The sequence below is a fragment of the Filicampus tigris genome, chromosome 5 (assembly GCF_054856515.1).
Source record: "Filicampus tigris isolate MCC_2025a chromosome 5, RoL_Ftig_1.0, whole genome shotgun sequence".
Lineage (NCBI taxonomy): Eukaryota > Metazoa > Chordata > Actinopteri > Syngnathiformes > Syngnathidae > Filicampus > Filicampus tigris.
The window spans coordinates 18,191,050-18,263,138 of record NC_141221.1 but is presented as its reverse complement, the minus strand read 5'-3'; the positions used below and the strand labels follow the sequence as shown (position 1 = coordinate 18,263,138).

The 72,089-nt window shown below is 40.7% G+C and overlaps 2 protein-coding genes across 4 annotated transcripts; both read right to left on the bottom strand.

The window, feature by feature from the left end:
* Positions 1-28,168: 28,168 nt before the first annotated feature.
* Positions 28,169-60,943, bottom strand: slc33a2 (solute carrier family 33 member 2). 3 transcript variants are annotated; one of them, XM_086031525.1, is made up of 7 exons: positions 60,831-60,943; positions 59,579-60,369; positions 49,582-49,729; positions 46,853-46,953; positions 45,702-45,811; positions 40,553-40,791; positions 28,169-28,186 (listed from the first exon to the last, which is right to left on the bottom strand). In XM_086031525.1, exons 2-6 carry the CDS (start codon positions 60,276-60,278, stop codon positions 40,585-40,587), a joined length of 1,266 nt encoding a protein of 421 aa, XP_085887651.1. In that variant the 5' UTR covers positions 60,279-60,369; positions 60,831-60,943; the 3' UTR covers positions 28,169-28,186; positions 40,553-40,584. The 3 variants fall into 3 exon arrangements, with proteins under 3 accessions (XP_085887651.1, XP_085887650.1, XP_085887649.1); XM_086031524.1 differs by lacking the exon at positions 28,169-28,186 and adding an exon at positions 30,358-30,964; XM_086031523.1 differs by lacking the exon at positions 28,169-28,186 and having other exon boundaries at positions 40,462-40,791; positions 60,831-60,942.
* Positions 60,944-61,588: 645 nt separating this feature from the next.
* On the bottom strand, positions 61,589-68,866 carry anxa1a (annexin A1a). Its single transcript, XM_086030598.1, has 12 exons — positions 68,720-68,866; positions 68,147-68,227; positions 67,312-67,402; positions 66,873-66,967; positions 65,885-65,998; positions 65,543-65,633; positions 63,722-63,801; positions 62,622-62,766; positions 62,443-62,538; positions 62,287-62,345; positions 62,077-62,199; positions 61,589-61,997 (listed from the first exon to the last, which is right to left on the bottom strand). The coding sequence occupies exons 2-12, from the start codon at positions 68,204-68,206 to the stop codon at positions 61,938-61,940; spliced, it is 1,014 nt and encodes a 337-aa protein (XP_085886724.1). The 5' UTR covers positions 68,207-68,227; positions 68,720-68,866; the 3' UTR covers positions 61,589-61,937.
* Positions 68,867-72,089: the final 3,223 nt, after the last annotated feature.

Here is a 72,089-nt window from a genome sequence, read left to right as displayed (position 1 = left end):
CCCGCTCTTGCACCAAGTACGCTGGCATAGGCTCCAGTTTGACCCTGGAATTGATCTACTGTATTTTATTAATTTTGATGGGGACAAAGAGGTTTTTGAAATCTGAGCATCCTGGATTTGATTATGTTTGACTCATAGGTTACACTGTATTTGTCTTGCCTCATATTTTTGTGAAGCCAGCCAGGGTTCAGTCAGCATGGCAGAGTAGGAGGGGCGCGTCCAGCTTTTGTCTCGGTGGAGAGCAGCAGTTGTGTGCTTCCTAATTGCTGTGGGCCAAAGAGACTCGGGGAGCCAATCAAAATGGTCAATCTCTAAAGATGAGCCAAAACTAATTTGTTAGCAATATACTTTCCTGCTCCAACTCTCTCTCCTCCCGTCCTCTCAGTCTCATGGTGCTAGTCAAAGGTTCATTTCAGTGCTGCTGTGGTCATGACCTCGCTATTCCTCTGGAGCCTCACGCTGAGTTCATCTCTCGTGCCGCTTTGGTCACGACCCGGCTCTGAGAAATACCACGAGGGGAGCGGGAAATTCTGCTGAAATGTCAGGAATAACAATACTTTCTGTATATCAAATTCTGGGTTTCTTAATGGGACTTCAACTGCTTCCTTGTTAAGCGTGCGCGTGCGCGTTCATGTGCATGTTTGTATGTGTGTGTTTGTGTGTGGAGGACACCTGAGGGAGCGTGAGAGGAGAGCAGCTGCAGCCAGGGAGAACACACATTAGCTTTAGGTTTCATTCTCGGCTTGTTCAGCTGGGAATGTGTGTGTGTGTGTGTGTGTGCGTGTGTGTGCATGACATTGCGTGCATGCACGTCAGTGATCACATGTGTTTATCGCGCTACACATGCGTTCACCTGTACTCTTTCTCCATTATGGCCCATGCATTACAGCCGTGAACTTTCTGTCGAGGCTCTTCTTTCTTTGGAGGATCAATAACTTCAAAGTGTTGCTTGATAGAATGTCACAATCACACTCACACACGCTCATACACACCGATGTGCTATCACATTCTCTGTCTGTCAACCCAAATCAGGTAGTAGATAATTTCAATTGGAATTGTATTGACGTTGGTGATTTAATTATTACTGCAAGTAGAACATTTGATTTGAAAGTGATAGTGTAATGAAGAAAATAATAAGACGAAGCGTGTTTTAAATGATCACTTGAAAGTGCCAATCTATTTTCATCCATTGTCACCTTGGGAGAGCAGTGCTCCGTTTTTGTGTGGACTAATTGGATTTCAAGATTTATATTGAAAAAAAGTCTAATTAGATATTCATCACATGGGGAGATCCAATGTGAGCACACGCTAAAGAGCACGTCCCTCCATGCAGGTAGCGTTCCTGTAGTGACACCTTTGTCTCTCTTGTGCCTCTGGTGTCGCCACTGTGTTTATCCAACAGAAAGGAGGGCTTGACCACTTTGTCACGTTCAACTAACCCCGGTACTTTGAAAAGATTACGAGCCATTTAAAGACCTGTTTCCACCTCATCACTGTCACTTGATCACTTCTCTCTCTTCCCTGAGGAGAGTCTCTATTGTTAGGTGGTCAAGGGTCCTCACAGGGGTCGCCAGAGGTCAACACAGACATGGCTGACCTTCGTTCAGGTCAGCACCCCCGGAAATCATCATAAAGTAGACTTTACCATACCAGAGGACTTTCAGAGAAGGATGCGATTGAGATTCATGTTGCATTCTCATGTTGCATTGCTTGTTGTGGTAAAAGTGAGAAGTCATCACACACCAAAAATAAATACTCAAGGATGGATAACTGAAAAAGTACAGTCGTGAAATACTTGTACAAGTACGTGTTGATTCGCACCAATAATGTAATAAATTATATTGTGTGTGTTTATATATATATATATATATATATATATATATATATATATATATATATATATATATATATATTTATATGCCGTATAGATATTTATATGGTATTTTTGTATCGTATATAAATTTCACATTCAAGATGGATTGACTCGCAATTGGTGCCATTGTGCTGTAATGCATTTTCATGTATATTGTATTGTACTGTAATGTACGGATTTTAATGTATTTGTTTTATTTTATTATGCACTTTGGGTTGCATCTCTGCATGAAAAGTGCAATATGAATAAAATGTATTATTATTATTGTTATTATTTATAGGTTATGCGTATTGTGTATTTTTATTATGTGGCTGAAATGAGTTCAAAAGTACCCTTGTTGCATTGTCTACTAGATATTCAACCTCATTAAGACATCAAAGCCTCACCATACCTAGTTACTAATACCTAGTTACTAGTGCTGAATTATACTCAGCACTAGTTAGCATGATTTTAATCGACAATAACCATGCAACCAAAAGTCCAACTCTGCAACATCTAATCAAAGCTGCAACATTGGGTAGAATCAGATGAGATACAAACCAAGTTCTGCATTAACAAGTTGGCCTTTGGAACGATATTGATGCTCAGATTTGAACGACACCGTCAGAGAAGAATTCAGAGTCAGAGTTTTATTATTTTCGTCGTAGTTTGCGGTAAGTGTAGAACTACACCCTATGGTACTGACGGGTATTTTAAATATATTGCTGACCTTATTTAGCTGCATCAGACATGAAATCAAAATACATACAAAGCAAATTATTAGGAAGATCACTAACTCTCGATATGACCTAATAACAAACATGGATGCAACTCAAACTGTACGTCATCATTATCAGGGCAGAGTGTGGATACAACTCTTGTATTGCATAGTAGCTAATGAAGTATCTGGTGAGTAGCATCTAATGAAGTCTATTTTTACATTTTATCAGCCCATTTACAGTATACCCATGCAGTCCTCTTAAAATTCTGTAGACCGTTGAATATCGTCGCTGTCCTCTGAAAAACCCTTATGTCCATTTTTTTTTTCATTTTTCTTATTTTTTTACGTGAATGGTGTTTCCACGTTAATGTGAAAATCTAAAAAAAAAATCCCAAATTGGACATTGCGTTTTTCACAGGACAGTGACGATATATTTTGAGTATTGAGCGACTTTGCTGACCCCTCTATTTTGCAACTATTTTGTCAAAAAAGAAAATAGAAAAGATGACAACAGCGGTCCAATGTTAGCAACATTTTCATTTCCTGGACAGTGGAAGGAAGAGGGCCAAGACGATTTGGCCAGATAATACTGGATGCAAAATTACAGTTTCATGTACTGTACATATTATGTGTATTATAAGTCATCACTGTTTCACTATACATCACTGTCAACAAAATTGTTCTTCCTACTTATCTGTATGAGTTGACAGTTGGTGCAAAAAATTTAAGTTATAATTTTCCAAATGTGAGGATGGAATTTTAGTGACCGCTTATAATCTTGTTTAAAATGGGTATTTCGTAATCATAACTATCATACTATGCCTACACAGGTAGCAATTTATTGAACCAAGACAAAATGCTTTTTCTAAATTCATTAGAAAACCCAAAAACGAAAGTACGGAGAAATCATGCAAAAACTGCGATGCGCTTACCGCATGGCCCACATTAATTCACATAATAGGCTGCATCTAAACCTTTGTCAGGCCAAGACAGTAACATTTAGGGGGAGTCATATTGGTGGTAATGGATTTTGATGTCACACAAAAAGGTGAATGCTGCGTATGATGCGCATTTATTGTCAATGTCATTTCTTTGTATTTTGATGTCAAGTAACCGCTGATCGGATGTTTGCAGTCCCAAGTTAGCAAGCAAATGCTTCGGAGTCTTTGCGGGGAGATCCTTGAGTGTTATCCATGAAAGGAAACAATCAAGCAGCCGCTGTTGGGCCTGAAGTGGAGGATGCATGTACGCTGCTCCCCGCAGAATGGCTGTTTAAATGAGATTAGTCTTGACAAGTGAACTTCAGCTGGTAATAAAACCCCTTTTTATCTGCAAAGCAAATATTAGAGACGCCCACCCGAATGAATACCTAACTCGTGAATTAGCATATGAATAGCTCAGCTGAGTACACTCCTAATGCTTAAACTAACAGTGCGGGGCACATACACAAACGCATGTGCGCGCACACACAACAGCCGCGCTAATGAGTAGTTTCACTGTTTGAGAATGTTGCCCAGTTAGGGGTGGCGGCCTTGGTGGAAGCGTCACCGTGACGATGAGCAGGAGGAATGTTGAGAAGCAGACAATATTGTTCTGCAGCATCCATCCAACACTCCCACAAGGTGTCCAAACGCCCCCACCTCTAGCCCCAATCTCCACTACACACACATGCACACACATGAAGTGAATGTCCAAAAACATGCCATCATAAACTCTTGCGCCGGTCTTATTATTATTATTATCAACAACTTTCAAAAGTTATGACTAAAGTGAACATCTTCATTAGCCATCATCACCTCTCGCTGCATCCGAAGCCTTGGAGACCCATCCTCCAAATTACCCACTCCCACGGGTCTGGGGCCTCAGAACCCCATGGGTGACTCTCAGACCATCCATTGCCAGACCCTCCCTGTTCCCTCCGCTGTTCCTCACAGTCTCCTCTGTGCACACAGCACCCCCCCACACCCACAAGACCCCACCGGACCCCACAGAGCCGCACGATGACCGGAGCTGCAGCAGGGTGCAGAAAGCAGGCCGTTGGTTCCCAGGACCGCTGAGCACTTGTCATGTAAATGAAGAAGTCACAACCAATTAGAGTAATTGCAGCGCGTCACCTCGTCTTCGCCACGGCGGCTGAGTTGAGGAGGGGCATGGGAGACAGGGGGAGGGATGGGGTAGGAAGCGAGGGGGGCGGGGGAGGGGGGGCTTGGGGGGGGAGGAAGTGAAGCAAGGAATGGCGACACCGAGGCTAAAGATAAGATTACCAACCAGTGTGACGTGAGGGATCATCAGGTGTGCCGCGGGAAATCCTCCAATGTCACTCATACATTTGGATGAAAAATGATTTACAACCAAAAACATGTTTAATTGAATTTATCTACGTATCTTTTAATTTATCTACGCTGATGACGTATTGTAAGAGTCAAAACAATTAAAGTAGGTTAAAGTTTCTTTTTTTCGACAATGATCTTCTTATTTTAGTAAAGAGAATAAGAAATTGTTTTCTTCTTATTTTAGTAAAGAGAATAAGAAACAAGATCATTGTCGAGAAAATGAAACTTTAACCTACTTCACGAATAATAAGACAAGATGAACATCGTTACATCAAAATAATTAAATGTCTTATCTTCTAGATGACAGAAGGTACCCAAATAACCTGCTTGAGAAATTTTAGTGTGCCGAGAGATTTTTTCTGATGTGAAATATGTGCCTTGGTTCGGTAAAGGTTGGAAAAACTGCAGACTAAATAACAATAACAAAATGCTGTGTTGAAATGGGATCTGAACTTGTTCACTGTGGTCAGTTACTCTACCAAAATACTTTTTGTTTAATGCTTAAATTAACAGTCATTAGATGCAATTTATGGATTACACTTCTAATATAATTATGTGTACTGTATTTTTTTTCCCATTATGTAGCAGTAAATGAGTCAGTGAAAATACTGTGTGTGTGCACGTGTGTGCGTGTGCGCGTGTGTGCGGAGAGAGGATGAGTGAATGTACCACAGCAGGTGGTAGGGGCTAATGGAACCCCCTCTGGCCTATCAAGAGTAGGGGGTGATAGTGCAAATGTGCGTGAGTGTGCGTGCGTGAGAGCATATGATGCGTGTATGTGACAAAGTAAAATAGCTGGAACGTAAGTGTTGGTAAAGGAAAAAAAAGACGACAAGTGTTTGGTTCTGACTAGTTTGAAATTGAAAAGATTGACAATAACTGTGATAGACTACGGGAGGAACAGTGAGAAAGAGAATGGAGAGTTTGACCCGAGGCTTCAATCTCCATCTCTGTGGTCAGTATAATGTAATGCTTCCCGTTCACCCATCCATCATCCATCCATCCATGCTCTGTCTTTGGGATTTAGCATGAAGCCTGAAGGCCCGAGGCCTCCTATACAACTTACAAAAACAAAGCATGGGCATTTACTATAAGGAGTATGTGTGCGTGGGTACTTGCGTGCATGTGTGTGTGTGTGCGTTTGTGTGAGTGAGAGAGAGAGAGAGAGAGAGAGAGAGAGGGAGGGAGTGTGTTTTAATGTGTATTCCTGAATGAAAGCCACTTGTAATGTTCTGCAGCATCCCAAGAGGTCTCGACAGCTCCGCTAAGAGAACACTGCTTTTAGATCCCCGCAGCCCCTCCGACCTTTGCCTCGGAGAAGAACCCATACTTTACTCCATAACACATTCACTATTTACAGTCGTTGCCCGTATACTGTAAAACACATTCAAACAGGCATGCCAGGGTAGATGCACAGAAGAAGCGGTTACAAAACGTCGATAATAGCATAATGTAACTCACAACTGTATATTCGCCATATTCAGGTTATGAAAGGCCATGTACACATGCGCAAAACCCCAAATATGCTCAAACCTGAATATTTAGTCATATAAACATCGCATCGGAATACCTCCATTGAAAGGGACATTGGTTTGGGTTTTGTGCAGGCTCTATCCGCAAGGAATCTTGCTCTTTTGAGTACAGCAAGTACATGTATATGCTGCTTCTGTATTCTATGGCAACTGCTCCCTTGGCATAAATTTATATTTCTTAAAAATGGATTGTTGCCATTTTTGTACGCTGCTCTACGTTGTTAAATAATGAGCTTAAAAATAAAAAAGTATGCACTGCGTCTGGCTGTCTGGCGCGCAACCCACCGGAAATACACCCACAGAGACACAGATAAACATTTTGAAAGTCAGGTCGCAGCACAACAGCACACTTTTGGAGCGAGGGGAAAACTGTGCTGAAAATGTATATATATATATATAATGTGTGTGTGTGTGTGTGTGTGTGTGTGTGTGTGCGCGGGCAGCGTGGGATCGATTCCCGCTCAGTGATGGAGTCTGTGTGTGTGCCCTGCTAATAGGGTTGCGTCAGGAAGGGCATCCGGCGTAAAATGCTTTGCCAAATCAATGATGCGAATCGTGCGTGCACTTCATTCGCTGTGGCGACCCCTGAGGGGAAAAGCCGAAAGGATAACAACATATATAAATATATATATATATATATAATCTGCCTGCTCTCTAATGTAAAGGGGAGGGTTAATCCGAAAATTTCAGAAACCAGAATTTTGACCGTAAACCCGAATATTGTAAATGTAGTCATTGTCACAATGAATTCAATAAAAGCTGCGTTTAACTCTGTAATTATGTTCTTTGGTGGTCTCGTCAGAAATTCAGGTGATAATGAACGCTTCATCTGAAGAGATGGACATTGATTAAACACATTTTTATTATTTTTTAAATACTCCCTCGAGAGGAATTTGAATTTATACTCTGCCTTGTACCTTAACAACACATCTGAACATCTGAACAATTTCGTTGTAACCCTCCTGTTCCCTACAGATGACCAACTGTTAGCTCAACTGCTAACTAATAGTTAACAACAACAACTACAGGGGGGTTGCCATTTTTTCCCCAATGAATCACCTTTTTTAGTTTTACTTGAGGCCTCTCCCAAAGAGGAGTGAAGACTCAATATGCCTCCATTTAGGTCCTGAAACATTCATGCAAGTCAGGGCGTACACACACACACACACACACACACAGACATATACACACTTACAGTATGTGCTGGGTGTTCAGGAAAAATATTTCATTTAGCAATTGAAATGAACTGCAATTAAAGCCTCAACACTAGCTTTGTGCAGACTTGACTTTAAGCGACATTGCAAAGAACTCCAACTTATCCCGTGTTTTAGGAGCCACAGCAATGATTGGTGTATATATTTCTCCTCTTATGAATTATGAACACAGTTAGCTCTTTTGTTTATGAATTATTTCTGATGGTCCTCCCTCCACAGAATCGCCGCTGCAACAAATGCATTTATGCGGTAACCAATCACATTATTACCTTTTTATTTGCAAACACTCGTCTTTTATTGAACATGAGCAGTCTGGGGTCGAGCGCGCAACAAAACAGCTAATTTCGGAAACATGCTTTTCATTAGCAGGAAACAAATGTTTATTTTACCAGCACTTTGTGGGAAGTCATGAATAAATATGGTGTTTGTCTCAGAGGTGAATAAAACAACAATCCACAAGCACAACAGACGAGATGGAGATGCAACAGAAATGTTGACTGGTGGTTTGGTTCTCCGTGGAGTTGTAGTCACAGCTCAATGTAAAAAGATGTCTTCCATCTGTATTGGAAATTCGCATAGAGAAATGCGTGATAGTGGTGCTGGGGGTGAATTCAGACAGGAGAGAAAAAAAGCAAAACAAAAACACTGAGGTCATGAATATGGAATTTGTGTTTCTTGTGCTTTAAATATTCATGACACGACGATTAGTATGTCATAACTGCATTATCGGCTCCAGCAGCCAAAGACAGGAAAACTCAGGCTTGATTGATCTCATCAGGACATCATCAATAATGGATAACTCCAATCACTGGATAACAGGAGAATGCGCACACACACAAACACACACACACACACCCACACACACATGCATATGAGCATTCTTATATAATTATGACACAATCTGCAATTTAAACACACAGTTTGATCTGCTTTAAATGCACCATCACACTGTGATTCTACCTTCTGGTTTCTGAAAACCAAGAAAGTGACAATTCTAACCTAAAACAACAGTGGTCTGGGCACCAAATTAAAAGCGGGAAAAAATGAAGACACCAATGAATCAAATCTATTTTTTTAGATGATATGATTAAACCTTTTATAACTCAATTAAAGGCGTTTTTGTGCTTCCAATCTTATTTACTTAGGCGAACAATTAGCTGGGAAAATGTCATTAAGTGCAGTGTAGAGTAAAAAAAAAAAAATGAGACCAAGATCCATCATTTCACTTCACTTTTTCTACTGGTAATAAGACCTGTAAAAGTTGATTGGAAAAAGAAATTATGACATCTTTTTAGTTCCATCTAGCACAAGCCAGCTTCTACAGCATCAGAGGAATTTCATTGGTCAACGGCATCAGACAAGTGGTGCCTCAGTCAACATGGAGGGAATTACAAACTGTTCAAATACTATTCAGTATTCGCATAAAACCTTCAAGCTTCTGCTAGAAATCAAAGTCAAGAAAATCCCACTAGAACATCTGAACTTTGTTTGGGTGAATCGGAGGCACTTATTTTCCTCTCATTTTTTTTTCCTTTTCAATTGAGTTTGACAGGTATTAGTTCACATTAATGCTGGAAAAGGTTTGGAAAACATTAATATTGATTTAGTTTTATTCTATAAAAAAAAATGCAGTTTGAACAGGCATGTGTAAGCTGTTTATACTCAGAGATTGGCATTACCGGACAGATGCCAATTTGGAGGATGGAGGATGGAGAATGAGAAGTTTTTTAAAAAGGACGGACTAAGCAAAGACGAAAGTGGGTTTTCGTCCGTTCCTGTAATCTGCATACTAATTGGCACGTGCCGTGGGTTTGACTTGGTTATGAAGTGCTGACTCCACAAGTGAAAATGTCTGTCTTTGTGGGGGCTGGCGTTTCTCTTTGGACTCAGGGCTGTTTAAAAACAGCAGAACACCGCCCCTGGTTGTCATAGTAACGCAAGCCCATTGGCCCATGGGGGATCCCTGACATATGTGAGACAGAACCGCCTCTCCAAAACGGAGGGACTTCAATCAAGTGTAGAGGTGTACTGTGATTCGTTTTTCTTTGTGTATTGTGACAAAGGAATTTTTAAGACACCAGGGAACTGTTTGAAAAAAAAAGAAAAATGTAAAAGCACAAAAAAGAAGCCTGACATTTTCTTTAGACAATAGCATTACCGTTTCTGTTTAAGTCCCCATTTAAATATTGCATAGAGTATGATGACAAGAGGGGGGAAAAGCATTTTTTATTTACAAAGTGACTTACTTTGACTTCACTACTACCTGGCATTCATATTATTTTTACTGTTATTATTGTGTATGTAAAACTTTTCTGGAGTGCAAAGAGAATACATGTTTTTGTTGTGTAAACCTAGCTTACACATCATCTGACCATTGATGGGAATTTTCTACTTTGGTAAAACTAATTTATCATATACACAGAATGTTGGGGGTGGTGGTTGCAGGGCAGGATTTTAGAGGCACATCTAGAAGGATGAGATCCCCCATCATAAAATGATCTTCCCAGCTAATTCTTCCCTGTAAAATACTCCATTTCTGTTTTGATGTGCCCTGAGTGTCAACTAGACTAAAAAGTTAGACCAGGGGTCGGCAACCCACAGCTCCGGAGCCGCATGCGGCTTTTTCATCCTTATGTTGATGAAACAGAATGTTTCATATGTTGGCTCTGCGTGGTTTGGGGAAATTAATTAAGTGTCCGATCGAAGTGCATGTTATTTGTCTCAAAAATGTGCAGCATGTATTCTTAGCAAGTCAAAGTTTTTGTCCAGTTTCGTATGTGGTCCTAGATTGGATACCTATCGGATTTTTTGCAATGCAACCACAGTCTGAACCTCCAAGTCGCATACATCCGACATTGACGTCAGGAGCCCAAAATGCTGTCGTCTACTGCCAAGCAAAGCCCTTCTCCAATGTCCGCGAATGAAGTGGCTGCGGCATTCAGGTTTCAAATTTCCCGCGGTCAAACGCTAGTTCTCCTTCTTTTTCTTCATCTCAGTGCTGACAGCGGAGAGGTCAACTCTGCAGTTGTTTTGATTAACAATATTGACTTTAATTTAATCCACTTGAAACATAAAGCATAAAGTTGACATTTATGGTGATAGTAGTAATTCAGCCACGGCTCGATCGGCTCATTTATTTCTCGTATTTTAAAAATGTATTTTTCTTAACAAGACGGCAGCTTACAGTCCTGCGTAAAGGTGAAAATGACTTCACAGCCCTGATTTGCAGACGCTGCATGTGCGCAAAGATTCAGGAGCAGAAGTCCCATTAACCAGGTCAAATAAATATTCAGGCAGTTATTTTGCAAATATTTCCTTTCATTGTTCAGTGAAATAGTACTCTTTTTTCCACTGTATTTTTAAATTCAGGCATTTTTGTTTGATAGATGTTTAATTTAAGTTCAGCTTTTTAATTCATTTGAAAGACATCTTTAACTCTACGCTTTTTATGAAAGAGTTCAAAATATGTTCATTTAATAAATAAAATGCAATTGTCTGAAACACGGATGGACTGCATATATATATATATATATACATATATATATATATATGCATATATATATATATATATATATATATATATACACATTTTACACGTCAAAAAGTGTTTGCGGCTCTCAGTGTTTTCTTTTCCGTGGAAAGTGGGTCAAAATGGTGTAAAAGGTTGCCGACCCCTGAGTTAGACTAACCTACAGTACGTAGAGCTCAATTCTATGTTCTTATGCCAACATCTCTCTCCCTAAGCCCGAGTGTTGTTTGATGTTTTCATTCTGAGAACCACAATCGATTGTGTCCATAGTGGCTCAAAAAGTACAGTATGTATGAAGCTCTCTAATGGGAGGACAAGCTGTGTGAAGAAACAAAATGTCACCAGGCGGTCTGCACTCCCCTCCCAGCCATCTCCACACTTAGGGCATACTTAGCATTTAAAGCCTTCGCCACCCTGCCCTGAAAAAGGCGTGCTAACATTTAGTGGTGGGGGGAAGAGAGGCTACGGATGCACAGACGTGCCTCTGCCAGGCAGGCAGGCAGGCAGGCAGGCAGGCAAGCAGCCGGCAGATTCCTCGGGCGCTGTAGTGGAGCCGTGGGGAAGTTTTTAATTCCTCCACCCTTATGGTTCGTTTGTCCTCCAGATCCCCCATGTGAGGCTGGCCAATGACCGCTCATGTGTTCACTTCTGCTGAATTATTAAGAGGAGATATAAGGGAGGAAGGAGGTGAAGGCAGAGGGAAGGGGAGAGAGGAAGGTGAGAGGAGGATGACGAGGTGTGGAGATGTGGAGGAGAGGTGAGAGGTGAGGTGAGGAGGACGGGGGTAATGAAAGAAGGCGAGAAGAGCGAGGGGAGCTGAGGCAGAGATGGAGGCCAAGTGAGAGAAGGCAGGGGACTGTGAAAAGCTTGTAACATAGCGTCTTCAATATTACATTGATTAAATGCTCTATTAAGGCGCGGCGCTCTTTTTTTAAGTCCTCACAAATGTTACAAAACTGGAAAGGGGGAAATATGATTCTTACTAAGCTGCTCTGTCGTCATTTTGAGCCATGAGTCAAATAATCCAATTACAAGAGCAAACCAAATAAAGGCTACCTGTGCCTTGCCTGTCAGTAAGATACCGGCATCTATATAGTCGGTGTGTTTACCATGTCCATATACAATGGTGACCTGAGAAACAAGCTTTAATTTCGTTTTGCGCCCACACTCGTAACACAAAACGCTTGTATCTCAAATCATCTTTCCCCATTGAAATGAATGGAAATGCCATTAATCCATTCTAGCCTATCCCCCCAAAAAAAGAAAACTGGGGCTCAATAAAAATGTACTTTTTAAAAAAAACATACAGTAATGACATTTCGATTTAGATAGAATGTAAAGAATTAAACTGTTTTTGCCACTTTTTTGCTTCAATTCAGTGGACATTGTGCTTCTCCTTATGTTTTGCAAGCCTTGGCCACCTGGGGGCAGTATAACAAACAGTATAAGACACATATGTATCAAGGTTTTTATATGATCGATTTACTGCCCTGAGAATGAAATGACCTGGATAAATAAGTATATCCACAAGCACGAAATGACTAAAACTAAAATTCAAAAAATATTTTCATTGATGAAATAAACAGTGCTTTTAAAAATGATCACTAATTGAAACTACATTTTAAGTTTATAAAACTAGCCATACCTATAATTACAGTGAAAATCGCCTTTGTTTTCATTTTTTGTCAATTAATTTCATACGTGAGCTTTTGATTTTTATTTTTCTCTATGGCCGTACAGAAGAAAGAAGGTCGATCAGTCGTTTAGAAAATGCAGTTTATTTGACTTTATTTTACAATACTGATTGTGACCTTTTTTTTTTTATCTTGCACTCCATAAATACTCCATATAAAAAGCTAAATCTAATATTAAAACTAATAAAGATTTAATTAAAATGAAGCACTTTAAAAGGTAATAAAAACTAACAAAACCGCTCTAAAAACGAATTAAAAATAACTCAATTTAAAAAAAAAATATATATATATATATATATATATATATATATATATATATATATAATGACAAATCCCAAACTATTATAATATGTACCTTATATGAACACATAGAGATAGTCCTCAGTAAGTAGCATCACATCAATTATCTTCATTATATTCACTTGCTATGAGCTGTTTCAGAAAACCACTTGATAATTGGTTGATGCTAATGCTTGTGAGTCTGGGGAAGAGTTTGGGGGAAAAAGCTGTATTAGTAGGATGCATTCAGGCTTCCTTTTTTTTCTTTTTTTTTTTACATACTGTATTATTTTCCCGGATGTGTAACTAAAGTAAAAACACATTTTCAGGTTTGCAATCCTCTTGTGTACCAATTGCATAAGACGTATAGCCATGTTTAGTGTATGGAGTTGAAAGGTGATACCCTCCCAGTGACCCACTACTTTTCACTGTATACAGTAGTCCTCCTATACCATCTCCATTGTTACCGTGGGAGACCGGCAGGAACTGGTACTATGGCATACATTGATTTGACTACTTTACTCTGCTACTGTGTGCTGAGATAAGAACACAAGTGGGTCAGAGGGAGAAAAAGTGACATCACTCACTGACAGTTAACTGAGAACATGTAACACACACACACACACACACGCACATCCCCTCTTGCTATAGATTTCATACAGGTGAGATTTGTGTGAACTACCTGACTGCATGAATTGCATGTTGTATAATATGTACTGGGCCTTGTTTGTGTACAAAAAGTCAGATGATGATCACACTGAAATGTTAATCCAAGACAGATGAAGGAGGAGGATGATTAGTCTGCAAACGTGTGTGCGTGGGTGTGTGTGTGTGTGTGTGTGTGTGTGTGTTTGGGGCAAAAACAGTGAGCAAAGGGAGAGGGAGTTGAGGGAGGAAAGGGTTGCACAGTATTAGACAGTAATTAAATAATCATTTGTGTTGCTCTCATTTATTCCCTCCCCTCTTTCTCCTCCGCCTTCTCATGCAGCGATAGCGACCACAACACCTGTCACAACTCATCACCCTCACACACTCAAACACACACACATGCGTGTGCACACGCACTATTATTAATATGGGCTCATACGTAACACAGTCTGTTCTACATGTGCCCGCAGATGGAAATGTCGATAAAACACAAACAGGGTGCAATGAGTTATACGATTTTGGAGGCAAAGAGGCTGTCAAAACAATTCAAGCCCATCCTTTCGTCTTGCTCATTTGACCTTTCGCTGTCATCACCTTCCCTTCGTCAACCATGCTTGTCGCACAACTGCTGTACCTCATGAAATGGAGCTGATTCACCGGCCAGGTAGCTCCTCGATGTAAACCATGAAAAAGATGAATACTAACACTGAAATAATATAAAAGCAAATAAATTCCTCAAGCCTCACATTTATCTGCATTCTAACAAAATGTAAGGGCTCATCTTTCGTCCCAAGCAGAAAAAAACATCACCCAAGCAGGATTTGTGACTAAGTAAAATAAAAAATAATAATCAACTAAAGGTCAGTAAAAATATAAACTCCAACCTCACATTATTTGCTCTTGACAGAAGTGAGAATAATCTATGAGACAAATCTGATTAGTGCCATCAAAGTAACCAGCAAGATTTAAGGATGATTACTGTACACAGTACAGACAAAATTGCTTGAGGGTCCAATTCTTTTGAAATTTGCTCAACTTCATACAGGGACAAAACTAGATTTTCATTTATCTTAAAGGGGGACTTGAAAGTAAAATGTGCATTTTTTGTATACAAATAGTGACAAAGCTGGCCATGTGACGGACCGGTCCATGTATCCGCCTATGACGGACGGGCATTTTGTAGCCGATAAACGATAGACAGGAACCTTACTTCTTTTTTTTTTAAAAAGCATAGTCGGAAGCCCATTTTTCTGTCTATGTCATCGTCTAGCGTCTATTTTCGCAGTGAGGCTTCAATGGCCACGGCAAGGTGGACCGGCCTATTGGCGATAACTTTTTGGTCCGGCCGGACAAATAGGCGGATAATTGGACGGCAGAAGGGTACCCTGGCTGCAGGCGATAAACAGACTGGGAGATTTTCGTCAAATGCCCAGCTCTGAATAGTAATACTGTATCTCTTGAGTGCCTGCTCAAACAGCACGTTTGAAATGACACATTCAAATAAATCTTTTCTGAGTCGCCTATTTCGGAAAATGTGTAAGTTCTGAATTTGGCTGGATTGTGAATTCACAAGCAGGCTCATCTGATTTCTCCATCCATGAGCTTGCATCGCGAAATTTCACCCTTTTTAAGTGACGGGCGTGCTACACGACACCGTATCAAAGTCAACAGCTAACAAAGCTGTAATGTTGTCGGATGTTGTTGCTGAGCTCCACTCTTGTACTCGATTTTGACTAAAGCACTGACATATGATAAAGACACCTGGGAACTGTTTTAAATTGTGGGCGTAACAAAAACCTTAAAAATGATCAAATGTTTTTTTAAATGGGGCATATTATAGTGTGCTTAACATGAACGGCCCATGCTAGAATCAATTATTGCATCCTCTAACATCCTTTAAATGATGCTCACATTGGCAATCAACTCTAGCATACACTGCAATGTATAATCACAACCATATGGCCACTGAGATACACACACGCACACACACCCACACACAGCAAAGTAAACATTCAATAATGTTGTAGATTCATTGGCTCGTTCATTCATATTTCAGCGTGCAGCCTCCCAGAGAGCCCAGTATGTCTGAGTTGGCTGGCCATTTGTTAATGACCATCAACAGTGTGTTGCTATACAGCAGGAGGTAAACAGGATTCTGATTAACATCAGCTAGTAATTACTCATTGATTTTGTCCCCCGTTTTTGTGGTGATTATAATGTTGCTTGAAACAATCAATCTTCTGTCCTGTGTTGACATTTGCAGATTTGCATGGATGAGATGCTCAACAAAGAAAAAAACAAAACATTCTCACTCAAGAGAATGTTGATAGAAGAAATAGTATAATAGTTATCATTGAACTATGCCAATTAATTATTGGAAATTCTAAATTAAAACAACAATATGTATGCGGTGCACAACATATATGAGTGCACCCCCTTCAGAAAAGTAAGCGTTTTTATCAATTTCTTACTGACCACACATCCAATTTTTTAAATTTTGCTAATGATGAGATTGAGGCAAAGGGGCCGGGCCACTCAGTGTAAAACGGGGCACAGCTTCATTTTCGTGCCGGGGCAAGTGCAGTCTCCAATTCTTCCTGTGCAAATTCTCAGAAAGTACCAAAAGAAAGAAAACAGCGCACAGTTAAAAAATTTCCTCCACAGTCCCCAATGAGATTAGCCTGCAAACCGTCACGTCCCTGCACTGGCCAATACGATACGCTCTAAAAACGACACAAAGCATGTCAAACAGGCTGCACATTTGTATGCAAAACATTGGAATCTGAGAAAAATGGACAAACCTGTCAATAGCCGGGAGGTCATTGGCTGGGTTCCACGTTGGGTCAAATAAAATAAATAAATAGATAATGATAATATAATAAATGATAAATAAACGAAATAAAACACTGGCCCTTACAATAATAATAATAATTATTATTATTGTTATTATTATAACAGTAATAATGAACACGAGCAAATATATACAATGTCCTGCAACTGGCTGAAAAGCCTCTTGCCCAAAGTCGGCGGGATAGGCTTCAGCTCACCCATGACTTTAATGAGTTGAAATATGTAACATGTATGGATAGAAATACATACATTACATTTCTGCGTGTTGGTGTCTTGAATAAAATGTATGCAAAACCTGTATGAAACTTACACCCAAACTGAATTTATTAAAGAGTAGGCATGTTCCTCACCCAATACTCAACATTGTGTACTCAACATTGTCTGAGTTTTATTTCATGGACTGATGTTGTAGTGTTACTTTTGCCTAATTTTGCTTCATTGCACAGCATGAATGGTTGTCTGCCTCAAAATGTGCTATGTGATTGACTGGTGACTAGTCTATGGTGTATTTTTCCTTTTCCTTTCCCGGGATAGACCTCGGCCCCCAGTGACTCTGAACAAGAAAAGTGTATAGAAAATGGATGGATTGTTGTTTTCTTCCAGAGACTGTAGTTCTAGGTAGCCTTACATAGTCACTTAGAAGAGACTCTTGTAAGAGCATGTCCACTGTTACACACATCGCACTGCAGGACAAAAAGAGATGCGTTCCTCTTTTTTGCCATTAACATATAATTGCTGTCTTGACCTTTTCTAGGTCACTTTGGACAGTTAGCTAAAACCTCATTAGTGTTGTTTGGTTATGTAAAGCAGGATGGAAATTTGAAATACTCTGCAAATGAAAGAAGCGAAGAAACAGAAACACAAGTGGAAAATGTTACCGAGACTGCATCTGCAGAAACAGAAAAGCCAGGATGTGATTATTGGAAAGAATAGGATACTACATCTATGTAGCATAATGAAAAGGAAATATTCATATTAGGGGAAAACAAACTATTGAAAAGCTGCTCATTAAAGCTCATAAATAAATGCAAATGATCTTAATTAGTTCGAGGACCTTGGGTGCCTCTGAGCTTCTCTTCTTCTGCTCTTTTCCTCTGTTGTTTGTTTTCTTGCCGTTTTTGTTGTTGATTTTGTGTTCCTTTACCCCCTAGGTCTCCTCCTCCTCCTCTCCATCTCTGCCCACCCCCAACCCTTCTGGTTTGGTAGTTGGCTGTTAGGTCTGCTGGTGCTTTCATCCCTTAAAGTAGACCTGGCCTTGCCCTCTCCAGATGCCTTGATGCCGGAGAGGGTGAGGAGCAGGTCTGGGAGGAGTGCATAGTCGGGGATGGGATACTGGGGGTTCTGAAGCCGTCGCAATTTCTCACAAACAAAATTAGGAGTTCTTCATTGCATTCATACACATCTGTCCTCTTCTAGTTGGGTCTGGGCTCTGGAGCTTTAATTGGCACACCTTGCTACGGTGACACATGCGGTTGCGAGAAGATGTTGATTAGACCCTCGTGTTGTCACTAGTCTATTAGATTAGGGACTCCTAATTGGTCTCTGGTCTATTTGTGATACCTTTACAGTTCTCTAATGGGGCCTTTTGGTAGGCACGGACGTTGAGTGGTCCACATAATTGGTCCTGAGGTGCCGTAAACACACATGCAATTTTCTGGGAGATCGCACACGTAGTCACACCTGCGAGGTGCAGTAAATCACGGTGCTCAGTGGGGAGAAAATGCAAAACACAGCAGACATGTTTTCATCAGCAGGTAAATGACAAAAAGTCAGACAAACAAATACCATCCCGGCGAGCGCTTCATCTTGTTGATGCCATTATGCAGTGAACAGTTCAGGAGTGGACATCCAAACCAAGGTTATTATAGTGAACAAAAACGAACAAAATAAGCTGAAACTAAAATTGAAAAAAAAAAAAACACATTTATGGCAACTAATTTAAGCTATATTTTACCTAAATAAAACTAAAACTAATCATACATAGTTATAGTGAAAATGACATTTTTTCTTCCCTGTGTGAATTAATTTCAAACAAGAGCATTCAGGGTTTATTTTAAATGTATTTATTTCAATATTACTGTTAGAGAAGCAAGATCAATCGTCAGAGTTGTTGTGTACTTTATTAAACAATATACATGCAACTCTTAGACCTTTTTTTAATTTTGCACTCCACAAATATGCCATATACTGTATATATGAAACTAATACTAAACCTGATCATGTGCTCCCTGTGCTTGTGTGGGTTTTCTCTGGCTCCCTCCCACATTCTAAGACGTGTGTTATTGCAAATTGAAATTGAAATCGCAAGTTGATTAAAAATGTAATGCTCAATTATGTTATTGTAATTACACAACATCTAAACGCACAGAAAACTAGCAAAATGGGGGGGAAAAAGCACTGATTTAAGGAACTCATTAGCCAAAGTATATTACAGGTGTGTGTCTTTTGATGGCAAGTGTGACCGATTTCTTGGATGGCGAGTGGAGGTGGCGAGAGTGATGAACTGCGATGAGACCTATGGAAGCCAGAGTGTTATGCAACAGAAACGCAGGGCGTGACCCCTGGTGTCACTTACACCGCCGTACATGTTACATACAGACCACTGACACACATACCCTCAGTGACACAGATAACATTTTTCCACACTTAAAGTGAGTACAGGTGTTAAAAATGCAGGCAAATCACACAAATGTTGTGGTCGCATGTGTACAGTGCAAGTTGATTCCGAAAGTTCTTTTTTTGCGTTGACGAACTGAATCAATGATTATATAAGTGCTGTTGCTAGTCACAGGATAGCTGTCTTTTTTTTCCAAGTTATGATTATTTCAATGTTACAAAACACCCAGGGGTGGGGGTATCTAATTAGATTAAATGACCAATAAGTTAAATATATTAACAGTGCTCCTTAGTTACACCCCTCATAGACCAACCACTTCCTCGACAAGTGCCATGTTGTTATTCCCACTCAAATCAATTATTCAATATTTGTTTGAATAAATGAACATGAAAAATAATCTTGGAATGCTACAGAGGCCTGTAGTTAATTGAAATTAAAGGGAAAAAAAGTTGCAGCCTTCTTTTAGTTGTTGTTGTTGTTGTTGTGCTTCTTTTCTCTCGCACTCTTGCCTTTTATACTTTCTTGCATTGTACCATTGGACTTTTTCCTCTTTCATGTCAGTTCATTACATTTAATTTATTAATGTCCAATATTTAATGTGCCAAAAATGTCAGATTCAAACAGATGAAAATGGGGCATTTTCTCCTGATACGGAGGATGCTCAAGCTGTTTGCTGCTTCTTGTTGTGACTCTGGGGGCCTGATGAGGGGTGGGAGGGGAAGAAAGAGAGCGAGAGAGCGGCAGAGGGAGGGACAAGAGCGAGAAAGAGTGAACTCTTCAGTCAGACCTGAAGTTTATCTTTAACCGAGCATCAAGCTCCCAAACCGCAATGCTGCTTGGTGCCAAAAGGCACAACTTTACACAAACTAACCTCAAAACAAAGCTGCAGTTGGCGGGAGGGACGCACACAACTTTAGAGAGGCAAACAAACCTTGCAACCTTACTGTAACTCCGAAAACAACAACTTTCGACGGATTAAACTTGCCGCCACTCAAAATGACTTGACTTGCCAGAGGTTCAACTCTTGTGTCATGCAGGAATCTATATTTAATGGACAAAGCCATGTCCTACAGCCACTTTAAATATGAAATGATTGGCTTTATAGTAGAAAAGCGTAGCAACAAGAAGGCAAACTCACACAGTGCAACGGCAACTATTGATCTCCAAGTGGTGTGTCCTTGAGGTCTGTCCCACTGTCACTCAGTGATCGATGGCCCATTGACTCACTGGGATGACGCACACACACGCACGTTAGCACGCAAGAGAATGAAGTAGGGAGTCAATGAGTGACTCGGTGAGTGTGTGAGCGAGAGGGAATGAGTGATGAGAGAGCGAATGAAAGGGCGAGAATGAGCAAGTGAGTATGATTGACCAAGTAAGAGTAAGTTATGAGAGTGAACAAGTGAGTGACAAAGAAAAAGCGGCCGAGTAGGTGAGGGATTGAGTGAGTCACTGACTGAGGGTGACGGTAGCAGTGATTAAGTAACAGCGAGTAAGAGTGAGCGACAGTGAATGAATGAACTAAACGAGTGAGTGTGTGCCGTCATGAATGGAAGTATTGATCATGAGTGACTTCCAAACTAGAGGACACAATGGACAGACACACACACACAAACATACAACAGTAGATGCAAATTTGGTGTTGCCATAGTAACCACAGGGGAGCACAAAGTGTTCAAGGAGCGGTTTCTTGAAGCATTTGCCAATTTGGTTAATTATGTCTTTGTGCCGATGAATAGGCCCCTCGCCTTTTTCCCTGTCGCCCCCCCTCGGCCGTCCCGACTCGGGCCGGAGCAAGGCCAGCTGACACACACAAACACACTATGTTTAGGTGGGGGCTGGTCTCAGGATAACTGCGAGCGGGCGGCTGGAAGTAGGAAGATAGAAGATAATGAGCCAGTGGCTGTCAGGAATGGTTAGGCGTCTGTGCATGGATAGGCGGGACTTGCGGATGGGAGGAGGCCTTTACACATCAACACACACAATCGCACACATGGACAAAATCCATGCACAGAGTGTTCAGAAATGAAGTGGTCAAGCACTATTTGCCAAATCTCTTAACGGCTTGACAGCGCTTCTCGCTGTTTCTTGGCCATGATGACTTTTTCGCTTCATCTTTTGATTCTGGTTAACTCAAACTATCCATCCATCCATTATCCAAGCCGCCTATCCTCGCAAGGGTCGCGGGCGTGTTGGAGCCTATCCCAGCTGTCTTCGGGCAGTAGGCGGGGGACACCCCGAATTGGTTGCCAGCCAATCGCAGGGGGACACAGAGATTAACAAACATTCACTCTCACAATCACACTTGGGAGAAATTTAGAGTGTCCAATCGACCTACCATGCATGTTTTTGGAATGTGGGAGGAAATACCCGGAGAAAAGCCACGCAGGCACGAGTAGAACATGCAAACTCCACACAGGGAGACCGAGGCCGGATTCTAACCTACGACCTCTGCACTGTGAGGCGGGCGTGCTAACCAGTCGACCACCGTGCCGCCCACTCAAACTACCAGAGTTGAAATATTTTACAACAACAAAGTCAGAGCTGGGCATTCCGCCTATGTGACGGACTGTTCCATCCTATGACGGATGCCCATTTTATAGGCGACAAACGCAAGACGGGAACCTTAAACAAATAAACGGCTGAGCATAGTCAGAAGCCCATTTTTTCACGTCTCTGTAATTGTCTATCGTCTATTTTCGCGGTGAGGCTTCAACGGCCACGGCGAGGTTTCCGTTTCCCGGTGGACGCGGCCGGGGCTTCTGGGTCCTAAAAGGAGACGAATTTAGTTCGGTCGCGGTGAGGCTTCCACGGCGCGGTAAGTCTTTCATTTCAATTATCACTCAGCGGGGGTGGGGGTTGTGTGATTGTTAGTGGAAGTTAGTCAAAGTTTTTTCTCCAGCTGGACAAAAATGAGGATAGACGGACGGCGGGAGGGTACCGCAGCTGCTAAATGGACTGGGAAATTTTTTAAAAATGCCCAGCTCTGGACAAAACAATACTGCGATATGTGAAACCACAAAACATGAAATGCTCGTATCGCACAACCTGCGCCTCACATCACCACTGCACTCAAATATTTGTATGTTAATTGATGTCTATGGCATGTGTTGAGAACGTGCATGGTTTAGTTCCAGTCAGCGAGTCCTGCTGTCCACTACATATGTTTGCTGTGGTTCTCTCCATCTATTACATGAATGTGCAAATCAGGTCTCATACATTGACAACCATCTGTCAATAGAAGCGCACAGACCAAAACAATTGAGCTCTGCCTCCTAAAACTTTCAAAGCTGTACAATAAGTCCGCAGAAAAAAAATCAATAAGGCTTTGATCGGGACAAGGAAATTGGATGGAAGAGCAGCTGAATATTTTCATTTGTCACCTTTCCAACAGATGACGCCAGACAGCACTTACTTTGCCCCATATATTTGCGTAGCACTGCCAGTCCCATCTTGAATCGAGCCCTTTGCGACAACCACAAGCATTATCATAGACAACATTTACAATACTCATACAAAAACGCCTTCTTGAGTACGTCGACGCCGTAGCCGTCCGTATTGGACGTGGCTAAGTGAAGCAAATTGTGAATTGTTCACTTGCTCCTTGGAGATGTATCATCGAGTAAGAACTCACTGGATTACTACCAAATTATCGCTTTTCATAGCATTATGTGATTCTAACTAACTTTTATGAATATTATAGCTAATATAAAAGCCCACACACAATATGGTGGATGCGCTGACATATCGCTTTGATCGGGCTTCAACGAGTGTCTGGTACAGACTAAGAGAAAAAGGAAAATAATTTTTATCTTCATTTTAAATGTCCAAAGAGTTTATGGCTCCTGTGGAATCTTCTCTGAATCTTTTTTTTCTGAGACACAAAACAAAAAAGGTTAAATGTATTCCTACCCAGAAATAATTTATCGCGCCCATTTATTTCATTCCAGGAATGTTTTTTCAGCAGGCAGCATCTCTTTTCCACTGTAGATCATTTACATCTCACCTCTTTCATGAAGCAACCCTCCAGGATCTTCATGCTATGCACACTATGTATTGTGCTTTATTTTGGTTGGCTTGCCAGTTGAAGATGCAGTTCACCCCAAATAAACATTCAATGCACTCGGAATTAACATGGGCGGTGTGATAGTAAAAGCGCCCCATCAAGAATGTTTGTCCACAGCAGGTTAGACCTCGGAACAGACTTGCGCATTGTTGAAATAAAGGCGCAGATGTTATTAATTATCAAAGCCTCGCAGTCATTTGCTCTCCTCTCTATGCTCAGCAGCCCTTCTCTTTTAATTACAATTTGAACTCGTTTGTGGTCCCCCTGTCTCATTAACGATTGGTATGTTCTCCTGTTTGTATGTCCATATGCCTTTCATTGTCATTTCCTGATGATGCCCTTCAGCGACTTTCTCTCTTTCTCTTGTTCTTGTCTGTGCTAGTTCCAGTGATGTGTGCAACATGATTCAATGATGAATGTGTCAACGTTTCAGCCTATTTTCTGCCTTTCTCATTTTTTTTTTCTCGACAGCAGAGCAGTCTGTCATGGAAAAGGAAGGACTGTCCTTTACATTCATGGCTGCCACCTGAGTGACATTGAGGATTTCAGTCAATCCCCATCGAGCTAGACAGTAGATTTATGGTGGAACTTTCCATCCGACCCTGACCTTTGACCTTGAAAAAGTCTTCTTTCACAATAAAGGGTTTGTTTGCCAGGAGGGACGAAGAAAAAGAGCGGCGGGAATGTCGAATGACATAACAGAAATGAGACTCAATGATGAGCATAAAGTCCTCCCTGACTGTCAAACAGAGGCCATAATGCAAGACGGGGAAGGAGATGCGATGAGAGGATGGAGAAGGAAGTTGATGTTCGAGGAGTCGGCTGTCAGGGAGACTCTACTAATGATGTACAGATGGCCCGTGAGCCTCCCCTCCCCACACCAGTAATCTAATGAGGAGACGTGGATTACCGTTAACTCAGATTAATTTTTAACATGGTGGAGGACACGGTGGTGACAGCCATGATTATTATCATTATCATAATCATTCCCACTTTGTCTGCCACTCAGTGCGTGCGTGTTGTCACGTGGGCTTTGTAAATACCGTACGCCAGCTCGCGAGAGGTTTTCGGCAACCTCGTTCATTAGCATGGAGTCTAGACATGACATCACGTCATCATCCTTTTGTTTTTCATAAACAATATGTGTTGACCCTCAGTCAGGATGGGGCAATATCTCAACATGTAAGAGCAGCAGAAAACACAGTCAAACATAAAAGGCCTATTGTCTAAGTGCGCCATGATTTTGCCTGTATAGAAACGTAATCCCATGCTGTTAAGAATGCATGGATAACGATAGGCCTGTGGGACTTGGAAAATTGGGCACTGAAGTTTTCGTCGGGAATCGAACAACAACACAAGAGGCGACCAATAATAACTTGAACACAGCAGTTCGCATCGATTCCTGCGATACAATTGGTCACATTCAGTGTTGCATCAACATTTCCAGCTGCTTTCGCAAACACATTCATCTAATGTGATTCATTTTATAGCTGATACCTGTTGGCAGGTCAAACTGCAGCCAAATGTTCTCATACTGTGGCTGTAAATCAGATGAGCATAAACATGCAAAAAAAAAGTCATGGGTGAATGGGGAAATTTTTGCAAGCATGAGGTGCGTGTGTGCGTGCATGTGTGCATGCATGAGGTTGGGGGTTAGGCAGAGTCAGACAGTGTCTAATCCTCACATCCCTCTTTCTCTTAAAACAACAATAACAAAGACCAGATAAAAGAGTCTCGGTCATTGTTGCTTCAGACAATGAGTAAAAGTGTTGTTCGTTTTTTCAGTCTGACACTGAGCATGCTCCTCATTTATAACTAATAATGGAAGAGATAATAAGTATGGACACACAGCACACACGCACACGCATACCTGTAATCATCACAGCTGCTCCATTTGCCTCAAAATCAATACAAATTATTTGATAATATATTTGTAGAATGATCCTGTTTTAACGAGTGTTAAAATTTTGCAACTGAAGCTGCTTTTTTTTTAATTAATATTATCATGACATCACACCATCTCCATGTCCCAGATCAGCACTGTCAAGGTGTCACATTAAAGTACAGTACTGCACAGTTAAACATTGTTAATGTGACCAAGATCACAACACATTCACATTCCTACAGACTGATTCAGAGACCACAAAGGCACTGGGTGGCGAGGAAGACCTGTCACTTTGCTTGTCTCAGTCTGTGTTGAGAGGCGAGAGCGCGCGCACGCGTGTGCGTATTTGTGCATGTGTGCAGTGGGTTTTTCCTAATAGGCAGGTCCCTAAAAGCGCGTCGATTACCCCAATTAAACAGAGTTCTCATCACCATCTCGGAAACCCGCTTCGCCTGTCTGTAAGAGTTGACGAAAAGGACAAGGTGACGCGCGCACGCACACACACACAGACACACCCGTGCGTACACACCAACTCTAAAACCATCCTACTTTTTTTGCTGAGATGTTTTTTTTGTAAAAATCATTTTTAATAATAAAATAAAATGGCTTGATGATAACGCTAAACTACAGCAGGGACAAAGGTACGTGGTGGCCAAAAATAACATATTCATTGTTTTTCAAATGACTTTGTATTAAGAGCAGGCAGATTTTCGGTTGTAGCAAAAGACTCATTGTGGCGTTGTCTTGCATGACAATTATTTTACTGTGTGCCACGAAAGTGATCCTTACAAAAAATTCACATATTTTGCGCAAGTCATTTTGACACCTCCAAGGAGCCTACCATCTTACTCTGTATTATTTCAGCCCAATACACTACACTGTTGGGACATGGTGGCCACCCACCACCCATCCAGAACTCAGTCTGGGCCATCTAAGGTACATCTGCTGTCATCAGTGAATACAATTTGAAAATGTGTCTGCATGTATTTCTGCAGCCACTGCACATATTAATCTCCTTATGAGACTAGTTTTGGGGTAGCTGAAATACAACTTGAGATGCAGGCTTGCAAGCCTTTCGAGTAGTGTTTTTCAAACCTTTTTGAGTCAAGGCACATTTATTTCATTGAAAAAAATCGCGTGGCACCCCACCAGTTGAAATTGTGAAAAAAAAAAAAAGCTTATTTTAACAATAGAAATGTTATATTGTTTATATAAGCATTCTTCCACATTGAAGAATGACGTTATATTATAACATCTTGAACGGGAATTAAATAAACACAAAGAAAAAAGTATTTTATAATGTTTCATATTGATACTTACTCAGTGTGAAACATGGGCCTTTTTGGATAAACATGCGTCACTAATTCGCTTGTCTCTAAACAAAGACAATTAGTTACCTGCTGCTGCTGCTACCTGCTGGTATGGAAGAGTACTACAATGTAGTAACTACATGATTGCGCTGCCAGGAGCTAGACCGCACAGGCACACAAATTAGATCATTTCCCATGGCAGACCTGACAATATCTCACACACACTGGTGTGCCGCGGCACAGAGTTTGAAAAACACTGCTTTCGAGTATCCTGCATGGAGGCGTTCTTGGGACGTCAGAATCTCACAATGAATTGTGTTTAACTTTGTGACTTTGGCAGCATCAATTATGAGTGCTGTTGTCTCATCCTGCCGTATCGCTGTCACAACCTCAGTGTTGGGCCTGCTATTTTGGAGAAAAGCCTACATTGGGCAGATCCTATTTAGACAGATTCTAAAATCCATGTCCAGCTGTCAGCACGAGTCAACGGTGACTCTCTGATTGTCCCACCAGATACACTACTGCAGTGCTTTCCCAGTCCAACACCCATCGCTGTGCTCATGCACACAATACCCTCTGTGACAGTGTGCGTCGATGCCTGTTCTCCCTGTCACCTAAACTTTCATTGTTATTTCTTTAACGTTGTAATTTGGTGCTTGCAGCCACAAGGAGCTGCTGTCACAGGATTGCTAGTTTTAGATACGCTTAAGCAGTATACGACAAATGCTGGGTGGGGATGAGTTGGCTTTTTGAATCAGATTTGCACTGTAAGCTTTTTTTCCCTCAAAGACTGCACAGATGATCCAGTCATGCGGCTTTCAAGGTTGCAATTTTCCTTTCCCTAAGTGATCTCCACTTACGCTACATGAGCGGTAGCACAGTATTTGCTGTGAAGCACTCAATATGCAGGGCTATTTTCTCTAATCAAACACTAACCACATGACTACATAGGAGCAAAATATTTTGGGAGTAGCTTGTTATTTATTTTAAGCTATGCATAAAAATATTATTTGGTTGGACAGCTCTTTGTGTGCCTATACTTCGTAGTGTGTCTGCCTGTGTAGCTCAAAGCACTGCAGCATGCACAAATTCATATCTCCTCATGTAGTGCGCAGTTTCCATGTTCATGCGTACGTGCGTGTGTGTGTGTGTGTGTGTTCGTAGCCCAGGGCTAAATCAGCGATGATGTCAAACAGCAAAGTAATGGCTCTAGTTGATTGGCCTTCCAATGCAGAACATTGTGTCAGCGATATACAGTGACCCCACACAAAATATATTTTTGTGGGTAGTAACATTTTTAAAAACAGTTGGGATATGCGTTGGGTCAACATTAATACAGTATTTTAGGTAGTTACATGTCAGCTGACTTGATAATAAAACAGACACATGGAACACTGCTTCTTTATGAGACATACTGTTCATACTGTATGAATGCATTACATCGCATTACATTGTGTATGTCACGCTGAATTACAATATGGCCCAGCACATGTCACTGTAGATGCTTGGTTTTCTCCAGTTTTGTGTGGAATACACTAAAGCCACACGCTGCCTAGCTGTTAATCAAATACCAATACATTTTTCTAAATAAATATCCACTCCAAGCATCCTCCTTTTGTCGGATTTCCAGTGGCGGGGAAGACCCAAGTGCAGAAGCTGGAGGGAACATGCAGATTGAGATGATGCAAGGTAAACACAACAGGTGGTGGGAGAGTTGTTGACGGCAGGTGGGCTGTTGTTCATATTTATATATAATATAAATAATATTTAATATAATAATATAAATATATATATATATATATATATATATATATATATATATATATATACATACATACATACATATATGAACAACAGAGAGAGAGAGAGAGAGAGATGCGATACAGACGTGATCGGGTTGCAAGATTGTATCGGGGTCCTTCGGTAGCCTGCGCACCTGCTGATGATGTCACGCTTTATAATATATTTCTGAATATTTCTTTGCCTCTATGTTTGTCACACCCCTTGGCTGTTGTGTTTGTATGTTCTGTGTTAAAAAAAAATAAATAAATAAATAAAATAAAGTACATTACTGCTACTTTTGCAAGGCAGCGCCTACATCACTTCCTCTTATGCCCCGAGAAGAAACCGCTGGGAAAAAAGTGCTGAAAGTCAGGCTTTAAATCTAACGCCGTAAACGTTTGCTATTCTCCTGCCGAACTGGCACACATTTTGGGGTTGACTCGAGCTACAAGATTGTATGTATATCTGTGAAGTAATTCTTAATAAAACGTGTTTTCCATCTGAATAACCATTAACCACAATCCGATTCCGAAAGCCACGTAATGTCTTCAGTGGGCACGTAGACCATGGAAGGTCGATCTTTGCAAAAGTAGAAGTAATATACTATATATATATATATATATATATATATATATATATATATATATATATATATATATATATATATATATTTATTTTTTATTTAGAACATACAAACACAACAGCCAGGGGGGTGACAAACATAGAGGAAAAGAAATATATTCCAGAAATAGATTATAAAGCGTGACATCATCAGCAGGCGCGCAGGCCACCAAAGGACCCCGATACAGTCTTGCAATCCGATCAAAACTGTTACCTACGGAGTACCCACACCGGAGACTTGTGCCACATCATACTATGACAGTGTAATTAACTAGCGGTTTGTTAGCATCCTAAATTAGCGACTGAATATGATTTAGGGGGCCCAAATGCATAACTGGGCCTTGTTTAAGATGCGCCCAAAAGGAAATCTGAAATGGTGAAAACCCGTTTAAATCGACAAACTTTGCACAAATCTCCAGCAATTATCTTCAAACAAGTATAATGTATTTAGAAGCAAACCTATGATGTTACTTGACAGTTGCCAGTCTTTAAGTATCAAAATGTAAGCATTAAAAGCATCAAAATTAAACCAGGGCTCCGGTCTGACTAAGGGAGGGAGGTTGGTTAGGGGGGATGGATGGATGGATGGATGGATAGATAGATGAGTAGATAGATAGATGGCGTGGGATGGATGGATGGATGGATGGATGGATGGATGGATGGATGGATGGATGGATGGATGGATGGATGGATGGATGGATGGATGGATGGATGGATGGATGGATGGATGGATGGATGGATGGATGGATGGATGGATGGATGGATGGATGGATGGATGGATGGATAGATAGATAGATAGATAGATAGATAGATAGATAGATAGATAGATAGATAGATAGATAGATAGATAGATAGATAGATAGATAGATAGATAGATAGATAGATAGCGTGACCTAAAAAGGCTCCATCACCAGGAGGCATGGAGTCAGCCAGATAAATAGACAGACCTTTAAAGAGCGCCACAACTAGTCCAGACGGGTTGTCTGCATGTGAGGGCGGATAAGAGATGAGATGGAAGAATGGAGGGCACCAGAAAATAGACAGACAGGAAATGAACGCCAAGAAGTGGGGTGTGCACAGGAGGCCGAGGCTTCGCCTGTCTTGGCCTTAATGGTCCAAATGAGGCTGGGGGTGGGTGTGATGGGGCAGTGGGGGGTCTATGCGTGGTGGGACTTCAAATACGTGGGGATCTAGAAGGAAGAGAGTCTGAGCCCAAAGACAGAGGCAGACCAGGGCTAAGTGAGTCAGGCTCAACACCACATGAGCTGGCAGCTTGTCACATTCCAGATCATCATTGAGGGACTTGATAGCAGAGACTGTTTGACCATAGAGCAGCTTCCATCACTTCAAATACATAAACATACTTGAAATGATCTTAAAAGTAGTTTTTTCTTCCTTCCAGAAAGCCTTGAGAGGACATTCTCAGGATTTATAGATAATTCAAAAGACATTGTAGTATCTAGTGAATATATTTTAGTATAAGTATTAGAGGTGTAATGAAAACCGATTTCAAACGGAAAATCGTTCCACTTGAAAATGTACGGTCCTTGAATCATATCACACCCCATTTACTGAGATACGCCTTGAATCATCTTACATTGGGGTGCTGCACACGACCAATTACGGTTATTATGACCCATGATTTTTCTTTTTTAAATGTTTGGAACAATCAGTGTTACAGGTGTAATGAGTTAGTGGCCTGGAGCTGCGGAGAAATGCTAGGCCTGTTGCATCGAACCATGACCACATGACCACTGTATCGAACGATACAATGCAAATAGTATGTATTTTTGCACCCCAAAAATTAACCGTCCTTGAATCAAATTGTGTTTTGGAGAGTTGCACATCGCTATATTTTAATATTTTATGGTTCATGGCAAGAACAAGCAATAACGCAACAGGTATTTTCACAGTATGTTTCTAGTATATTGCTTTAATTCAATCAACATTTAGTAATTGTGTTCTTTCTTTCGGCATCCAGGCTATCAAGAAGCAAGATGATTCAATCCATCCAACCCAGGCGATACAGATCTGAAACCAAATATCAACAATATATATTGAGTAAAGAACGGTGATGCAATAATAGGCAGACAAACGTGCACTGTCTACATGCACTACGGCTGACAATATTAACAGGAAGCCGGGGTGTGTTGATGGTGCAGGGTGCAGATTCCTAGAATATTTAAAATATTGTTGTGAAGCACTTTCTCTTGTTTAAAGCTGTTTATGCAGCTGTGTTCATGTCCTGCACATCTTAGTCTCTCATTGGAATATTCATGCCAATTAAAAGGCAGTGTCTAAAAATAGGCAACTATGATTATGTTCGCAGGAATCCTGTATGAAAATTTGTTGTGTACTATTAATGAAATGAGGACAGAACATAGAATTTATCCTTAATTCATTCAGTGGGTTGGAGTTACCCAAATCTTTGCGTTTCAGTAAACTTTGTTACTGAATTTTCATATACACATACATTTTCAGATCTCTCTCTCTCTCTCTTATATATATATATATATATATATATATATATATATATATATATATGTTGTGCGCTGTCTGAGCTTGTTTCTGTCTTGTTCTAATCATAGGGATTGGCAACTGGTGGTCCACAGGCAACACTCCCTTTATTCATTTCAAATGAAATAAATTAATAAATAATAATTCACTTATTCGCAGATTTTGTTTCAATCTGTTTTTATGGGGTAGGTGGCAAATTTAGTTGTGTTTGCACCCGGTTTTACTGTGTCCTTTACTACAATGTGAGTAAGCCTAATTCATTTCAATTCATTTAATGTTGGTTTGTTGTTCAGCAGTTTTGTGCTGTCCTTCAATGCTTCATGCAAGGGAGCCATTTTGCACTGGAAAACAAAATATTCCAGTATGTGGTTATTTTTGATTGTTCAAAACCTTTGTTGTTGGAGAATGGATCTTTTATACATGCATTGAGAAATGTATTATTGAAGACGAAATAGCCTATATTAAAATACTATGATAAAAAACTGACATGCACGTTTGTCATACAGTACATCTGGTTCGGAAATGCGTGGTCCTATGTGCCACGCCAGTCGTGCTGAAATTGTGCCTCCTCCATCATTTAAGTTGCCCATCCCTACTCTTATCTATAGGATCTTGTCAAGTCTAACTGACTGTATCACTCTACTCATTCCCACAGTGGTGAACAGATCACGTGATCTTCACAAAGGTGCGCCTTGTCGCCAGGTCAAAATACCCGAAAAGCACAGCAGCCCTCCTCAGGATAAAGTTACAGCTACATTAAGTGGCTGCATCTTAGCTGAGACCAAGGTGAGCCCTCACAGCACTGCCATGGACGTTGGTCACTAAAGTCTCCTTTCACATTTTCCATCACCCCTTCTGAGTAAAATAAGCTTCAAACTATCATCTTAAATTACCTAACTGTATTGTTCAAATCTGTAACATTCCTACAAGACTGAATCAAGTTACATCAAAATATCCTGAATGCTGAATGACAGAAAAAGATGACTAAATGGTGATTACTTTAAAAGGATTTAGCCTTTTAATAACACACTGTGAAAATGTCTGTTGCAATGTTGCTTGTTCTTCTCGTGAACCATAAAACTACTTACAGTATACTAAAAAATATTTACTAGCTATGGCAATATCCTTCAAATTTGATAAGGCTATAAATGCTGGTAATGCCTTCACACAGCTTTCTTGAAGGATAAAAGACATTTTTATTAAGATCAGTTCAAGTATGTTTGTTTAATTGTAGTGATGGAAGCTGCTTTGTGGTCAACGTCTCTGCTGTCAAATGTCCAACCATCCATCTCAACTGAATGAGTGATGGGGTACATCAGCACAGATCAATAGTTAATCAAAAGGGCATGTACCAAATCTATCACCATAAATGTAGTTTTTGATATATGCTGTTAGATAAATAAAATAAAATACCAATTTACCACTGTATGTATTTATTGTATTTTATTTTTTATTGCAGAGGTGGAATGCGCTGCATCATATGTTCCAGGCTGTTCGATATGACCAGACCTCAGAAAGGGGGCACAGGAAATGCATGGGGGGGCCCAATTGTTATTAATACCCCACAGGCAATACTTTGTACTCTGCTCCATATATTTCATGCTACCGTACTCTATTCGCACAGCGCTGCCACTCTCAGTCAATAGTTTTGAATGGTGCTCTCTGCCATAACCACTTACAAGTATTAGCATAGACAGCATTTACAGTAGGCTACATACATAAACGCCATATTGAGTACATCGAACCCGCAGCCATATTGGATGTGGCAAAGTGAAATGTCTAATTCACTTGCTCCTTGGATTTGTATCATTAAGACAGAACTCATTGGATTAATACTTAACCATTGCTTTTGAGTGTATTATGTCATTCTAACTCAATTTTTGAGTGATATATTATTATTATTTGCCGATTTTCATAGGTAATACGATGGCCACTTGTGCTGACATATTGCTTTGAAGGGCCACACAGTTCAACGGGTGTCTGCAGCACAAATAAAAAAAATAATTTAAAAAATCAATTTAATTTTACATTTCCAAAGGGTTTGTGGCTCCCTTCAACTGGCTCTTAAGTTGTTGACCCCAATGTAAAGTTGGTCGAAGTTGATAGACTCCCGTTTAAAATGATAGGTGGACCGGCCTATAGGCGATTACTATTTGTTCCGGCCGGACGAAAAGGCGGATAGCCGGACGGCGGAAGGGTACCCCGGCTGCACATTTTAACACATCTTAAACAGGGGTGACAATAATTATGAAGGGCACTATATTCATCGCAAATATACGCCTTGTACACCGAACATTATTTTCAGTAAGGCTGTTGTAGATAAGACTGATCCATCGAAATCCCACTCTTATTTCAACTAAACAATATTTCACAAAACAAAAATAACTATGATAAAATAAAATAAAACTTTCAATTAAGAGAAACATGGTTTCTTTTTAGAGATCCATTCCTCAACTGGAGAGCGGGTGCAAAAGCATCTTGGTGGGTGGGCACGAGCCCTCCTCCACCCCCCTGTGGCCTGACCGTGGGGACGAGTCTGGATTTGACCTTAGCTCTTTTCGTGGATCTAATGAGATTGTTCAGTTATTCTTAATGGCATTACCATTATTTATATAGTATTATATTTCACATTATGCCCATTATTCAATGTTGACTTTGCACACTGTTATCTTCTAGACATTGCAACGGTGTAGTAGATACATACAGCGCGATGGCAACAAAACCACATTTTGGTTATGTTGTGTGTGGGTGATGAAAGTTAGTTGGCAATAAGGACAACGAAGAGAAAGTTGGAGAGCAGTTGAGCTTGAGAGTGGTGAAAGGTGTCCATGTCATTCATTCTGCAAATAAACAAAAAGTAAACACTGATGGAGGAAACAGTGGAACCTGATGCTGCAGAAGGCTCCTCCACCTGCTCGCTCAGGTTTCCCAGAAGGCCATTCTGCCAGCCATGGGACAAAAGGGGTGCAAAAAGCCAACACCTCTCTCCCCCTTAGGTGCAGACAGACAAAAGAGGGCGAAAAAAAAGCGACACCTTTGTTTGCTGAGATTAAAACATGTTACTTTTTCTGCCTCCCTCCCATTTGGGCTCCTAGCTTCTCCCTCCTCTTTCTCCCCCAGGTAAGTTGGAGAACTGTCAAAGAACTCTTTCCAATCTTGGAAGATCATAAAATAAGCCCTGCATTTGTGTTCACTTATTTTGGTGTCATTGTTGTGATGTGATCATGCGCTTGTGATGTTGAGATGCATGTGTCAGTCTTGGCAGAGAGTGAATGTCACAAAGCTCCGATGACAAGGCCTTCTGTTTGATGCTACTCTAGGAAAGTGAATATCTGTTGACATAAAATAATACCAACAATGGGTTGCGGAATGATATTTTAACAAAAGCTTTCACTGATTGAGTGTTGGGTCGACATCAGATATCAATTAGAATCTTTCACAATTGCGATGATCCCACAGTTGGCTTCTTTCAACGTATGAAATCATGTACATCTAATCCATTAGTGGTAACAAGGTGGGGGGGTGGGGGGTCTTCAGGGTTGCATCTGACAATCTGGCAACCTCTGTGATGAGATCACACTCTCATCACCACTTGTCTCACCCTCTGTGTGTCTGCACAGGCTTCAGACTAGAGATTAAAACTGGAATTTAAGGTAATTTTTTTTTTTCATTCTATGGTAGTTCCCTTAAGCTTTCCTCAACCTTGCAAAATGTATCACTCAAACTCAGCCTTGTAAAAAGAAACAATAATGCAGTTGTACATCAATTAATGCTGGAAAACAGATTTAACCTTCTTTAATAAACAGGCCTCTTCTGTTTACTAAGTGAGTTCTATGGAGAAAATATAAGACACTGATTGTGGAGAGCCCTCACTCTCAGGACGTGCAGCATCTATCCCGCTATACAAACGCAACTGCAATATAATGAGACTTGGTGAGAAGGCCTAAAGTGGAGGTGCATTGAGGGGGCCGTGTAAGCCGGCCTAATCCCCCTTCACAGCATTTGTTGTGTCATTAGAGCTGCATGGGACGTGAATACTCTGACACAGGACCTATTCAGTCTCATAGCCCTCAGTCAGCCACACTGCAGAGAGACTATCGTCTCAATCAAACTATAGTGCCTATAAGCAATGTTGCATTTTCAAAGCACCCTTGAAGACAGCCCAGGACCCCTCCCCTGAGAGTAAATGCGATTGGCAACAGGCACATTTCAGAAACCACACACACACACACACACGCATACACACACAAAACACCAAACTGCAATTCACCCAGCAGCTTTATTTTTAGTGCAAAGCTCACAGTAGCTGAGATAAGAGATGTGCTTTGCGACAGGTGTCCTCGTCAGATGAAGACAACTGAACGACAGCGGTAATTAGTGTGTCAAGTCAAGTGTGACATCTACGAAGGGATATTGCAGCCACAAAGTCAAGAAAACACATCTAAATAGTCAAGTATAAGAGCCCCAGTTTGAACCCCCAACATCAGAACTGTGATGCGGATGTGCTAATCACTGACAACGGCTTACTGCCATTTGAAGAAAATCCATATTTGTTAGAAATGCTTCGGGTTAAATGAGCAAACAAACGAGGCAATTTCAGTTACAGTTCTTTCACAGTAACAGACATGACAGACGTTTGTACAATTTTTTTTAACATTAAACCGAAGGATGACGTGCCAAAGTATTTAGTATTTACTGGCAGCTGTTTGCGTAACAAGATTGCATATGCTTTTGTTTGTAAATTTTGACTACATATACATAAACGTTTTATCATATTATTTTTTTTCCCATGTAACATTTTTTTTCTTGTAATTATGACACTTTCTATGCATATTTATTTTCAGCGTGGCCCTAATACTCATTTGTAGATGTCCATTAGATTTGTAGAAGCACGTGGCCATTATAATGAATGCTGGCTTTACCTAAGACTAACTTTCGGATAATATATTCAATTGCATGTTTTAGAATCTACTGAGGAAAACATCTCACTTCATATTTGAGTTTGACCAGGATTGCTTATATACAGTGCCATGGAGAGTTACAGTATACATGATAGAACATACAGTACTTTACAGTGCACACATGTAGTTCTTAAACATAATCACAGACAGATACAAAATACTGTATTCTATGTGGCACTGGTCTTTCAAGTTTCAAAAAACAGGATTATTGCGGTTTTATATAACATTTCATATTTTTTCAATTCAAAAACGGAGACAAGATGGCACCATGCAGCATGTAAGGCTGAGCTTTGCTACGGGAGGAAGCTTATACAGAACTTTTACAGCGCCACTGCTAACCTACAAGGGGCCATTTTCATATTTCAACCTCCTCTTTCTTGCAAAAGCAAAGCACCTTAACATCATCTAGACCAGGCATGTCCAACGTCCTGCCAAATTTGATCCGGCCTGCACCCTCTGTCCTAGAATTAATCAGAGCTGGGCATCGCCTCTTTCCCGTCTGCATATTTAATTGACCCACGTGGTCCGAGTCAGCCAAATGGCGTCGTATATATATATGTATGTGTATATATATATGTATATATATATATATATATAAGTATATATATATATGTATGTGTATATATATATATATATATATAAGTATATATATATATATATATATATATATATATATAAGTATATATATACATATATATATATATAAGTATATATATATGTATATATATATGTATATGTATATGTATATATATATATATATATATATATATACACATACATATATATATATATATACATATATATATACACATACATATATATATATACGACGCCATTATATATATATATATATATATATATATATATATATATATATATATATATATATATATATATATATATATATACACACACACACACACACACACACACACACACCCACACACACACACACACACACACACATACAGAGGGCCCGGCCGGATGCCCATTTTTGGAGCGGAAGGGTGGGGGGTGACAAATTTTAAAAAATGGCTGGACTAAGCATGGCCGGAAGTCAGTGAAAGGCTTCTTTCTACTGTGTTTTAGGGATTATGGTATTGCCCCTCCGCCCCCTCTTGTAATGGTATGCCCCAGTTGCAGGTGGGAGGCGCGGGTTACGTGATGTGACAATGAGGAAATACAAACACGCTTGAGCCCACGTTGCTGTCTCACATGTTGCGATGACATACAGTTTCCCACACGGAGATGGATGAGCCACGCAGCTCGTTGCTGCTGCTATGTCCCATCACTCAAAGTAAACAAGCTACTCACCCACGTTCCCCCTTAGCTGCCACCTTCCAGATCGTTTTCGCAATAAAATTAAATGCATCGTCTAAGTCATCCCTTTATGGTTGTAGCAGGCACAATATGCATTGTCGCTGTCTTTTTGAAGCGACGCCCCCCGACCTGTTTCAAAACAATTTGTGTCCACGAGTATATTCAGACGCTAGCACATCAAGGGGGAGTTCATGCTCTTTTTCTGGCGTTCACTACTTCCGGAAACACGCCGTAGCAAACCTGCAGTGTATAGTGGTTTGCTGGTATGCTTTTATTTTGAAGGCCGGGAAGGAGGGGACATGTGCAAAATAAATAAGTAACTTGACTACGACTTCTGCGACCTCTTCTTCTACGACTCTTCTCTATAATTATTGGACCCAAATAATTATACAATACGACAAATCCAACCCCGGGGCTCGCAATGCAAGGAAGCACTCAGTTGGGTCGATACTACTGGCGCATTTGAAGCGTGTCCACAGTGGGTTCAAATAGTAAATTAGCCAGCTAATGATCCTTAAGTGGCTTGGGCCGACAATGTTTATGAATATGGCTGGAGGGTCGCGGCCGGAAGGGTACCCAAGTCAAGGGGGGAGGGTCGCGGGAGGACTGGCAAAAAATGGTCAAGTGCCCAGCTCTAAGAGAACATTTAATTTCCAGTTGTTATTGATGTTTGAAATGTAATTTGCAGAGCTGGGCACAATTTTTTGCCGGTCCGGCCGCGACCCTCCACCCTTGACCTGGGTACCCTTCCGGCCGCAACCCCCTGCCCTTATTCATAAAAATGATCACTACCCCGCCCCGTTCCGTCCCCCGGCCCAAAATAAAAAGTGTCAGTGATTGACGCCGCCGCGGGAGAGATGCAAATGCATAGGCTTTGGCTAATTTACTATTCGAATCTGCTGTGGACACGTTTCAAAATGCGCCACTAGTACTTAACTACTTACCCAACTACATGTGCTTATTTCCATTGCGAGCGCCAGGGTTGGTTTTGTTGTATAATTATTTGGGTCCAACAGACGGCCAGAAGTCGCATTCAACAAGTTACTTATTTATTTTCCACACTTCCCTTCGTTCACGCCCTGCCTTCAAAATAAAAGCATACCAGCAAACCACTATACAGCAGGTTTGCTACAGTGTATTTCCCGAAGTAGGGAAGACGCCAGAAGAAGTGCATGAACTCCACCTTGATGTGCCAGCGTCATCCTTGAGTCAGTGCTGCGCGCAGCTTGAATATACTCGTGGACACAAGTTGTTTTGAAACAGTTGAGTTCCAAGTCGGGGGGTGTCGCTTCAAAAAAGACAGCGACAACAATGGATATCATGCCTGCTACAACCATAAAGGGACTGAGATGACTAGACTATGCATTTAATTTTATTGCCAAACTAGTTTGCTTTTGCAGCAGCAACGAGCTGCGTGCTGCATCCTCTCTCTCCTCTCCGTGTGGGAAACCGTATGTCATCGCAACATGTGACATAATGGACCGATCAGAGCAGCAACAATTCCTGATGTGTGCGCGGCATGTGTCGCAGACCTGTCGCCAACAGCACAATGCGTCGGTCACGTGAATCAATGCGCCAGTTGTCGCTCGCGCCGACGCGGGAGTAGAAAGAAGCCTAAAAAGAACCCCCCGCCCCAAAAATGGCCATCCCGCCGGGCCGGAGGGTCCGACCGGTCCGGCGCAGGGACGGACTGCCCAGCTCTGGTAATTTGCACTGGCGAATACTTACTTACTTCCGTGTTTAAAATCTAAAAATTCAGTGAACATTTGTTTGCCAGTGACATGGACTAAAAGACATGTTCAAATAAAGTAATTCAAATAAAGTAAAAAACAAAAGGCAGACTGATTTGCTAAAATGTGCTTGGATTTATTGGTGTTTCATGTAAAAAAGAATGTCAGGCTAAATGGTCGGCCCCCCGCATTTTCACCTCACCAAATCTGTCCCTCTCGGCAAAACGTTTGGACATCCCTGATCTAGACAAACTACAAAACTCTGGTAGATAGTTCCTGCTATGTTGATGAATATTGTGCGTCTGTTATCTAAGACTAAATCTTAAGCACAGCTACAGCGTTCACATATTGTGTGTCGTACCATACGTTGTTGATACGAGGTAGTACTCATGCGTCTTGGTTAAACCCGTAAACCATCAAATTCATGAGGATACATTGAGCATCTCAGGGAGGGCTTGTGATATTGCTTATGTCTGAAGCTCTTATTGGATTATGAACATTAAAATTGATGACATGATTTAAAAACAGCTTGAATATGTGCTAGATGTCAACTATCAGCACAGTGTGCATAGCAAGTTGACATGCCACCCCAAGCACACCAAACCACAACGCTCATCACACGGAAGCTGGCTCCTGCTCCATGTTTTATCGCACAACAACAAATTTGAAGACTTAAGACTCAAACATTCATTGCAAAGAAAATTAAACAGTTTTGCAGAGGAATTAAAATTCTTACAATTCTAATTTCATAGTGCTTTGTTACACACCTGATAGCTTGTAAAATACGATCATATGATGCGATCATTCTCTGGATAGAACAGTATGAAGCTTCTTTTTAGTATTTATGGTTGTTTGGATACTAGCAGCCAGTTTAAAGTTGTTTTAAGACTTTCCGTGCTCCTATTAATGACGACACGAACACAGGATACACAAACAAGGTGCTTGTTTTGCACACTCAAGTGGTGCTATTTCACCCTACCTGCAAAGTATTACTGCCCAGCCAGGAAATGCATTTATTGTGTGTGGATGTGCACCTTTTTGAGTAGAGGGGATCAGCGTCTCGAAAAACACCTGTGTCTGTGTGGACTTACAGCCTAACATTCTCCAGCTCAGAGCTTGATATTCATTTGGGCTGCTCTTTGAGTTGGTGTTCCCTCAGAGCACCGGTCAAAGTAGCCGTCCACACGTGCAGCGCTGTTCCGGCAGAGAGGGTGAGGAAGAAGAGGAAGGCCACTTGGAAGCCGAACCAATCCACCAAACCCCCGGCCAAAGCGCTGAACATCAGCTTTCCCAACACTTCCAGAGTTGCCAGGAAACTGTAGTGGGTTGCCTAAAATAGGATACGATTGGGTAAAGGTAAGAGCAAAATTTATGCAATGAGTACGGATGGGCAAAATACATTGATCAAACAGCTGATGGTTGAATATTCTGTCAGAGAAAGAGTTGTGGGTTAAAGGTGTAACTGAAGTAACGGGGGCACGAGTACGTTGCAACCAGCAGAGGTGCTGTTCATTCAGTCTTGCTGTCAGGTCCATAAATATCGGGACATGGACATTGTCAACTCTACTTGGCTCTAAACACGGATTTGAAATCAAATGATTTGCTTCAACTGCACACTTTCATCTTTGAGTATATTTATATCAAAATCGGGTGAACGGTGTAGGAATTCCAAGTTTGTTTGTGCCTCCCACTTTTTAGGGGACCAAAAAAGAATGGAACCATTGCTGCTCAGCTGTACTGTTGGCATGTATGGCTGCCAATGGAACTGGGTTCCCTTGTATTTATTGATGATAGGGCTGCTGACAAAGTAGCAGTATGAACTCTTGAAGTCTCAAGAAGAAGTCTTCTAACTTATTGAGCAGGTTAGCACATTACAGGTGCACAGGCAGACTTTGCACAAATGACTCAGTATACCTCTGTGCTATACAGAGCATAGTTCCTTTTCTATTGAAGCTCTTATAAACTGTCCAAACAGCAAATCAGATGGATCGGGCCTATATTTTTTTTTTCACAGCTCAATTTGTGTGTGTTATTGTGTTTTGTAGCGAAGTCACCTGAAATTGTTGAAATGTGGTGTATGAATAAACTTGACTTGCACTTACTACAATGATGGTAATAAGGTAGGGGCATATTCTTTCGTTGGCGCTTGAGTTTTTCTTCTTTCTTGCACACTTTTAAACTGCGGCGACTCTGCCATCCAGGCTTTTGACACACTCACCAAGCCTAAACTAGAGAATGAGGTATGATTTGCTGAAGAATGAGGGTGGCTCTAATTCCGGATTGAGGAGCTTTCTTGAGATGTGTGAATTTCATAGAGATCAATTTGGAAAACATGTCACACTTCGAATGTGAAATTAACTCGAAAGTTATACTGATTCTCACCAGTAACGTGTGCGCGGCTCATCTGCATGCTACTTTGAAGGGTCATTGTGTTTTTCATTCACTTTTTCATAAATCCAATACAAGGAATTTGATTAGAATACCGTGCTCATGACTTAACGTTAAGGAGATGGGGCAAAGTGAGTAAAAGTTGACCTGGTTACTAAGCAACACATTGCACATAGCACACGCAAATACAAAAAGATCTATAACTCATGGCCCATTATCACGATGACTTTATTGTTTGTGACTGGCACTACGACTGCAAATCCCAGCAGCATGTGGATGTGCTCCTCACAAGTGAAAAAAAAGTCATTCCCCCACCAATTAATATCTTGTAATGTCGACATTACAGTATGAATCAGCAAAGTTGGCCGGTGACAGTCATCACTCAGCCGCTGTGAAATGACTCGAAACATGCAATGTGACGTTTCACCTTCAAGGGGCGCTAGACCAGAGATGGGCATGGATGGACGGACGGATGCCTATTTTGAGGACAGAGGACGAGAAGTTTTTAAAAAGAATGGACTAAGCAAGGACGGAAGCAGGTTTTCGTCCGTCCCTGTAATCGGCCCTAACCAGGTCAAGTACCAACTGACGTGTTGTGTTGGGTTCTTTGAAAAAGAAAGACCACTTTTCTCTTCTCGATACCCCGGAGCTGGCTTTCTTCTTCATGTGCGTTACCTGCACACACATTGTAATTACAGGCATAGTCTGCCCTCTGGTGGTTCAACACTTTATTTCATCACTGGATGCCCATTTCACTGACGAGGGAAAAGGTGGATGTTTTGTTAACATTTACTACATCCCTTTGCATGTGAAGTAAGTCCTGGTCTGGGACATCTCTAGAGCGCAAAAATCTCTCCAAACAGTCATTCATGCTCATTCCAGCTACGACCCGGAAGTGGAAGTCTTTCGTTCTCCTCCTAAAATAACATTGCGTTATTTTGCAATCATTATTTTAATTGCGAAATAACACAATAAAAAACAAAAATGTATTGCGTTTTAACACAAAGGTTTTGCAATAAAACACATCATTATTGTATTCTAACGCAATCTTAAATATTCTCGTGATATCCCCTGGTGGGCTTTGTAGTCTGGTACCTCATGGTGGTTTTGTTGGCAGCTAAATGCTATCTTGGTTGACACTTAAACCGTTGTAAACAATTCAATCCACACACATACTCCTAGCTGTGATGTGAATAGGAAATTAGCCAGCAAACGAACTTTAAATAATATTTATGTATTATGAAACCTCTGACGTTAGCATGTCTCCTACGGCGTCATGCACAGACGTTTTTTTTTAGGGTGGGAGGGTGGACGAACTGACAATGTAAGGACGGAAGCGCTTTAAAAGGATGTGGAGGGCGGATGAGGTCACAGGACAGAGGACGGACCGGCAAAATAGTGTAAAGTGCCCATCTCTCCATCTCTGCGCTAGACCTTAATATAGCCTCCTGAGCGCGGAAGAGAAAAGATACTTAAGTCTTTGGGAGAATGGGCCCACTGACGCATCTGTCAGGGAATGTCCTCATTTCAAGATCGCTCCACCCAGAGTGTGTACATGTCATGAAGGTGCGTAAGTGACACACTTCGATGGGAGAATCTGCGCAGCCAAAAAAGTGTGCAGCAGCCTGCCTTTTCTGAACTAAGCACATGGGAAAATATGCTCTGATGAAAAAGCTTATGAATAACTTATTGCAAAGTCGTTTTTAGGGTAATTGTAGGATTTTGAGTATATCTGTATATCGTCGGTGTCTTGTGAAAGCACTTATGTGCATTTTTTTTCGATTTTCTTTTTACGTGAATGGTGTTTCCGCGTTATAGACATCGCATTAACGTGAGAATAAATTTTTTTGACAGCTTTTTGACATCAAGATTTTATTTTATTTTTATCATTTATTATTATGATAGCTCAAGTCCCTTTTAACACAAACACAATACCTATTTTGCTGCATTTTGATTAAAAAAACGCAGATATTGAATAGCATACATTTGTATTTTTTTGTTGTTCCATGGCCTATTGTCAAGATTTTTGACATCAAGATTTCATTTTATTAGATTTGTGTTTTAATTTTTGGTGATTTATTACTTTAAGAGCTCTGGGATATTCACACAGCAACCTCTTTATACACTTTTCTGGACTGGCAATTCCAAATGTCATGTTTTTTAACAAAGGAATAAAAAAAAAAAAAAATGTTTTTATATTTTTTTTTTATCCAATTCATCAATTAATTTAAACAATAATCAAAAGATTAATTGATTTTTAAAAATTATTAAAAGAATTGTTAGTTGTAGCACTGCATGCGTATACACACACACACGCACAATTGTCAATGACAAATGTCAAATGTGACATATATTTCAAGTGTTGGTAAGATGATTACAAAACATATCACAAAGGGAGTAACAATGGATGAAAAAGCAACTAGGAAAGTGAGTGAGATCATGGCCTGCGATGATGGATGGAAGCCAGCTAAGAAGAGGATCTGATCTCAGCCTTGAGGCTTTCAGGATGGAGTGCGAAAGAATGATATTACCTAATCTCTATTACCTAATCTCTTCCATATTTCCCTTTCTTCTTTTCTTGCTCTTCTTATGGTAGAATGCCAATAAACACTGAGCAGTTTGTTCAATACAATATATTTCATTAGAGATGACACTTGACATGTTCCGCCACATAGGCCTGCTGTAAATAGGGTTATTATTCGATTCGATTCGATTTCCTCAGAGTTCCATCTGTCACCACTTAATCACTGCAAAGGACATCACTCACCGGTAGGATGCGAATCAAATGACTTGGGATGAGTGACGATGGTGACGTTCGAGTGACCGAGCACATCGAGCAGCCCACAATTAAGTGGCGTTCCTTTATTCGAAGCAACTTGTTTCACAGATTTGGTTTCTTTCTCCTGGGGATCGTTAACAAGCACTCATACTATCGGCTTTCAGTCACTGGATAGCTCTACCTTCAATAACATTCACATACTGTACTTCCGTGCGCACGGCCGACTGACGCGTTTCCTCCTGCGTGCATGCTCACACACACACACGGACGGAAAAAAACCAGCATGTGTGTCATGAGAACCTTTTAAATGCGCCATGGTTCATATCACCACAACTTTTGGTTGGTTCTCTCTGGCTATTTCGTGCAGTGACAAAACAAACCTTATGTCAGCAAAAGAGCCTGTAATTTTCTTTTCCCCTTTTAATTTTGCCTTTCTTCTTTCCACTTTAAGCATGCCGGCAATTAAAATGATAATTTGTCACCTTGAGATTGACTGAGTGAATGGCTGCGCTTTGACAACGATCACCTCCAGGCAATGATGGCCCAGTTACGACGGGGACAAAAGGAGTTATGTCAAAGAGGAGAAGACGAAAGAGAAGCGGGAAAAGTCAGAATGGAAAAGAGAGCACTTAAAGGACCAGCGAATGACAAAGAAATAGTGAGGTGGTTTGAGGGGGACTCTTCCACCGAGGAGGGGGACAAAACACAGCGGGCGGGGAGGGTTAAAGAGGAAGGAAGTACTGAATAGAAAGTGGGTCTGCTAAGATTTTTTGAAATTTTCCAGGTGGAAACAGCTGATGAGAAGTGACAGGCAGAGTGGGTGATGAGGGCTAGACAGTTTTCGGTGCGCTGCTGTTAGCCAGGAATTGCCTGACTACCTCCCTTTAGTGAAAGTCACCTAACATCCCAAAACAGAAAAATTAAACTGAGATATAGATGGCTGGCAAAGTGCAAAGAAACAAAAGAGAGATCAAATTGTTGATCTGAGATGAAATTTAAAAAAAAAAAAAAATCAGGCGCTAAATTGTGGCATATCAGCGGTTTGGGCTCGCGCGATAACATATGACTCTTACCTGAATGCTCTCCTCGGCCCTCTGAGTGCAATGCATCATGGTAGTGAAAGTGAGCGTGGTGATCAAACCACCCAGGAAGTGTTGAACGCTCATACTCAAGACGGCCATACCTGAGGGAGACAACATTTACAATGTTGCAACGCAACTAGAGAAAGATCATCTTTCGCCCGCCAGTGCTTGCTACGACACCTCTCGTCGAACTCAAAGCATGCTGCTGAAAAGTATTTTCTCACCAGCGACGCCCGCCCCCCATTTGTCCCCAAAACACATGTAGTGTATCCTCTGAGGGAAAGCGCAGTGAGGTGTCGGTGAGAAACACAGAGGAACCACAGAGCTGATCTGTCACTGCTCCTGCGAACGCTGAATTATTCACTCAAGCTGCCAGAGTTTGTGCACAATAAGACTCTTCAATCACACAAGACACACACACACACACACACACACACTCACACACAACGATCAGACTGGAGCCGAGGAAGTAGAAGGTTATCATGTAATATTGAAAATTCTGAAACTGAATGTTTTTCTCTTTTCTTTTATTTCTGGTTCCATTATCCCTGATATTTTTTGTTTTGGCTTTAAAGAGAGGGGGGAGGCCTTCACTTGAGTCTGAGAGGCTGAAATGGGGAACAGACAACTGGCGGAGAAGAGTGGCGCTCATCTGATTCCCAAATGCTTTGAGACGAGCTGCGCAACTCAATAACGTGTCATTCAGGCAATAAGGACTGAATGGCTCTCTGGAGACAGAACACCAACCTCCTTTGAATAATTTATAACAATTTCAGTTTTGCTCTATACGAGCAATCATTTGGCTTTAGAATGTTTGTCCTACAGCCATACAAATGATCACAAATAAAAACAAATCATACAAACTATGATGCTAAACAGGAATGATTATTCTTATACCTCTACAATGATAACTCAGCTTGGATTGCTAGAGCCGAGAGTTTTTATGACTTATTATTATGGGTGTAGCTTGCAATGGTGAAGAACTACAAAGCACCATTGATATGTTGGAAGCCGTACTTAACATCTGAGCATTATTATTTTTGTAAAGCCAAACTCTTGTGTTGATGTTTTGGTCACTGTGTATATTCTAGAGTGGAGAAAAAAAGCTGAAAAATGTGACTGTATTTCAACAAACATCTCACCTTTCATGAGCGGCGATGGTTCCAGCACAGTGAGTAAGGAGCTCTGGAAGACCATACTGATGGTCCGCAAGACAAAAACACGTCGCATCAGCGCGCCGATGCTGAGGAAGGACAAATAAATGAGGCAGAGATCAGAATTTAAAAAAAAAAAAAAAAATCGTTTTGCTTTCTCTTGACAATGAAGATATTCTCAGTTTCTCTTCATTCTCTTCACATACACACATGCCTACACATGAGCACACACACACACACGCGCAAACACACACCCACACACACACACACACACACACACACACACACACACACACGCATGCACATGGGTGCTTAAGTAAACAAGTCCCCAGACACTAATTGATTCGCTGTTAGAGCAAGAAAATCATCCCCCTGTGGTTTTGGTTCATGACGTAATCAATAAGCTAACGAGAACCCCAGCATGGGGAAGATAATTAATCACTGTTAATATACACACACAAACACGCATGCACATGAACCCACACTGTTTTTTGACATCAAGGATTAACAATGCCAATCACTCAGGGGATACCTGCCACTCAAAGAGACAGTGTGTGATTGCGCGTGTGCGCGATTGTGTGTAAAAACACTAAAGATATAAGAGAGGAGAAAAAAAAAACATATGCGCTAACCTCACTAAAAGCATGGCATTGTATTGAAGAAATTAACATTGATATTTCAATGGGTAAATCAATCAAAAAATTATTTACCGTATTTTCCGGACTATAAAAGCTGCTATTTTTTTCCTAGGTTTAGAACCATGTGACTAATATAAAGGTGCGGCTATTCTGTGGATTTCTCTTCCACCGCTAGGGGCGCTCTAACCGGAATTACATCCATTCATTCATCCATTATCTATACCGCTTATCCTACCAATTACAATACAATACAAATACAATTGCCATTATCGGGATTGACTGCAGGTGGAGAGTTCAACAGGCGAGGTTGTTAAGCACGAGGCGTTGCAGTGGATGGTATGCGGAAGTAGAGCAATAAAGGACGTTAATTGACAAACTGGAGTCGCAGCCGGCAGTGAAATGACGATAAGTACTGTTTATTCTCTCTTGATTCTGTTCCGTTTTAATCAGCAAAGGTGCTGCAGTGTTAAAAGAAACAATTAGGAAAGAATCTGTTCAGGCACATACATGTAAATTCAAAATTATTCTGTAAATATCTCATTTTTCAAAATAGATAGGTGCGGCTTATATATGTTTTTTTCATTTTTCATTTTTTTTTTTAAATGGAGTGGGTGCGGCTTGTATAAAGGTGTGGCTTATAGTCCGGAAAATACGGTAAATATTTACTTTGCAGCAAACGCCACGTTACGCCCAATTCTACCAAAAGAAAGAAAACTCCACGCATGCGCACAGTCAGACTGCGCTTTGCGCTTGATTTGCGCCGGTAACAAAAATAGGGACCCATGTGTAAATACAGTACCACTAAGTTAATAAACTCAGGGCATGCTCTCAGAGTTTATTGCAATTGTCTGTCACAACCTTTATCGGAGCAGACTAGGGAAGAAAAACACTCCACACCACAGGATAATCACTCAGGAGAATCCTTCAGAGACATGTAAGAATTAGAACTTTGCTAACTTTGATCAAACGGGAGGAAAAACTCTGAAATTTGGCCTCATTGTTGGTATGTGTGTACCCCGCTTAAACAGCATGCAAAGTGAAAATGATGATGAACTGCAGCGATGGATTTAAGAAAATATCACCGCAGAAGTCGTATTGAAAGTTAAAACAGTCTGGTCTAATTTCCACAGCCCCTGTGACAGACTAATCAGAAAGTCTAACACGTTTGTATCTGTAAATTCAACAGTTGTGTGTGCACACCCTGAAGAGATTGTGTGTATATTTGCACATGTACGCATATGTTTGTGTGTGTAATTGATTTGCTGCTCATGCTGTTCTCACACCACACAACAGACACAGGGGGGTTCCCTGAGTTCTCCAACAAGGCTATGTTTACTTAAATTACTGAACATACTGAGCAAGTACGCGTGCACACATACACACGCAGGAGAGCGTAGTAAAAAATAAAGAGAAACGGGCAGAGTGAGTTATGTACACAAAAACACTTAAAAAGTAAGAACAAAGTAAGAGCGGAATGAGGAAAAAGAGGCGCGGGGTCCAGTTGTATGCATATGTTTGCACATCTGATGTAAAGTACCCCGCAATCAATGACGCAACAAAAAGTGAAAGTAATACCCGCCTATAGGCCGGTCCGCCTCCGATTTTAAACGGGCTTCCGTCAGCGATTCCGACTGCAAATTTCACGGCTCACCTGTTTTCTTGGTCGTTATTTGAGCCTTGAGCAACTTCAATGTCATCTTCAGTCGACAGAAGTGACGAAATGGCCGCCCCCTGAGCTAGCTAAAAACGGGTGGATTTCTCATATTCCACAAATTCACAATGCCATGTTTAGATTTGTGGGCCTGGACAGAACATATTCTGGAAAAAAATATGTTTGGGTTGACTCTCCTTTAACGTATGTTGCCTAGAAAATGAGTCACTTGAATTGATAGAATACATGCACGTCATGGTGCATGGTCAGGATGGTACCACCTCTGCCTCAATTTGAGCCAGCAAAAACCCTGACATGTTTTTTGTAATAGGCAGTGTGCGGTCTTGTACTTCAGACGAAATACAGATGAGCATCGTGGTATGCAATGGGTGATGATAAGAAATGACACATTTGCTGATGAAGGCTACCTGAACTGAGCAAGCAGCAAGCCTCCCAGTGATGAGCCACAGATGGAGAAACCCATGGCGATGACGCCGTTCCAGAAGCCGAGCTCCCTGGCGGTCATGTGATGATCCAGCAGAAACAAGGGAAACATGGTGACTGCACCCTGCTCGCCTGTACACAAGGTCATTTGGGGTGGGGGCATGTTGTGGATGGACAAATGAAAAAAAGTTGACTATGGACTCAGTTGCTTACTCACGACTGTACATCTTTAATGTATCATGTGCCGTCGCTTTCTGACTATGCAACATATACGATCTTCCCTGTTTTTAAAAATATTGACAAAATAATTTCCGAAAGATCTCAAATCTAGGGATGCGGGCTGCCATTTACTACACAAGTAGATTGTGTCATTTTGTAGTTGACATGAAAACACAGATTCACACATATCAGCCTGGAATCAATGACGACAGAATAAAAAGTGACTCGGACAGTAAAGATGATTCTTTGCTTTGATTTCAGATCTCCTAATAAGCACGTTTCAACATTTAAATATGTTTGGCGTACAGTTAACCTGTAAAACACCTCCGTAATGAACAATCAGTCAGTTGCAATGAGAATGTTATTCCAAGTTGTTACGCCTGACAGGGAGAACAAAACAAGAGATGATGACTACAGCATTGCATACAGCAAACCGGCATGCGGTGCACCTCGGCCTATTCCTGGAAAGTGTCAATAATAGATGCCTGACAAGAAAAAGAATACCCTCAGTCACTATCAAACAGAGGCCTAGCACTTTTCCTAATGCACAAAAAGGAAAAACACAACAAAAAACACCAGAACTTCCAAGCTGAAGCAGACATCACACAGGCCTTTCAGTCAAAATAAAAAGTTTCTGTCAGGCAGTCACACTTCTGTGTGGTGTTGAGTGTGAGGGTAATGTTCTGCTGAACATTACAGTAAAATATTCAGTGGTGCCGACGACACGCCATTATTATATTAATGGAGACTGACTTCAGAAAGACAGTGGGACCAAGGAGCTGCGTGAGTGACAGCTTGGCTCCCAGGTTGCTGTCAAAGACGAACAACACAACCGACGAGTCGCTCACTCAGTCAGCCAGGAGACAAACAAAAATAGAGAAAGGGGAAGAGAGACAGATGAAACAGACTGCGTGGGGGGAAAAAAAGAATAAATCTGAGACGCTCCCAATGATCGGGAGTGCAGGAACAGAGTGTGAGTGTCACTGCTTTAACAGTGGCGTGACAAACCAACAAAAAAGAAACGTGGAGAAGGAAACGTGGATTTGTTGTGCTGGTAAGGTAACGTGTCTTTCTTACATTTCTGTCACTCATATTTCCCTGCTGGCAGTTTACACAGTCACGATATACACATTTAAAATGCAATGATTGGCTAGCAAAAAGCATTTGTACTCTTGCTGTACTAGGCTACAGATGTGCATGTTTTGAATGAGAAAAAAAAATGAGTGGAGACATAATGAATACTGTGGTGAGGGACACAACTTTAAAAGTAATGGTCTGATTAACCACAAAGTCAATCTTTGCGGAAAAAATATCATGTGCTGTTATTGTAACTCTTAGGTTTAGTTGATTTAACAATAGAATAATAAATGTAGAAGAATGAATAAAGTTGTTTTTGTGATATTAAGAAAATATAAGACTGGAGCAACTTATTTATGCATAACTGACAGAGACAGAAACAAAAACGGCAAGATGAGACATATGGCAGATATACACTCCAAAAACAGTTGGGTCAAAAATAACACAATTTTGTGTCAAAAATCCACTATTTGGGTCAATTTGACTCACCTTCTAGCGTTGTTTTGTACAAAACAGACCAATATTTGTGGTTGTTTTGTACAAAACTACCCATTTTTTGGGTTGTTTTTGCTGTCAACAACCCAGAAGATTGGGTCAAATTGTCCAAAGTAGTGGTCCATTTTTGACCCGAAATTGTGTTATAATTTACTCAACTGTTTTTAGAGTGTAGGTGGGACGAATGATTACAGTACAACAGAATTTCGGGGTGAACCCGAGTGCTTACATGATGAAAACATTCAAATTATGCCTACTCTGAAAAAAAAAAATTCTGCATGCATGTGTAGAAATATGGCACTTTCACACTCACAATTGTGCCTGTTAAATTGCAGAGCTAACTTTAGTGAACGGCAAGAAAGTGGTAAATAGATACATTATTAGTGGGCTTGTAATTAGTTTGCTAACACCACGTGAACATACAGCGGATGTGATCTTTCCCATGTTATGTTATAACTTTTGTTCACATTTCAGAGAAATGCAGATATTTTCTCTTGAATCTTAAGTTTCTGGAGGGGGAAAAATAGGTACATGATGTAAATGTGCTAAAACAATTTAAAAAAAAATCTAATTCAGGAAGTAGGCAGTTGTTTTTTCAACTCATCATTCCAATAGTGATCACTCTAAGTGGTAACTAGCAGTAGTACCCAAGATGCCAGGGTTGTTTACACATGTTGGCATGCATGTTTGTCTGTTGTTGAGCTCAGTGCGCAGAGCTTCCATAGACCCGCATTCAACTAATTATTTCTTTTAAAAATAAAAGTTTAAAGAGGTTCAAAAATAGAGGTTGGGGGTGTGTGCAGACAAACACACCCTCGCTGATTATTCCATTCTATTAATATTCTCAAAGCAACAATTGTCCATTTCTGCAGGGATTTCATTTGATGTGGAAAGATTAAACAGAGCACAGGCGAAAGAAAAGGGGGAAAGGACCGACTCAATGAGGAAACGACAAAAATAGAGTGGCAGGAAAAATAAAACGGAAAAGAAATAAACCAAGAGCAAGTCAGTCACAATGAATGAAATGAAAGAAACCATGGGAACAAAAGATGAGTATAGGTGGGAGGCGACAAGAGAAGCTGATAGAAAGCCGGAAATGACAATCATGATGCATTTATTTCCCCAAAATGTGAGTAAAATATGACTAGAGAGAAAGGAGAGCAGTCAGAGATGGAGACAGTTAGAGACAGGGATAGCGTGGGGGCGGGGGGTGGCACAACAACACAGACATTGTTACGAGGTTAGTGAAGAGGAAACAGAGGAGGATGTCAGGCTCAAAGAAACTGCACTGTTTGTGTTTACATTACAGACAGACGCCACAAAGAAGACACTTGGAGCGACAAAACAATTTAATATTAAGAGGGGAGGTGACACACACAATCTAGCGGCTATACTGAGATATTTGTCCAATTGAAATGTATCTCAACAGTGAGACTTCTTTTTGTGTCTGCTTTTTAGAGCGTAATCCTTTTGACACCATTGGCCACAATGTAACATATAGATAACTCCACTCAATCACACTCAGACGCAATTCAAATACACAATCCAGAATGATCTGTGTAATCTAATGTTGTGGCCGGTGAGCGTATGCAGCTCTGGCGAAAGGGACAGGCTAAATACACGATTAGTTAATTGAGTGTTGAGATTTTTGATGATCACTTACAAAGCATTTCATGTTTAAGTGTCCCGCCCCCCTCCCCCAGAAAAAAATATTAATTGAAACATGGATAACTACTTTGTATTTGGGAACACACAATGAATACAAAAAAAAAAAAGGAAATAGTAACAATAGTTGGTTTTCCCCACACTGAATTATGGTAATTTGGTGAATCCTAATCCCCGTTTTGCATTTACTGTTGGGAGGGGAGACACGCTATAGTACCTTCATCACACGTTAGACCTCCTGTTAGGTTGTCTAAAATTTAGTCTACTTTTTGTCACCATATTCCAAGATGAGCCGGGGAGGCGTGACAGCCGCGTCACACGGAATGCCCGGCGAGTTATAGCGTGTCTACCAAATTCACAACCATGCAACTAGACTTGCCCCGGCACAAAAATGGAAATGCGTCTGTTTTTACGACGAGCACAGTCTACTTTCTGTGACCAAATTGTCAGGTGCGTCGGGGGCGAGTATGCTACGTGCGCCGGAACGCCCAGTGAGTGGCACCAAAGGGAAGTTGCGCCCATTATTTCGCCAAACGCATGGACGCCAGTCTGCCAAAAGAGGGCTCTTAATGTCAGTGTATATATACTTCAACCCTGTAACCGTTGAAAGTTACATTTAACTGAGAAACATCTGTGCCTAGTGTACCTGCTTAACTAACAGACACATTTTTAGAACACATGACATATTATTGAGCCCCTGTTTGCCCCCTGCAGTTTATTTTGAGAGCGCAAAGTCAATACTCATTCATCACTCACCAAACCAGAAAAATAACAGTTTTATAACACATAAATGGTGCATACAGGTTCGATTGGTGTTCATAACAGAAATGATTATCCGAGAGCATGTGTCCTACACAAAGGCCTTACGACTCTGGGAGTATTACAGAATCACCTTTAAAGGGGAACCCTGATTATTCAGAGAATTTCCCTACAGTATCAGTTACGTGATAGCTGCATTTTCTGAGAAAAACAACCGTTACTGTTCATACCTAATACATGGGCTGGGAAAAAAAACACAAAAAACACTACGCCAAACCTTTACCCCAAGGGCTGTGACATGAAATGATACGTGCGCATGTGTTTGTACAATATACTGTGTGCGTGTAATGCATGTGGGTTGAGTGGTGGCTTGTAGTATAGAGAGGGATCAGGGCAGGATCAGAGTGAGATGAGGGTGAGAGGTCGATGGGGACAGCGAGGTCAAATGCTCAGGTCCATGTTGTAGCTTAAACAAAAGAGCTGGCAGAGTTGCAGAGATCACTGAGGACAGTCAGTCAGTCACTCAGCTCAACAATGTTATCACTCCTTTCTCAGCACTTAGTACACAAATAAATGTTGTAGATAGTCTTTTGAGACAAATTTCACATAAAGACATGAGGAATAATGATCCGTACAGATGTCATGGAGAACCAAGGGTCCCCCAAGGCTCAAAAACCTGGGAAAATATTCTGTACTAGGGTGTAAACTATTTGGAAATTGTCACCCATTGTCAGACAATATTACATAACAAGTTAAGAAAAGATTGTCAACTTTTCCTGTTCAAGTGAAGCTACGAAGTCTACCATGACACCCAAAAATTCCAGGCAATTGAGAACGTGAATAAGAGTTTAACATTTATTGGCTCTATTTTTATGCCCAAAGGCAAGTCTGGTGGAAGGCATGGTGTAAATTGGCGCAGGGGCGGACGAGACTAAGTTGTGGTATTTTCGCAGACCCGTGCAAGCCGGTGCATTGTGGTGAATTTAAAAAAAAATGGCATTTTGCACTGTTGTGGGCGTGAACACAGCTAAGTTAATTCGCTGCCAATCAAAGCGGCTCTCATTCCCTCTGTATGCCATGTGTGAGGGGCCTGCTGATAGTTTTTGACATGGTGGAAGAAGACTTGCTTGAGTCCCGCGGCAGATTGAGGCGCGCAAAGTATATTTGTAAGGAACTGCAAGTGGACCTCCACAAACGGAAGACATAACGTTGGCCGTGGAGATCACAGATCTGCAAAGTGGGCTGTTGGAGACCACCTTCCACCTGGGCCATACGTGTCTGTGTCCATCCCAAAGGTGAAAATATATGCATTTATTTTGTTACTACCGGTAATTGCTTTGAAAAATTAATTGATGTTGAATTTTTTTTTTACCTAGTGACATATCCGGGGGGCGGGGGAATGGTGACCAACACTTTTCGTCAATATTGGATATTTGAGGAAACTGCTAAAATGGTAATACTGTACTAGTGTCGACCAAAGTTACCTCAGACCAAAATGCAGATAGAAGATATTGCGTAAATATAAATACAAGACAGCTTTAAAATTCAATTTCAGGAAGAAAAAAAAACAGAGGGAAAGTCCCTGAAGTACAAGCAATGCTGTATTCTGGGGGCAACACGATCAATTACACTCAAGCATTAACTGAATTGTACTTTTCATGTACGATAAAACCAATTTTGATTCTATACAATATGGCCAGTGAAGTAAGAAAGACATGCACCAACACAGTATGTTTCCACATGGCAAATTTGTTTATTTCTATGCTCATGTTGTTCTGTCCCTCTCAGGGCACCATGTGGTGCTTGTTCATTAATTCATCCCTTCCATCAGTCTCCCATCCCGGCAAGTCCTTTTCCCCTCTGGAAAATATCCTCCTGTCGCCATAAGTTCCTTTCCTCCCCCACAACCATCCTCTACTAACGCATATCTGTGGAAACTGTCCAGCGTGGACGGCAATACAGATTTGATGCTATTGCTCTGAAGATCAGCCCTCTTCATTCCGACCACACATTTAACTCTGGGGGGGTGGGGGGTAATCTATGGGGGCTTGTTCACATTTGTGTCACAATGTGAAAGCTTGAACCTTAGGGCGAGGGGCTGTGTACTCAATGGACAAGTGGTGCTTCAATGGCAGACAAACCATTCAATTACATTCATTTTTATGAACATTTCAGAGTCTTCAATTCATGCATGTTTCGGGGATGTGAGAGGATGCCTGGATAATAAAAGTAAAATAATTGGCAACACTAAGCATTAAGCTGTAGAGTAAAAAAAAAAAAAAAAAGTTAATTCAACACCCTATGCTGTGATGGTAGTATTATTAACATTTTAGGTGGCCATTTCAAAAAAGATCATCTAATATTTCCTTTTTGTGTTTTCCTGGTTGTTTTGTGCCCTCATCTTGTACTGTCACTGTGCATCTCTATAAAGTCACGAATGCCAACATGCGCGCGACATAAGTGTACTTACTATTGGCCAGGAGGTTACACTTTAGAGCGAGCTGCATTTAATGCAATCAAACTCAAGAGTTCATTAGGCAGAGACGAAAAAAAAAAAAAAAAGAGTATCATCTCATATTTGTGCCTCAACAAAGGCGATTGGGGGCGTGGGGGGTGGTCTCACACAAACATACTCCCACAACGTTTCAACAAAAACGAAACATTCTACGGCTGCAAATTACAATGGGACACGGAGGCCTAAACCATTACGAAATGTTGCTTTTACATGCAAAGGTGATAAAAATTGAGGGTTGAGTTACAGGAAATGCAAACAAGTGATATGGATGTCAATAAATCAGCAATGCAAAGTAGTAATGATGAAAACACCTCAATTAGAAGCGGCTGATTGCACCCTTGGGCTCGTGAGACAGAGAGAGTGCTGTGGGGTGGGGGTTTGCTCCCTAGACAGATTAGGGGCTCCAGCCAGCCTCCATATTCTGTCTAGTAGTGTCGTCTGTTGGAGCTCATCCGATTATGGAACACTCTCTCAAAAACACACATACGACTTCAAAACAAAAGGCCTATGCATTCTCACACATGTATTCGTGAACGCTATGCAAATGGGGACCGACAATTACATTTCCACCACCCACATGCAAACACACATCAGAATGAAGCGCTCTTCCCTTTCAGTTTACCAACGCCATAAAACAAAGACACTGTAATCCTTCCATAATCCCCCTTTGCTTGCAAACTTATACTCTTCACCCACACACACACACTCAGTGAAATGATCATAAACTACTTTTTATTTCCCCCTAGAACTATGTTCTTGGCAAAAACCTGCAAGTACTTACAAATAATTCAATGTGGTATTGTTTGACCATGAGAATATATTCTTTTGATTTAAACACATACTGTACATCCCAATGCAAACTCTTGGCCAGTGTGACGGGGTTTTTTTCCCCAATCATTGCTTAACAAACGCATGCTGTGACTTAATGGTCGCGTGTCATACACAAGCCAACAACGACATCTAGCGGTGGGTTTGAACCCTACACAGCAAGCGAAGCCACGAAGAAGTACAATGAGTGATAAACAGATCACTGTATTTCTCACTTTGGACTACATGTTTCAGTCCTAAAAAATTAAATACAAGTGTTTGCCACACACTTTTGGGTTGCTGAAGATAAAAAATAGAACTAATCAATGTACAAACTTTTGCACTGTATTGTATGAAAAATCGTTTTGGATTAAAAAAATACACATTCTAAAAATATATTGGACATTGTTGTCATTTTCGATAACCTTTTCTATTCACTCATCCCACATTTTTGGTACACACACAGAAATTACTACACTGATACTGTCATAGATGTATTTATTTTAAATAAACGTGGTAGTAGTACAGAGAAGTTTCTAATACTGTATTTTGCAAGTCATAACACAATTAGAAACACCGCTCAGTCTGATGTATTGTATATTGAGTAGGGATGGACCGATTATCGGCCAGGCCGATTATCAGGGCCGATATTTGGCATTTGGGCGATTATCGGAATCTGCCTTTTTTTTTTTTTCATTTTAAGGCCGATAAATTAAAAACTGCTTTATTCGTGCTTGCTGCAGCGTGCTTCTCTCTCTGTGTTTGCTGCACCACTGGCCCTGTCTGCATAGGCAGATTGGCCTGCCCAAAGCACCATCTGATTGGTTCCTTGTGCAGTGCGTAACAAGCAATCAGCGTAAAGCGTGTGTGCTCCCTGCTCGCTCTCTCTCTGTGTCTCCTGGACGAGCCAGGCACATACACGACGGGAGTCGGCGAGTTAGTAGTTCAAGGTAATGCAAAGGACTTCGCCGAAATTTTAGTAAATGTCAGTCTACTATAACTCACTTGTAACATTACTATGAGTCCTTCTATGTCATATAAACACAAGGGGCAGTTCTGCTCGCCACAGTTAAGATGCCAAGCTAACCACTCCCCCACAACAGTTAATTTGCTTTGTGAACGACATGGCTCCTGAGAGAAGTAAAGTTGCTTATAATATAGGGAAATGGTGATAAAAGTAAGACGTGAGTGCCAGTGTGTGCGTGTCTGTGTGTAAGCCATGTCATGAAAAGCTAAACTCAACTTTATTTATAGAGCACTTTAAAACAACCACCGCTCCAAGTGCTGTACATGGTGCAAAAATTGATGGCAAAGTACTGCATGTGAAAGTCCGGTCTTGGAAACATGCGTATCTTTCTGGCTAGTAGCTGCGTTGAGAATTCACTTTGATGTTTTTGAACTTTAAAACAAAGATGTGTGAAAGATAAACATTTCAGTTATAGTGGATTTTTAGAAAACTATTTACTGTAAGGAGATGTTTGTTTTCATTGAACTATAAGACATGCAACTGAGCCTGGGAGTTCCTTGCACTTTTTTGTGAGACTTAAAGTTGTCTATTTTTTAAGCTCTAGAAAAGCTTTAACATCTAGTAAATCACTAAAGTTGTTTAATAAACATGGACTTAAAGGCATTTAAATGAAGTCAAGTGTTGGATTTTTTTATTTTTCATCAATTTGACACCATTTTACCCCTTTTTTCTTCAAATAAATATCGGCTTCAAATATCGGTTATCGGCCGCCTTGACTACTAATAATCGGTATCGTGTCGGCCCTGAAAAAAGCATATCGGTCTATCCCTAATATTGAGATTCATATTCAGAAAAATGCAAGAATAGAAAGCTGTGGTCGACTCCAGCACACCCGCTATGGTAGGGGGAACGGATGGGTGAACCAACATAGTGTCAGATGTATGCCTAAGTGACAGTGTCAATCAAATGTGAACACCATTAGTATGGATTTTGTTTGATTGTGCACCAATACTAAAGCAGCCTTAGTGTATCACCACAATATTATATTCATGTGTCAAACTTATTTTTTATCACAGGCCACATTGTCGTGCTTGGTTGCCCTGAGAGGGCCTTTATGACTGTGAAACCATATGCTGTAAATATAAAATCGCCTCATGATTTTATTATAGACACACAGCAGATGAATAAATAACTAGTTTTGAAATCAGAAGTACAAAAAAATTGTCTGTTCAACTATTGTTCAACTTACTTTAAAAAATGGTTTGGTAATAAGATAAAGGCTTGCAATAGCGTAATGTTATTTATTGAAAAGTGAAGGACATTTGGTACAGATTTTAAGAAGAAACATGACATAGAGGTGCATGATTTGCTTTAGCAGGTCACATAAGATATTGTGGTGGACCACATATGCACCCTGGGCCTTGACTCTAACACTCATGAGCTACAGTATATGTGCTTGTTTAGACATCAGACTCACCCAGTTTGTATGTGAGTACATAGAGGACGGTCCAAGCCGTGCCGGGGACAGCAAGCAGCTTCCTCCACACCCTCCAAGGCATCAAAGCATCAACTCCCTGTCCTGCTCTTCTGCTGCCCTCAGCCTGTTGGCCCCTTACAGGCTCTTCATCCAACACAGGAGCCCCCCACACAAACAGGGCCACGCCTGCGTACACGAACGTAAGCAGCATAAACATCCAGCTCCATCCGGCCACGTCGATCACAGCCAGCAGCCCGCCTCCAGCGAACACCGATCCGGCTTTGTAGCCCACAACCTGGGCTGTGTTACCCAGCCCAAGCTCTCCACGACCTTTCAACAGCCCCACTGCCGCTCCATCCACTGCAATATCTTGAACAGAGGCCAGGGTATTCATGGCGAGCAGGGTTCCGGCTACTCCCCAGATGTGCATCTCCGGAGCCAGAGCTGAACTGGTGAGACATGTCAGTGCCAGCCCTGAGACTGTTGCCACCAGCCAACGCCGCTTGGTGCCAATCCTGTCCACCAAAGGGGCCCAAAGCACTTTGAGAACCCATGGGAAATAAAGTATTTTCGTGAAGCCAATGCGCGTCAGAGAATGTCCAGCTCCACGCAGGTAGACGGGAAGCAGGGAAGACTGGAGGCCGTATGGGATGCCCTGGACAAAGTACAGCAGGCCCAAGAAGACTAGTTTTTCATTCATGATCTTGCTCCCAATGTGCAGCGGTCCATTAGTCAGGTTGTTGTCATCGTTTTGGCTACGGAGGAGCAGATGGAAAAGCCGACTCAAATACCTGAAATAGCAAAAGTGGTATGACATTCATCGTTATTGACGCAATAATTTTCATTCAGCCATGCCACAGTCCTGAAGATAGTAAGACACTGAAGTCCTGGTCATCATCAATCAATATCGCTAACGTTAGCCACACAAACCATGTGTGCATATAGCAGCACGTGAAATTTTGATGTTATGTTATGTTATGTTCATTCCAATTAGTCTAGAATTTTGAATTTTTGTTAGCTTTAATTTCATGCGCTAAATAGTTAAAACCTTCTGTGACGTTTCCTCAGCTACACCTAGCTAGCATTCTGACACACTCCGTCAGCAAAGCGATTGGATTTAAAATACACATCGCCTTTGTCAACTCTTCTGGAGGTTTCTTATTTGGTTAGTTTGTGACGTATCTGACAGTAGATCAATCTTAACACATAGTGACAACATAAAGGTTGGTTAGCCTAGCCAGCGTTAGCTCACCATTGCCCTCGCTCTCCGCTTCTAATGTTTACATTGGTGCTAGTCGAGGTTGCCAGGTAGGCAACTTGTAATCCCCCTACTGGTTACATGAAACGATGAGTGCAGTTTGTCTTATCTGGCAACCCTGATACTTATTGAAATGTACTTAAAATGCCCTGATGTACTGTAGCGAGAAAACATTAGTTGCTGCCCCAGCCTTACAACACGAATTTAGTCACTGCTAGATAAACTAAATAAATGTGAATGTTGTTTTTTGTTGTTGTTTTTATGTTGTCAAACTTGGAGCTGAGACGAAATGGGTGCACCTTTTAACTCACTTCTTAAAACTAACATTTGCAAACTTACTTTCATATGTCATCTTAATCTCTTCTTGTTGGTCTGTCGGGTTCGGGTATGAGTTTCCCAATCTTTTTATTGTTGCTGCTGTCCCAGCCAAGACACACACGCACACACACCATATATTATTGTCAGAGCCAAGACTCTTAATTGCGTTTTATGTACGGTATTCTGTGTCAGAGCACTTTGTAAACGAGCTTTTAAAGGTCCTATGTAAATATAGTTGCAATGATTACTTTTTGAAATGTATAAGTTGTATTGATCTGTATTTTATTATATATATATATATATATATATATATATATATATATATATATATATATATATATATATATGATTGATTTGTGTCTGAATATGTATAGTATATCCTCCAGATTCATGACTCAAAGTTGATGTGAGGTTAGAAAGAAAGGCACACCCCACAGAAAAAAAATGCTTTTATTTGCAGAAGCTCCTTCAATTGCACAGGTATACAGTAAAATTGTCACATGGGGAGGATATTTTGGTTGCAGTGTTGTAAAAACTAACTCTTTTCTTTCAAGCACCTGTTATGTCAATCTACCTGCTCACACATCACATCTTTTGTTGAGTGTAAAGTCATTTCTTAAAATGATCATGTTGTATCTGCTAAGGCAAAGCTGATTTGGAATAAGTCTTCTCATTGGTGTTATTATTTGTCTAAATATCACCACATCATGTTATTTTACAGATCTGGACGAAGTTAAATGGCCTTGTCATCTATTTGGGAGATCATCGTCAGTAGATGAGAAATCAGTTCTCACTCCCGCAGAGAGCTAGCAGAATCTTCTCATAGTCTCCTTTAGTATCGTCCTGGAAAAAGAAACCAATGTTTGATTATTGGAACTCCTGTATTGTCTTTGATGTACAACTCTACTCTCTGTATTCTCACCAGAATGTCCTGGTAGAGTGTTTTGCCGTATTTCTTCTTGTACTCAGCCTTGATTAGTTTCAAATCTTTTTCAGAGCGGCTGACCATGATACGTGTAAGGATGTTTTTGCGAGTTCCGGATCCCTGAAAGAGAATAGTCAAGAGTGAAGATCCTGAGAAGGTGGTACAAACTCCTACTGTATATGTGGTAGCATTCTGTGCATACAACACCTTCATGGCCAAGTAGAGCTTCTCAGCAAAGAAAGCAGGCCTGCTCCCAGCACACTTGACTAGAATGATGAGAATGAACCAGATATATTATACATTACATTTATGACCAATGTATATTCGAGGTAATGATGTTTAAGCGCAAGATTGTCCCTTTACCTACTGCAGTGAGGCAATTCTCAATATCACCCTTCATCTCCATGTCAATTGCTTTGGCCACATCCACTTTGCTGTACTTTGAGTACCTCTGAAACACTGAAAAAATAAGAGAGAGGAGTCATGTATGGCATGCTCTTCGGAGAACAGACGCTACAATGAAAGGCAGCGAGCTAGCTGACCTTCACGGAGATGAGGGGCGCTCCTGACAGTAAGGATTTCAATGAAAACGGAGCAGTCTTTGCCTTTCCTCCCCTCTCCAGCTTCATACAGAGACCTGGCATCGCTGTCAATCAGCTGTTCACACACTCCCTCCGTGCGGTTAGCCTGTTAAGAGAGGCATTACAGAGATCAGCATTCCTCAAATCAAATCGTCTGTCAAAATGCACTAACAAGCATAAGACATAGGAAATAGGTTTAATTTAAACCTTCTCTGGATAATAATGATTCTCCTAGTATGGTTATTTATGGCGGTGAATGTAATGATGTAGTGGTTTTATATTACTTTGCAAATGTAATTTTCTCATGGGAACTTTATTACCCAGAATGTATAGAGTGTTTGAGAAAATGTAGTTATCACATTTTTAATTGTTACCACCGATAGGAAGCTTATAAGGAAGCCACTTTATGTAAGAAAACTATTGGATATAATAACGCCTTCAGAAGGATGCTGTCCCTGCCCAGATCCAGTAGTGCTAGCACAATATTTGTTTACAATTCTGTCCCTAGCTTTAAGGAACAAATGATGTAGGCTACATTTGGTTTTAGTGATGAATTATGAGGACTGACACTTAACTGATTCATGATATTGTATTTGTAACTGTTTTTAAATCACTATGGGGTTTTTTAAACATGTTTTCAACATTACCTTCTTTTATATTTTCTACTGGCCTGAAAATAATAAATAAATTATGAATTAACAATAATACCTGCAGCTGTAGAAAGGTTCTACAGTAGGTCTAATACAGGATGACTATCACCCATTATGGTAATTAATTTTGAAACCCGAGACTGAGATTACTGTAAATCAGCACAGAATTGTTGTGTATACTTTCTAGCAATATATATTGTCCAACAACATACTTTAAGTTCATCAATGTGAATGTTATGTAAATATTTGCATGTGTTTATTTTAAGATCCCCTGACATTGACATTGTGGCAGCTACAATGGGGGCGTGGTATGTTGCCTTAACCCATGACTATTCTGCAGCTGTGAAAGAAAGGGTGAACAAAATCCGCCTCAAACGTCCTGTAACAAAATAACGAGTGCACATGGTGTACCTTGCAGAGTGAAAAGAGGGCATTTCTGAAGTCTCCGCTGGTGTCAGATCTGATGTCTTCCTCCAGGTCCTTTTTGTACTCTTAACAGTCAACACAAACATTTCAAACATGTCTTACTTTCTTATATTACAGTGCAACATCTTGAGTCTTTAAGTTTTAACACTGCGATAATGACAACTAAAATGTTGCCAGAGCAACAGCAAAGTGAAAAAGAAAATGTTGGGCACTGCAATTTGTGTTTGTCCTTTCTACTTTCTAAAGCAGGCGTGTCCAGCTCCGGTTCTCGGGGGCCGCTGTCCTGCATGTTTTATATGTCTCACTGCTCCAACACACCTGATTCAAATGACCAGCTCATCAGCAAGCTCTGAAGAAGCCTGGTAACGATCCTGATCATTTGAATGAGGTGTGCTGGAGTAGGGAGACCTAAAACATGCAGGACAGCAGCTCTCATGGAGCGGGTTGGGACACCCCTGTTCTCAAAGATGATGAACAGATAAGTGGTGTTACGTTTCTGAGGTGAGGACAGCTCCATTCATGTCACAGTGACTCAAATGGTGAAAAATTTTATCTATACAGTAAATTTTGTGCAGTACATTTTACTCTCATTGAGGAAAATTCTACTCTGTAAAAGACTATATGTGGTCCCAGTCAGGGACAGAGTTAAATTTACACTTGGAAGAAAGTAAAATATTCGGAGTAAATGTTACTCAAAGTACTGGATTAATTGTATTCCAAACAGTTAAAATCAATTTGATGAGAACATAAGTTACTCACCCACATTTTACACTGATGAGAGCCTCGTCTACTCTGAGTGAATAGATTTTGATCCATTCTGAAAACTTACTCCAGTTCTAGTGGCCAGGGGAGGCAATTTTACCCCAAAACGTTTAAACACAACCCATTTAGAGGGGAAAAAAATAGTGGCTGTAAAAATGACTCAACCAATTTTACTGTGTATACCTTAAGTTATTCTTTGGCCCATGCACCTCCTCTCAACAAAGTTTATGGAAATCAGTTTTGTAGTTTTTGCATAGTCCTGCTAATTGTATCTGTCTTACTATTCACATTCATGTTTTAGTAGGAATGTCAAAATGACTGCTGTGAAGAAGATAATTACAGGAAGTCCTCGAGTTACGATGTACTCGACCTACGACGTTTTGACTTTGCGACGGCCATGCCTCTTCCGCCATTTTGTCCCCAGCGCCATAGTGTTTCTGATTAGCGAGTGCATAGTGCTTGTCTGCGTTTGTGTACCGGGAGTATCTTTGCCTTTTTCGCCCTCCCCTTCTTCTCCATCCACCTCTCAACAGTAATGGTAAGTACAGCATCTTATTTTTTTTATTTGAATGTATTCCAAAGACACAACGTCAGACGTTAGTTATCTCCTTTTTATTATTACAATACGGCTACGAGCAACAAGCGTTCCTTCATGAGCACACACACGGATGTCCCCTCTTCTTCCCGTCCGCTCTCTCTCGTCTCACTCGCACACCCCTCCCATCCAGCGAGTTGTGTAATGCATTTAGAAAACTCGGAAACAACACAACTCAGCAAAACACAAATGTCACCACAACAACACAGATAACCCAATTTGTTTCAGTATTTTTTATACCTAGTATTTTGACGTAAATTTCAACTTTAACAGTGAAATACGACTTACACCGAAATTCGGGTTCTATCGCTAGCGTAGGAACAGAACTTATTCATAAATCGAGGACTTCCTGTACTGTATAACCCACAAACTTGTGAAGGCCTAATACTTTTGCACAGAACTTTCGGAATGAAATTGATGATTGCTGCTTGACATTTGGCTGCACGCACCTTCCTTGTAGGCCTTCTTTATATCCAAAATCTCCGTGTTGGTCCGAGAGGCCAAAATTTCGATAAGGGTGTCCTCGTCTGTTCCCAAATTCTGAGAAAGGGAATCAAATGTAAAAAGGGTTAATTCAGTACTGTTTCATGAGCAGCCTTTCACAACACCTTTTATTAGCCCAATAGGAAAAGCCAACAAGAATACGTGGAAGTGGGCGGAGAGCTACAACAAATGACTGCGAGCAACGGACTAAAATCAGTGTTGACCTCCTAAGTGCAACAACAGCAGTTCCACTTGGCAAATGAGCATGAGAGGAAGGGAAGGGCGTGGAGCAATGAGTGCACATGTACCTTCATGGCCATTTTCAGCTGATGGGCATCAAACTGGGCGGGTGTTTTCAGCAGAGCCATGACCACATCCTCCAAATCTCCCTTCAACGCCTTCTTCAGTGCTGCCTCCAGAGGCTTCAAGGGACCAGAAAATATTGAAAATTATTATTTGTGTAATGATTGTGTATAATTCACATGAGCAAAGGGCTTAGTAGCATGCTACAGTCACTGAAGTGACTTTTTGGATAAACTGTCAGAGTAGTTAAAATGCAATGCACTTTTCACGTTTAAGTATATTTGTTAAGCAGAAAATCTACTTTCAACCCATTAAACTGAGCTACATCCTGCTTGCTACTTTTATTTATTTATCTATTACTGCTTGCGCAACATTTTTTTTTTCCAGTTTGTCAGAGACACTTTTGCCTCAGGCGCTGTCACATGACTATTTTACCAATTCAGTGTAACCACTAATGACGTTCAACTCCATTTCAGCAATCAAACTCAGTCAGGCAGCCACATGATCTCACACAGTCTCTGTGGCCTCCCACAGAGGAAAGATTTCAAAGTAACTCATTTACGTGAAGCATTGCAGACAATGGAGCGAACAACAGCGTGCGACTCAGGCCTTACATTCAATTCATGTTTACCTATCACACTATGAAAAAGAACAGCTACTGTGTGTCATGCATTGTCATCTGTATCTGCCTAAAAATGTCCACATTTCAGCCTACAATAACTCATTTTAGGGTGTGTGCTGTAGTCTCAATGTTAATCTTAATTGAATGTTATTTTATAAAGATTTAATTTAATAGTTGTTTTAGTTAAAGTGATGTTTTTGGGCAATATCTGAATTACTTGTTTGATTATTTTTTTCTTTTAGAGATGTTCATGCTCGCATTAAAAAATAATAAATCAGCAATTACTCTATAAAGTAACGGTAGTTTTGCTTGAGTACAATTTTGGCTACTCTGCCCACCTCTGTGCATGAGCCGTGACCACCCTTTCCTACCTTCCCGCAGGAATGTTGGTAAACTTCTTTAATCTGCTGCCTCTGCTCATTGCTCCTCTTCACCAATATTTCAATGATGGTGTTCTCATCCACACCTGCACAAAAGACATAATGTGAAATAGACCCATAATGTATGATACAATGAATGCATCTGAGTGGCAACCAGATTGTATCACTTCAATTTAAACTGTTGGCCAAGAGGTCACTGATACTGATGTTGGATCTATTGAGCTTTTCTGTGGTGATGAACAAGAAAATCTGCAGGAAACAGATACATAGATGTTGGTCTGGGGAGAAAGGTGTACTTGTGAATGTCTACCAACAGGAGGTGCTGAGTTATAGAAACAAAAGGGAGCCCCATTTCATTCCATGTCACATTTCAAAGACTGGAGAAGTTGGCACAAGCCTTCCTGAGAGCCCCTATGCATTTTGAGATCACCTTTTGCCTTGATGGCCTGGTCCAAGACAGCTACATCGCCACTGGCACTGAAGTTTGGTGCTGCCTTCACTGTCCCCTCGTTCTTTAATACCTGAGATTCAACAAAGATTAGTCTTTAGTGGTAGTGTTTGGTAAATATTGACTATCATCCAGTGGTGTGCATGAGGGCACATTTGCTCTCTTCATTCAACTTGTCTGCTTTTACACCCCATTAATTTAGTCAACAACATTGAAAAATATGCTGTGACATATGTTATGCTCACTCTAAACTGGGTTGTGTGAAGCCCTAGTGCTTCACTTTCATGCTAATAAAGGCCACTAACAAGCCTTTTAACATAGTGAACAAGTTAGCTAGTGAACACCCTTGTACTGAACAAGAGCATAACACAAGACAATGATGCGGGATAACCTTGTGCAACCCTCAAGCAGGGGAATGGTGAGCACTATGCTACTGTTTGAAAAGTTCAGATAGGGAGGGGCACAAATTCCTGTTCCGTTGAGTCACACACTCACAAGACATAGAAATGCTCCTTTTACTGAGTTTTGAGGAGTGAAAAGAATCTCCATCCGCCATACTCCCTTTGTCTTATGTAATAGTTGTGCATGCTGTCTCATTTGTTCGGCCCCACCCCTCTCTTCTGTAGCTAAACTTTTAACTTTACACTCATTCGTTCTTCGCCCCACTATCTTTTAATGTTCCCTCCTCTTTCCTTTTCTCTGAACTCTGCCAGGAAAACTTTCCACCCAGGCATACCACAGGAAGAGAAAAAAAGGGAACAAACATGGTGGTTGGCGTAGCAACTGTAGCAACTGGAACAGAACCACAGTGACTTACTGACTCATCGGGCATGCCCAGATAGACTGTCTGCATCATGAACTCCTTGATGAAAGCCATGGTGTGACTGGCTGCAGGACACTGTCAGATGAGGGCACAGAAGAATGTAAATATATTTGGGGAACAAAACGGAAACAACAGCCGGAAAACTACACTGAGATGCAATATTAGGATTACAATTTTAAAACTGCCTTCCTACATATGTTACTTTAAGCAATAATCATTTACAGTTGTTTGATGGTGGTTTTCCATGATGGTAATTATGTGGAGGCTGCCTGGCCACACCCACGTTAACCACTAACACGGATGTATGACGTGGGCTGTGTGTATGAAGCATGTCGTGCATTATTATATATGGAGATTCGTCTGAATAATTTATAATAATAATTTATATGTGCGTAACGGGATAAAACAAGCGTCTTTCCGGCCACACCTACATGAATTGTATTTTGAAGCCGGTGGAGAAAGAAGTTTAATCCGGTACAACAAGCAGAAAGCTTCCGTGCATTTAAATGTCAGAAAGAGAAGGTAGACAACATTCTTGACATTGTTTATTTAAGCAACATGACTTACCGTGTGGCTGTAGAGACGTTTATGTGGGAGTGAGCTTTGCAGGGGCGGTAGACAAGCAGAGGGAGTTCATTTATACTCACGACAAACTCCACCTAGAACCGAGCCCGGCCCCTCCTTACTTGGACTTTCACGCCGCCTGCATGCCATCTCGAGGTTCAGTAAATGTGGGAGGGGAGGAAAAAAAGACAGACGTCATTTTGTGGGATACAAGCAGTCACGACCAACCTCAAATAAATAAATGAATACATAAATAAATAAATAAATACTCGAAATTAAATGGTGAAAACGTTGTAGCTGTTCTGTTTATACATTAATTCACTTTACTCTTTCTATTCAGGTACCGATATAAACAACAAAGTAAATGTGCTCATATTTTCTTTTAAAGGCTAAATCAACCCAAACATAATTTTTTCAAGAATATGTTCCCAGCAGGTCCACTAGTTGAAACATGGCATTCAGATTAACATTGCATGTGTGGAATATGAGTTAAGCAGCAAAATCCACCCCTTTTTAGCCATCTCAGGGGACAGTCATTTTGTCACTTCTGTTGACTGAAAATGACATCACAACTGCTCAGGGCTAAGGTATTGACCAATCATGGCTCAGCTTCAGAAAACATTCCAAAAGATTCCAATGATTACTTTGGTTAAAAAAAAAACGCAATGAAAAGACCTCAAAAAAGATGCCAAAAGCTCAATATTTTCATGAGCTTGGACCGGCCACTGGGCGCGAATTTGACCCAGTGCGTGCGTGATGTCACAGGCCCAACGGGCGTCATCTTCAGAGCGATTACAAGCTATCGGTGAGTAGTGGTTGCTCCGTTTTTATTGTTTAATCAAAGGAGTCTCACAGCACACAATAGCCAAGGACATTATAGTGTTTAATGCAAAACTCACACTAACATGCCTCGTAATTTGCTCAATTTTGTAGACGTGATTACAGTACAATTGTGTCTGCTATCTATCTTATATTGAAAGAGTGACACGAGTCTTTTGACATATTTTATTGATTTAGTGTCATTTTCCTCATGATTGTCTGGTAAAAATGTTAATTATTTACATGTTTTTTTTTTAATAAAGTAAGGTTGTGGGTTCAATCCGCTGCCCCTTTTATACAATACAACTTTATTGATATAGCGCATCTCATAACAGCTACAGCTGTAACAAAGCACTTTACATTACAATAACAAAATAGCAATAATATAACAAGAGAAAGCAATAAATTAAAACACAAAATACTATTTACAATAGACATCGGACAACAGCAGAAAACTTTCAGTCTCACTTCGGATAAAAAGCCAAAGAAGAGGAATGTGTCTTCAAACGGGTTTTAAAAATGGACAGAGCGGGGGCTTGCCTAGCATTTAATAAAAAGGACATTCCAAATGGAAGGACCAGCAAATTCTATAGGATGTTACAGTGTATAGGACAAAGAGAGTATTTGCACTTTTAAATGTATATAATAAGAGTGTTTTTTAATGTTTCCCCCTTTCATCCGACTAAGCACGCTTAATCCATTAAAGTATCAATCAAAAGACACAAAAAGCAGATTATCTTTGTAAAAGTCCACTTTTTATACATCAAAGGATTTGATCTTATTACGTTATACACTCAATGTCATAAATTGTATTGTGTGTTTCTAGTAAATACATATTGTAAAAGTGATTGAAGTTTCATGTTAAGTTTCAGTCATTTTTCTCATACTACTACTGCTTTCTGCAATTATGTGTTCTCTATAACACAACATCAGATGTATCCCAGCTGTGTGCTGATAGTATATCCTGCAATATCAGCACAAAGACCAGCAAACCGGCGGAAGAGGCATGGCCGTCGTAAAGTCAAAGTAATTAATTTTCTCCAGGTGTGGTTGTTGTGATTGCAACACATCCAGGAGTTGATGCTCCCCAGAGGCATTATGTCCCAACAGACGGGATTAACTCATCACTGATGACTGTGATTGAACACATACTGTTGACTGTCTCCTTCCAGCGTCATCATATTGACTGACAACATCACACACCTTTAAAAAGAAAGAAAAATAAACATTGGGTAATTTGCCAACTAATACAAATGATCTTACTCTACAAATCACCCATTCCTAATGAAGGATAAGCAGAGCTTTACTGGATCATAAAAAAACTGTTACATTTTTATTAAAACACAAACAAGGACCCATGTTCCGACGTCAAAAAACATCACTAATTAGTAACATTCATAATTAATTGGATTTCAATTTAAACTGAAAATAATGTTTTATTATGCATTTACAGTATGATATATGACAACAATGCTTGAGGTGGCATTGCTACCTTACACACGGGTAACCTGAGGACTATTTGGGGCGTCCTTTTACCAGCCCACTCTGAGTGGTTTAGGCCACTACAGAATGAAATCCACCTGTGGGGGTTTAATATTTAAAGACAGTGGAGAGTTTGGTTCCCCTCTCACAGAACCGGATCAAATCTTGCTTGTTCTCATGATCAGTACACAGGCTCCCAAACTGAAGCACACAAAGGAACTACTCGGATCTGGTCAGAGAACAGGTAATCATTTCATTTTGAAACTACATGACTATTCTGATTCAGTCATAAGTGGATTGCAAGGATTTATTTACAAATGTAAGGGCAATGTGTAGACATTCAGAGTCGTATTAGAGCTTTTAACTGTCATAAGAATGGCGATGGAGGTTTTTGTATAGCACACTGACAGAAACAACAGAAAAAGTGCTTTCAATTACTAGGAAAGGAAAACGTGAATATTACTCTGATATTGCATTGACATCTCGACTCTTATATACTGCTGGCACCATAGTAATTGTATGTATATGTTGTTCAGACTCACTTGCTTGAGGTACTTTACATTTGCTCTCGAAATGTATGTAAAGTCTTCTGGAGCTGACACTGGGTCTTTCACATTGACCTTTCTGGGAAAGAAAGTAGGGCGACATCACTCTGTGGCCCCTGCAGGCAAGAAATGTGAGTATAAAAATATCAACAAACCAGAAGCATTTGAGCACAAGCATAATATATTGTTGTATGATGGAAATTAAATAGTACGCCATTATAAAAACCTTAGCATCTGGAAGCTTCTCTAAAGCGTTGGGACACTCATTTTTTGTCAAATAATTTCATAATCAAGTTAAAGAAATTGATAAACCTGACTGCAACCAATCAAACATCTTTGAGACCGTACTGTAGATTTTGAGTCAGGCCATCCCTCAAATCCGACACCAGTGAACTCAACCATAAATCGGACTAAAAATCCTACAGACAAACTCCAACATCTTCAAATCATTGAAACAAAACGGTGGGTGATGTTACACATTTACAAGTAAATGCCAGGTACTTCAAAATTTGGATCCCCAATGTGTA

Excerpts from the sequence above, each read along its gene's own strand:
- anxa1a (XM_086030598.1), bottom strand. The coding sequence starts at position 68,206 with ATGGCTTTCATCAAGGAGTTCATGATGCAGACAGTCTATCTGGGCATG. Across the intron at positions 63,802-65,542 it reads AAAGAAGGCCTACAAGGAAG|AGTACAAAAAGGACCTGGAG; the intron begins GTGCGTGCAGCC and ends TTGACTGTTAAG. Across the intron at positions 62,539-62,621 it reads CGCCCCTCATCTCCGTGAAG|TGTTTCAGAGGTACTCAAAG; the intron begins GTCAGCTAGCTC and ends TTATTTTTTCAG.
- slc33a2 (XM_086031525.1), bottom strand. The coding sequence starts at position 60,278 with ATGAATGAAAAACTAGTCTTCTTGGGCCTGCTGTACTTTGTCCAGGGC. Across the intron at positions 49,730-59,578 it reads TGTACTCACATACAAACTGG|GCGAGCAGGGTGCAGTCACC; the intron begins GTGAGTCTGATG and ends CCTTGTGTACAG. Across the intron at positions 46,954-49,581 it reads TTGCTGCTTGCTCAGTTCAG|CATCGGCGCGCTGATGCGAC; the intron begins GTAGCCTTCATC and ends GTCCTTCCTCAG.